Source organism: Leopardus geoffroyi, chromosome B4, assembly GCF_018350155.1.
Source record: "Leopardus geoffroyi isolate Oge1 chromosome B4, O.geoffroyi_Oge1_pat1.0, whole genome shotgun sequence".
In the NCBI taxonomy this organism is placed as follows: Eukaryota; Metazoa; Chordata; class Mammalia; order Carnivora; family Felidae; genus Leopardus; species Leopardus geoffroyi.
In genome coordinates, this window is record NC_059341.1 from 80671156 (window position 1) to 80732103 (window position 60948).

Sequence of the window (60948 nt, forward strand, 5' to 3'; positions counted from 1 at the left end):
CAAGTGGGGGAGGGTCAGAGAGAGAGAGAGAGAGAGAGAGACAGAATCTGAAACAGGCTCTAGGCTCTGGGCTGTCAGCACAGAGCTTGAAGCGGGGTTCGAACCCATGACTACTGAGATCATGACCTGAGCCGAAGTCAGACTTAACTGAGCCACCCAGGCATCCTGGTATATTTTTCATATTTAAAAATTCTCCTAGCTTCTTTTTCAAAATTGTTCTTTTTTTTAAACAGTATTTTGTTTTCTCTTATTTTAAAATTCTTTCTTTGTAGCCTTAATCACATAAGTGTACTTTACTATCTGGATCTGATAATGTATTATCTCAAGTTCTGGGGAGTCCAAATCTGCTATTTGATGTGTGTGCTGACATTTATTCTTTTGGATAGTTTCTTTGCACCTCTGTAATTTTGATTTATGAGCTTATCTTAAGCAAGATTTTATCTGTGGGAATTCTGTGTGGCCTAGTTGAGTTTGTCTCCTTTCAGAGATGTTTTATATGTTTGCTTCTGTCAGGCAATAAAGCCTGGGATCACTTTTTTTAATGTTTATTTATTTTGAGAGGGAGAGAGACAGAGACAGAGAGCACAGAGGGGGAAGAGCAGAGAGAGGGAGAGAGAGAATCCCAAGCAGGGTCCATGCCATCAGCACAGAGCCCAACTTGGGGCTCGATCTCACAAATGATGAAATCATGACTTGAGCTGAAATCAAGAGTCCATCGCTTGACTGACTGAGTCACCCAGGCACCCCAAACCTGGGATCACTTTTTTTTTTAAGTTTATTTATTTTGAGAGACAGAAGGAGAACATGTGTCTGTGAGATCAATCTGAGGAGGGGCAGAGAGAGAGGGAGAGAGAGAGAGAATCCCAAGCAGGCTCTGTGCTGTCAGCACAGAGCCCAACTTGAGGCTTGATCTCACAAACATGAGAATCATGACATGAGCCAAAATCAAGAGTCAGATGCTTAACCAACTGAGCCTCTTAGACGCCCACCTGAGATCACTTTTAATATTAATTTCTCAGCTAAAAAATCCCTACACTATACATATGATATAATTTTGAACCCCAAGATGGCATAAAGGGAGGCAAAAACATCTTATTAGATAATGTGTTTTCATATGTTGGAATTCTTTGCCAGAATCCTGACCAAGACAAACTTCTTTGTCTTCTCCCCTTTACCAATAGGCAGATATTTTTCCTACTCTTTCTTTTTATTTGGGCCAAATTTTGATTTCCTATTTCTGTATGACCATTAAAACCTAATCCCTAGGGGTGCCTGGGTGGCTCAGTAGGTTGAGCATTAGACTCTTGGTCTCTGCTCAGGTTATGATCTCACAGTCTGTGGCTTCAAGCCCTGTTTGGGATTCTCTCTCTCTCTCTCTGTGTGTGTGTGTGTGTGTGTGTGTCCCTCCCCCTAGCTCACAGGCGCTTTCTTTCTCTCTGTATCTCTCTGTCTCTGTCTCTCTCTGTCCCTCCCCCCAGCTCACAGGCACTCTCTCTCTCTCTCTCTCTCCCCTCTCTCTGTCATTCTCAAAAATAAACTTGAAAACAAACAAACAAACAAAACCATCTAATCCCTAAAAAAAAGTAAAGAGATGTATTGACTGGAGAAATGGAATGTAATATAAATGATACTCCAGTTAAATATATCAAATTGGAAAGAATTAATAAACCAATCTAAAGTTTGTATTCATGGGGCATCTGGCTGGCTCACTTGGTGGAGCATGTGACTCTTAATTCTGGGGTTGTGGATTACAGCCCCACATTGGGTGTAGTGATTATTTAAAAATAAAATCTTGGAAAAAATAAAGAAAATAAAGTTTGTATTCATGTAATTATAACATATAAAGACAAAGATTCTGATTAGTGTTTAACCATAAAACAAAATAAAAAAAAACCTCAATCCCTTTGATTAATGAGATCAACAACTACTCTCAAACACACTGTAGGGAATATTCAGGATCAGCTTTCCCATTTACCATTCAGGTGTTTCGGCTCTCTTATTTTTGATCCCTTAGGAGATTTTTCTGTTTCTATCAAGCTCAGTTATACATTTATATATTTTTTATGTTTATTTTTTATTTTTGAGAGAGAGGAAGAGCAGGAACAGGGGAGGGGCAGAGAGAGAGGGAGACACAGAATCAGAAGTAGGATCCAGGCTCTGAGTTGTCAGCACAGAGCCCAACGTGAGGCTAGAACCCACAAACCATGAGATCATGGCCTGAGCCAAAGTTGGGTGCTTAACCAACTGAGCCATTCAGGCACCCCTCAGTTATACATTTAACAGAATATTTTAGGGGCACCTGGCTGGCTCAGTCAGTAGAGCATGAGATTCTTAATCTTGGGGTTGTAAGTTTGAGTCCCACATTGGGTGTGGAGACTACTTAAAAACAAAATGTTTAAAATAAATAAATATTTTATGTTTTATCTAGTATTTCCAGGTGCTTTATAGTAAATCATTCTTTTGAGAGAGAGAGAGAGAGAGAGAGCTTGTGCCTGCACAGTGGGGAGAGGGGCAGAGCATGACAGATAATCTTAAGCAGGCTCCACACTCAGTGTGGGGCCCGACATGGAGCTTGATCTCTCGACCCTGGAATCATGACCTGAGCTGAAACTGAGAGTCCGACACTCAACTGAGTGAGCCACTCAAAAGTCCACCTCTTGGGGCGCCTGGGTTGCTCAGTCGGTTAAGCGTCCGACTTCGGCTCAGGTCATGATCTCACGGGAGTTCGAGCCCCGTGTCAGGGTCTGTGCTGACAGCTCAGAGCCTGGAGCCTGTTTCAGATTCTGTGTCTCCCTCTCTCTCTCTGGCCCTCCCCCATTCATCCTCTGTCTCTCTCTGTCTCAAAAGTAAATAAAAACGTTAAAAAAAATTTTTTTTAAAAGTCCACCTCGTTAATATGTACTGCAAAATTTCCATTTAACAAATGGGAAAATTAAGGTTCAGAGAGGTTAATCATTTCCCCGAGTTCACACAGATAACAAGTGGTGGAACCAAATTTCAAACTGAGGGTGTTTTTTTTTGTTTTTTGTTTTTTTTTGTTTTTTGTTTCCAAACTGATGCTGTTCTCATTGAACCAGTTAGTCAGCCCTACTGTTTTCAATCTAATACTACAGTGACATTCCCATATTTACAGTTAATTGAATGATTACATTCTTGTCTATTATAGCAGAAGGTTTTAGTTATTTGCACTTCATAAAAATGCCACAATGAAACTTTTGAATGAATTTTTGAATATTCTATTTTTTTAAAAATAGACTTCTGGGCTTGGAATCCACTTTGAAAGGGCAATCTTGTCCCTCCCTTTGCCTCCAGACAGAACCACCCTCCAACAATTACTCACAATCTTTGCTAGATGATAATTTCCCTGGGATTTAAGATGCTATAGAAGACAAACTACAAAGTCTTTAAGTCAAACTCCTAGGCTTAGCAAGTCCCCTGGCAGGGTTTTTCTTCCTTAAGTCTGAATTCATTCTCTCCTTCTGCACCTCAGTCATCCTGTTCACAGGGGAGAGACAAAAGAGCTTTCCTCATCCTCTATAAATAGCATCTTTGTCCCTCCCCATTCCTGAGCAACCACAAGCCCCTAAGGAATCACTGATACTTTAAGCTTTCCCTTCTTTCTTCCTTTTTGGTCATGAATTTTTTTCTCGGCGGTAACTCCTGGTGAGTTATCTCCCCTTAATGATGCTGACATACAGGACCCAGATAAAGTGCTATATAAATGCTAAGTAATCACAGCCAGGCTTGGCTTTGTGATACAGGTTATCTCAGGCTGTTGTATTATGGGATCAGCTCCCTGTTGACATTCAGGATGAAGTTTACCAGCTGTAGACCATTTTTTTTCTTTCTTCCTTTCTTTCTTCCTTCCTTCCTTTCTTTCTTTCTTTCTTTCTTTCTTTCTTTCTTTCTTTCTTTCTTTTTTCTTCCTTCCTTCCTTCCTTTCTTTCTTTTCTTTTTTTGTGCAACGGAACAGTTTTATAAGTACTGGAGCTCTACTAGAGCCATCAAAAGAGAGCATGCTATTATTTGCCAGTCTGTGTGTGCTTCCACACGCACACATATGTGGAGCATTAAGGTATAGCGGCATACTAATAGAATTTCAGAACATGGCTGCTTTGGAAGATGGGAGCAGATCCTCTGCTGGGTGTTGGGGGTGAAAGTGGGGAGAAATCCAGAAAGAAGAGGGATTATGGTGGAGATGGATATGTAGTCATAACACAAAGATTGGTTCTGCTTAAAATGTTAAAAAGAATTATGATTATGATTATGATTTTAAACAGAGAGCATGTGAGTGAGGGAGAGGGCACAGGGGGGAAGAGAGAGAGAGAGAGGAGAGAGAGAATCCTAATCCTAAGCAGGCTCCACGCTCAGTGCCAAGCCCAACGTGGGGCTTGATCCCACAATACTGGAGCCATGACCTGAGCCCAAATCAAGAGTCCATTGCTCACCCAGGGGCCCCATTCAATGTGGCTGATTTTTTTCATTGATTTGACTAAGTCATCCCATTGTTTTGACATTGTATAACTTTGTAATCAAATCAAAGAACCCATTTCCAACATTTGTGTAGAACAAGTGACTATAGGCCTGTTCCTGCTCAGATGCATTGTCTGTATGACACCAACCAGTTCTGGAAAGGTGAAAATTTAAGTCATTAATCCCTTGGACTTCCCAATATCAGAAAACATACTTGGAATTTTGTCATTAGAGAAGAGAACTGAAAAGCTGTTTGGGCATTTTGTAGTCAACTATGGTTATCTTCTAATTTTATTCCCCACCCAAAACTTCCAGGCACTTGAATAACATTGTGTGTGTGTGTGTGTGTGTGTGTGTGTGTGTGATATAATATAAAATATTTTAGGATTACAGGTAGAGGGAATCTTAGATTTTATAAACAATTTTCACATTTAATAGATAAAGAAACAGAGTCAGAGAGAAAATGACTTACCAAAGGATATTCTGCTAGTAAGGGACAGATGTGAACTAATAGTCGTATTTTTGACTCCTGCAAGATTCAGTGCACTTTCCTCTACAGTACTGTGCTAGTGAGGGTTAGAGACTGGACTAACTTCCTACAGTTCTTTCAGAAAAGGGGCATTATATTGTTTGAAGTAATTGGTTAGCTGTTCTTGTTTCTTTTTTTAAGTTTATTTATTTTATTATTTTTTTTGAGAGAGAGAGATAGCACAAGCAGGGGTGGGGCAGTGAGAGAGAGAGACAGAGAATCCAAAGCAGGCTCTTGCACTGACAGCATAAAGCCTGATGTGAGCTTGAGCCCACAAACCATGAGGGATCATGACCTGAGCCAAAGTTGGATGCTTAACCGACTAAGCCACCCAGGCACCCCTGCTCTTGCTTCTTATAGACAAAAATAAGACGATTTTAATGCTATTTTAAGTCTACTATTCTCTTAGTCTTTTTTATAGTATACTTATGAAATGAATACCAGTAACTCCATATCTTGTGTCTTTATCCATATCTGAAATGGTGTATCTTTTTATATATGTGCATTTCTAATATGTACATGAATGTTATTCAGCATCTCTGTGTGTGAATATGTATGTGGGTATGGGGCAGAGGGGTTAGCGTTATGCTTTCCTCCATGGATGTATGTTACTCAGAGCCTATCCATCAGTCTACCTACTAACTTGATGTCTAATGTCTATTGTTGGTGGCTATTTTGCATGTTCTTCTAAAGTTTCAAGAAGAAACACAACCAGAACATAAAAGCCTTAAACACACACATATATGCACAGACCACAGAGACATATGGGTAGGCACATGCCACAACCCAATCCCTGGCTCTTCCCTGGATCCTTCTGTTATAACTGGCAGATACCATTGCCACTTCAGACTGATACCAATGAGGCAGCCTGTTTTTTCCGTGTTTGTCCCATAAAGCTGACCAGAAGTGACTGCATCACTCTCATTTGCTTAGATTTTACCTCTTTTCTGAAAGATAGGTAGAGCAAAGTCCTCTTCCCCTGTCAGCATGTTTGTTATAAATACCTTTACCCAGAAATTCATGTTTGCTTCATCTTCTCCTGCCAGCTTTTCAATTCATCTGCTTCCCAGCCTTTTCACCCACGATTCCCTGATGCACAATTTCCGTTCAACCAGACTCCTGTACTCTCTCCACCAACACACCTCTTGTCTTCTCCAGGCTCTAAACTGCATAAGCCATTGCCCAACTGTGGGACGCAAGTCTCCTCCCACTTCTGCCCTCAACTCCATTACAGGTTCCTCCCCAGCTCTGAACCATCTCCCCTCCTTGGAGATCACTCCCTTATTTGATTCCTCCCACCTTTCTGCAGCTCCCACTCCTCCCCCACTTCCTCCTCCTGCAGGGATGTCCCTCTGCCCTCTTGTCTCTCAGTCTTCTCACCTTTCCTTCTGTGTCCCGAGTCTCTGTCCCATCTCCACACACAGATGGGGGTAGGCTCCCCAGGGGAGGGATTGGCCTGATCTCTTATTCTGTAGTGGTTCCCTCCCCCCTGCAGGCAGTGCCTCCTTCCTGATAGGGCATTTATTGACAGACTGGCTGGAGTAGAAGCTCGGCCTTGATACTGCTCCTATCTCTTTTCTTAATTAATTTGATGTGTTTGGCATCAGCTCTGCTGCTAGAGGGGTATTTGCTAGGAGGCAGAGGAGTGTCGGAGGCCTTGCTCCTGTTCTTTCCCTTCCCAAATAGACTAGTATTTCAACCTGACAGCTCCCAGCCGGTCCTCTGGCTATGGAGCATTGAGTGTTTATTTTCCTGATGTTTTTATTCCAAAGTCTTTGCCAGGGTCATGTTGTTGAAGTCTGCCAAATGACAGCAGCCCCTGACCCTGCTACTGAATCTGACACATTTTACAGGTACAGCTGTTGTCAGAAAATTATAGAAGCCAAAGGCAAAAAAAAAAAAAAAAAAAAAAAAAAAAAAAGCCTTGAGAGGTCATCTTGGACATGCCCCTGTCTCTGGCCTGGTACCCATAGATTTCTGCTCAGGTAAATTAGAAAGATCTGGTTTTCAAAGTGCTACACAAAGGTAATATATGTCATACTCTTCAATTCTCATTCCATTATCTAACAGCCCTCACTGTCAGAATATTTCGTTATATGGACCCACAACCTTTCCTTTCTAATGTCAGGCCTTTTCCATGACTGTTCCCAGAAAGAAGATGATGGTGAGAGCATAACCTGCTGTACACTTGAAAAACTAAGAAGACTGGATATAATCCAGAGAAAGTGGGCCAAGTGGTCAACCATGATGAGTAACTCGATCTTTAACACAATCTACATTCTTTGCAGAGACGAGAGTAATTTCCAGATGGACTTACCTGTTAACGAAATGTAGACATTAAAAATTCTTCTTGGATCACAATGGTAAGCAGATTTCCAAGTTCAGATGAGTCTCACCCCCAGATTTCAATGCTTTTTGTCTATGCACATTCCAGTCTACAGCTCTTTCCCCAGCTCAGGCTCAGAGAATGCTGGTGCCAGCCAAAAGTACACACACTTACCAATGGCCTATGTAATGCCAGGCAACTGGTTGGAAGCAGAGGAAAATGTCATCTGGTTAATCCGTCTACTCGCCTCCATATATCTAGATATTTGGAACTGACCAAATGACCAAAGAAATAACCCACTGAAGTTCTTCTCTGTCAGCACGTAGATAGCCCTAAAATGTTGTAGCCAAGCAGTATCCATGGGCGATGGATAGCTGCATCATTAATACTTCTTTTCTCCACTTGGCATGCTGTGACTGGACGGGGTTACTCTTCACCTGGTGACCCCAAGGCTGGCCTGAGTGGCTTGGCACTGGTCATAAAGAGAGATGCCAATATCTCCAAAGTGCCAGGGAGTCTGGCAGGCATCCTGACTATCAGACAGCTGCTGTGATTCCCATAAAAGAAGAAGCAGAATGCAAAACAGAACTGCAGGAAGGAGACTGCCCAGTTGCTAGTGTTGGAAGGAGCCAAAAAATGGGAATTTATTTCCTGAGAGTGAGTCTAGTCTATATATCTTAGGAAGACAATGGGGGTTGGGGTGGGGTTATGGGTGAACCAATTTAAAGTAATGTATCTTCATCACCTTTGGAGAAAATGCTTTCATACCAGCCATCTTTGCAAGGGACCAATTGGGGCCGTTTCTACACAGTCTAGCGAAGCAAGCAGTGATTCTGTATTTAGATATGGAAATATACCAAACCAAATAATTCATAAAATCTACTTAAAATTCTAAACCATCTAGATCTACACTCCCTTGTCTATGTACCAAATTAACTAATTGCTAAGGTTCTGCTTCATTTGGTAATATGTAGTTTCCACTACAGTAGCCCTGATTTAATTGGTTTATCTCTCCAACTCCAAGTCACAAAACATTGCTTGAGCCCATCCCCCACTCTCTCCACCTCTCAAACTGCTAGTGAGTCTGAAACGGCAGCTGAGGATAGAGGAAGAGAAACATAAGGTTAAGAAATAAAGAAAGCAAAGGGCACCTGGCTGGCTCAGTCAGTGGAGCCTGTGACTCTCGGCCCCAGGGTTGTGAGTTTGAACCCCATGTTGGGGTATACAGATTACTTAAAAATAAAAATCTTTGAAAAAATAAATAAATAGAGAAGCCAAAATCATCCCCTTTCTCCCTCCACAAGCATCTGGGCTACAGCAACCCAAGTTAGGGAAGGGAGAAGATTTCACATTAAATCAAACTCAGAGTCTTGAAGATACATCGGACTGGACATTCTAACTATAGATTTGAAATTGTGTATATAACTTGAAGTTGTTACAGGACTATCTGTTACCTAAGAATGAACAGAAGAGTCTTGGGGCTTCCTAGGGTTTTAATCCAAGGGTCAAAAAGGATTGCCTAGCATCCATTGACATTTACAAGGGGTGATGGAAGATAAAAATCAAGTTGCATTTTGTCTGTTAAAGGGTGTGTTAGTTAAGATGGACTGGGTGGCCATAATACACTCCAAAATGTACAGTGGCTCAAACATAATAGAAAATTACTTATCCCTTAGGTAAAGTCCTAGGCAAATGATTCTTGTCAGTGGAAAGCTCTCCTCTACATGTGATTCAGGGGTCCAGGCTCTTCCAGTATGAGTGTCCACTATCCCCTAGGGCCTCGAGCCCAGCATCCATACTGAAGAAGGAGACAGAAAGCATGGGAGAGGCGGATGGGGACACATCCACTTGTTAAAAGGTTTGGCCAGGAAATGGCATATACATTCCATTGACTAGAATTCAGTCACATGGCCACATCATACTACAAAGGAAGCTGGGGAATGTAGTCCAGCTGTGAGCCCAGGAGAAGAGCTCCCAGATTTGGAGCAGTTGCTATAGAGACCATCCTGGAAGATCCTCATGGAGAACCAGTGGTTCAGGCACAACAGAGAGCATAACTGTGAGAGTGCTCTTTTCTTCAAAAGGAAGATCATCACTCCCCAAAGAGACTTTTCGCCAGGTCGTGTGTGTCGATGAATGGGGGAGAATAAAGGTGGAATGGGGTAGAAACAGAGCAAACACCAGGGGAAGATCAGCAGTAACCACAATCAGGTACCATGAAGATGGGCAAGGCTGGTGTAGCTTGACTACTGAGACCTTCCACTTGCAAGAGACTGGTTCCTTCCCCCCATGGAACCTCTGACTTCTTGTATAGTGAAATGTGCCTGTAGCCCCCCAGGTCTTCAGGAGCCTGGAAGTGGACAGTACTCTTAAAACAAAAAACAAAAAACAAAAAATGCCTTTTTGCTACCAAAAAGAATTGCCAGTGAAACTTGCCAGTGGACCCAGAAGCCAGTAAAAACCAGTGAAGTCAGAAGAATTGCCTGGCTCTTTGACCCTAAACAAAATCATGTATCACGTTAGATTAATTCCCAAACTGAATTTAATTTTTTTTTTAAGTGCCTCGTTTTGGTAGGATAAGAAGACACATCTGGCAGGGATGAGGTCATCACAAGAAGAGTTTGAATATGTGCAATAAAAAACAATAATAAAACAAAACAAAACACCGCCTCTTCTTGAGTCTCGCTTGAGGTAGAGCAAACAGCTTGGCAGGAACCATCACGGAGGGCAAAGTTTCCTGCAAGTCAATCTCCTCTGTTACCTATATTCTGGGCCTCCAGCTCGCTCTTAAAAATCAAAGGGCGCGGACCCACCATTCTGAACGACACTCACGACCTTATTCGTGTCTGTGTGAAGTTTCAATGGACTTTTACATTAAGCGCCCTCCCCTGCCCTGTTTCTCGAGAAGAGCTGGAACATACTCTGGGAAAACAAAAGGGGAAAGGGGAGACGGTCTGTCAAATCCTAAAGCAAAGAGCAACCAAGGCTTCCTAAGTAAATGAAAAGGACTTGGGGGGAAGAAATAATCCGTTAGTGTAGATACCGCGGGGTTGAAATGACTCCCCATCCCTGCAATGCCATACATAATTAAGAAGGACCCGATCTGAGCGGCTCTGAGGGTTGCAAAGCAGCAAAGAGCGGTCTTTGGAGGCTTGGGGTGTCAGCAATCCCTCAGTTTACCACGCCCCTCCCCCTCCTCCCAGCCGTCCACGCGAAAGCCGGGTCCGAAGACTTGCAAGGTCCGGAGACCTGCTCCCCGGGCTTGGCTGCGGGGCTGCGTCCCCGCGCCACCGCCGGCCAGCCGCCCACCGCCCGCAGCGGCCGCAGCTCGGACTCTGCCTGCAGAGGGGGCCGCCCCTCTCCAAAAGCGGCTTTGGGGAGCTATCTGTCCCGGGAGGGCCAATGCGGGAAAGTGACTGGGTCCCCCACCGTGGAGATGTTGCAGCGGGACCCCGCTCCAGGAAAGGGCGAGGAGGCGCTGGGCTCACGCCCGGCCCCAGTGCGGCGCCAACACGTCCAAGTTCCGCTAGGAATGTCTGAAAATCAAGTTTCTCCCCATTCGGTTCCCCACCCCCCTTTAAGTCTATTCCCTTCCAAAAACCAAACACTTTGACGGGCGGTCGCCACGAGGTCTGGGAACTGAGGTTCTGATTGGGACAGATTTCGTTTGGTTCAGGTTGAGGAAATAAGGGTCGACCTGTCCTAGGGTGGGAACGTGGGGACCTCTGCCTCTGAACTGTGCAAACCTCTGGGGCTCCCTCGAAAAGGAGTGTGCTTTCCCAACTGCCCCAAGCCTCGTTAGGTTCCGTGGAGACCATGGGCACCACTGGACCCCGGACCACTGTGGGGGACAAAGAGAAAGCACTGAGAGCCGCTGCCCGCACCCCTCAAAGTCGCCCGCGGGAAAGCCCGGTGGAACGCGCGCCGCTGCGGGGCGAGGAGAAGCCGAGTCTTCAGCCTGTTCTCCTCCCTCAGCTTCTGCTATTCCCTCCGCCTGATTTCGGCTGGAGGAGGTCGTGGGTGTTGGAGGGCAGAAGACGAAGCTGCTGGGGAATTAGATAGGAAGGCAATACTCATGAGTTCCTTGACCGGCCCTGGGAGAGAAGAAAAGGAAATAACCGACTGATATCAAAAATAAAGATCTGGAGCGAGATTATGATCGCACTGGCTTTTCTGCTGACGCTCCCCACGCATGTCCGAGCTGGCTCTGTCCGGGAGGGCACGAAAAGATGCTTTTTTGGCATTGAGCAGGAGGAACCCCCCCCCCCCCCCCAGCTTTGGATACTTAAAATTCAAGTGCGAAATGACAGCTGAAGAAATGGTGGAGAGGGAGGTGTTGAGGGGTTTTTTTCATTGTCCTAGGGGTGTGTAACAAAGCGGATTTTGAAGCGACTACAAATACTTTCCCTGTTCACGGAGCGTGGACCTCACTCTTCAGGTCCACTGTGGGGGGCGGGGGGAGGCGGGTCACAGCGGCAAGATTCTCCATGGACGTGGGCGGACAATATTCCAGCATCCTAAAAAACATCATCAGAGCGACATCGTGGAAAAATTGTGGCAACCTTTCCTGTCACTTGTCTTTTGGTTATTTGAGTAATTCAGGAAAAGGAGAATTTTGGTTGCTTGGGGAGGGTCCTCATCGCTGGAGAAGAGAAAAAAGGAAAATCTAATAGAGAATGGTGGATTGTGTTCTGAGATGGTGCAATGGGTCCCTCTGTGCATTTTTTTTTTTTTCTGGTGTAAAAGGACCGAGTCCACCTTTCTGGGGCATCCATTTTTCGAACGAGGCTGCTCCCACTGTGGTAAAAGACATAGGGCTAGATAAAGTTACCAAAATGTGTGCGTGTGTGTGTGTGTGTGTGTGTGTGTGTGTCAGGGGGAGAACAAAGGTTTTCTACTTATATCGATGGAAAACATATTTCTTGGTGGAAATCATTCTGGGGCTCTAGTTTTTTTCCAGGGCGATCAAAGGTGGGTAGGACCAGCCCCCTCCACATAATCCTTATTCTGAATATGCACTTGCAGGTGAATCTGGGGCATTACTTCCCCTGACTTGAACCTGTAGATTCAGATCCTTATTCCAAGGTGGGCAGAGCATCTGAGAAATCCCTACCGAGTTCAGAGCCTGGGGAGTGAGCCCTCACAGGCCAGTGTGGAGACCAAGGGGGTGTCTCTGGACCCAACCAGGAGCTAGGCTGCACCCAGAGGGCCTGAGACCAAGGGAGCAGTTACCTTGGGGGTGGGGGTGGGTGCTTAGGATTGGGTTTTCTTCTTCCCAGGATAAATCACTTTGGGGAAACTTTTTTCAAGGAAGGGACTAAGCTTTGATGGTAGTGAGCCCACTTTTCTTACTGGCAATATTCGAAGAGAGAAACTCACCGCTGACTCAATGCTCTTTGGAAGAGCATCCCAAAGAAAAGATTTAATACAGGAAATTTGTAGACTCCGAGTACAAGTGTAGAAGTACATTTGCAATTATGTCCTACTGGATGGGGATTTGTCATCCTGGGTTTCTACACAAAACGTGACCATGCCTCCTCATATGCATGTAATATGTTGCAGCAACTGCCACAAATACATAGCCATACCGAATTCATACTGAGATTTCCATCATGTGAATAATTTGCTTTTCTCCTTTACCCTTGTGCCAGCTAAAACTTACGCAGCTTTGAAGAAGTCTTTTCTCGTGGCTTCCCTGCCTCTGTCTTCTAGCCCTTTCCCCCCACTGCTCCCCATTTTTCTTTTTGAGCCAAGAATTCTCTCTAAATTTTTTGAAAAATCTTAGTAGGTGCATGATTTTTTTTTAAAACCGCTTCCTTATCCTAAGACTGGGCATAAGAAACAGAAAATAGGGTTTCCCCCCCTTTCTTTCCCATTTGGGAGATGCCCTTTTTACAGGAACAAGCAGACGGAGGCTGAGAAGGAAGGGAAAGCTGGCCGATTCCTGGTCCCGCGGCCGTGGTGGTTGTCAACAGAAATCTGCAATTAGGATGTGACCCTGTAAATGGGCACGGGAGCCCCTGGAAGTACAGGGACCTGACTCCCAACGACCCCCCCCCCCCAACACAAGGCTCACTCAAGCACTCCCGGGAACGGCCAGGCACTGGGTAAGCCCACGCCTCCCCCCACGCCCAGAGCTCTCAGCAACCTCGTTAGTCTGTGCCGTAGCCACAAATGAACGTACCCACCTGTGCGCTCAGCCATCGGTGCCCACCGAGTGCACGCAAGTTCATCCCTCGGGATTGCGGGGGCGATCGCGGCCGGCTCGAGGGATCCGGCCCACCGGCCGCGGCGAGTGGAGGGGGCGCTTCCCGATGCGGGCGCTCATCCCGCGGTCCTCCCATGTCGGCCATTTATTGTCCTGTGTGCAAGCGGCGTTCGCCAAGCTTCAGCTTGGCCAGAGTTAGTGAAATCAAATACTCAATAATTACTACATGCAAAACAACAACAACCCCCCCAAACCAGCCTGTTAAAAGAAACCAAGGAACTCTCCAGGTCTTGGGAGCAATCCAGAGAGAAAAGGGAAAGGAGTCAGAGGCTTGGCGCCGGGCTCCCGGCGGAGGCAGGCGGCCGTGACTGCTCCGGCCGAGGGGACTCACCATCCAGGCTCCGGAAGTGACCCGAATCTCCTAAAATCTGTGCAGAGAAAAAAAAAAAAAATGCGCTGAAGGAACCCTGTCAACGCCAGGATTCTGCCAAGTTTGGCGAGAGGGCAACTTGGTTTCCCGCAGGCGCGGAATTCCGCTAAGTGATAGCTGGGGAGGGGTGGGGGACGGATCTGAGAATCACACACTGCGAAGTTGCTCCTGGATAGCCTCACACCTGGTGTCTTTATTCCCTCTTAAAAATAAAATTGTAAAAAAGCGTTTATGCCTTACATATGCTTGAATACCATTTCCCCTTAATAGCTAGCTGCATCAGAGAAAACACCGGTGGAAGTGAATTAATAAACAGGTCTGTGCCCACGTATATCTTTATCCACAAAACTGTAAGTCATTCCCAGACACACATATCAGCATGGGTATAAAGACAATTAAAGGCTTCATATTTTAAAAATTAAACGTGACTATGTTTCATAATCAAGGGAAATATTTTCAAAGTTTTTACAAAGATTACTTAATTATCTAGATAGGGGTATCTGAGGGCACATATCTTGTGTTAATATTTATCTAAAGTTCCCTCGACACCTAACAAAGCATCTATTATGTGCTTACTTGTCTGAAGATGATAGGTCCATAATAGAGGAGAGATAAGTAAATCTGTATTACTTTTTTGGAGGGAAATTCATTAATAAGCCAAGCATTGAAAAGAGAGTTGCAAGTATTTTATTTTATTTTATTTTCAACGTTTATTTATTTTGGGGACAGAGAGAAACAGAGCATGAACGGGGGAGGGGCAGAGAGAGAGGGAGACACAGAATCGGAAACAGGCTCCAGGCTCTGAGCCATCAGCCCAGAGCCCGATGCGGGGCTCGAACTCACGGACCGCGAGATCGTGACCTGGCTGAAGTCGGACGCTTCACCGACTGCGCCACCCAGGCTCCCCAAGAGTTGCAAGTATTTTAAGTCACAACGCAGATGCTGGCAGAAAAGGATCTTCCTAAGGCTTCAGAGTAGGCAAGGAATTGCACAAGTCCTTCCCTCCCCATGCCTTAAGAAAGCATCTCTGCAAACCTTGAGGATGGTCTTTTGTCACATCCATTTGTTTATGGTGGCTTAGAGGAAGGAGGGAAGGCCACCTCTGGGGACAGCTGGAGTTGGTGGGTCCACAGAGTCTCCCCAAGCTCACGTCCTTTCCTTTAACCCCCAACTGGCACCCCTGTCATGACTAACCCGTAAATGTCTCCATGCTATACAAGCACTATACACACCCATCACAACACATGTTCCCCAGCACGGGCACTAACTGTCCAGTAGTGTCCAAAAGCCAGGACTCAACAATCAGACTCCCTGGAAATACTGAAGTTCACCAAGTATGAGGAGCATGGGGTGGTCTCTTTGCCTTGAAAGGTATTTCTTCTTATTGGAGTTAAATTTTCCCTGACTATGCAAGTAAGTGTGGTAATTTTGGGGAAGAGAGAAAATGGATGTTCCCGTTCTTTCTGGTTCTTTAGATTTCATCAACTTTGCTGAATGTACAAGGCAACACCACAACTAAGAGAGAGGAAAAAAGTAATCCTAAAATACTTCCCGAGGGAAGGGAAATTTGGGTGAGAGGGAGGAGGCAGTGAGGGAAGGAAAGTCTAGCAGACTCTCCCCAAGGATATCATCCTAGCGATAGTTGCCCACCAGTCACTAAAACTGCACCACATTACATCTTTTCAGGAAGATTGAATTAATTACCACCAGTTGGAATCTTGCTCCAAGGACCCAGACACTCAAACTCCCTCCTGCCTTTCTGCTCCACAGATCTCAGGCAAGGTTGGCTATTTTGACCAAGAGTGGTTTATTCCCCCCACCCCGCCCCTTTTGTTGAGTCCTTGGGTCTTCACTTCCATCTTTGTTGGAGATGGGGGAAATTACATTTTCTTTCTTTTGATAAAGCATCTTCTGAAGGTCCTTTAGTTACTTGTCTCCTGCTTGATTCTTTTCAAATTAGAATGATGAGACTCTATGTTCTTCTGTGGCTTCTGAAAGTGTCTGGTCATGTGGAGAATGAGGCTGTAATCCATTTAGGGTGGAATTTCCCCCTTCCTCCTGATAAAATGTACATGTACCCTCCGCCATCTACCTCTTAGGGTTCCACCATATTCCGCTTCCCAGCGGTGGCATTAAGGGGGTCTGTCACCTAGTTAGAGGTGAAATGTCTAACCTTTCAGCTCTTTTATATTTTGTCATTCTTTGGGACAGGTTTAACAGTCCACTTTGACACAGAAGAATGATGTGTTGGGGTCCACAACCCCTCCTTGTCCTGAGAAAAAAAAATTATAGCTTCTGCACAGCTTCTTTTAAAGTAACTGGAAATTAGACAGAGAGAGAGAGAGAGGGAGAGAGACTGGTCAGCCTCCTTTCTAGAAGCCCCAAATCTAAACCCTAAAAGATGGAGGAAATTATTGAAAGTGATAAATGCCTTTTCCAAGCATTCGGTGTGTTGGCTTTCTGACCAAAAGGGGCCTTTGTTAGATCTCGGCAAGAAAGCCAAACCCAGCTCCCAGCAAACACTCCTCCACCTCTTCCCCACCCCCCTCACTTCCTTGTCTAACTTGAAAATGAACTTGGACTTCCCTCGCAGACAGGCCCTAAAACCAGGAGAGATTTTATTTGTCTGTTTCTGAAGGGCTTCCTAAAAGGGGGAGGTGTTTGGGGGGGAGGGGATGGGCACAGAGGGCTCTCTCCCACAACAGAGGATGGGGTAGGGGTAGAGGCTCTGGGGAGGCAAGAAGGGGAAGGAGATACTTTGTGAATTTCTCAACTTCATGTTAATTCTCTGAATGTCTTTTGTTGGCGGAAGGTGAGGAGAGGGCAAGTGACAGGCTGAGATGTTGCTGAAAGAGAAAAAGGAGTAGGAGGGATGAAGATTAGAAAGGAGATGACGCTAGGGAAGGAGAAGATGAGGAGGGCTGGGAAGGGGTTCTGAGATGAGCTTGCCCAGGCCGGGAGGGCAGGGCCTGGGAAGCAGTGGAAGAAAGAGGGCTGGGGTAGGGACCCCGGAGGCCACTGGAGGAGGTTTCCTGACAGTTCTCCATGGACAGGGCTGATCTCCCTACCCACTCCAGTGCACCACCAGGAGGGGTCTACAATTGTGGGCAGGCTGGAGGAGAATCCAGGAAAAGATCGGTGATAAGAGCTTGAACCCGAACTCCTGTGTGGATCCTTGCAGGACCAGACAGGAATGTTTGATATGGATCCCCAAACTCAGGGCCATCACCACAGGTCCTAAGTTGGCAGCAGAAAGGAGTGGGTTTCCCTCATGTCTAAAAGAGGGAAGTGAGTGGGGTCTTGAGCAAGGCAAGGTTGGGTTTGAGAATGGAAAACCCAGAAACTAGGAGCAAAGTGATGCTCGGCCATCTTGGTCTCATCTTCCCTCAAGCTGGGGGCCCAGGGAGGGAGAATAGAAATGGAAGATACCAGGATGGCAGCCACTGTCCAGGAGGTGAGTTCCCATACTGGGAGGAGAGGTCTGGGTGGCCCTTTTCTGAGGCCAGGCAGTGGGGGTGGAAAAAATAAAGTAGAGGAGGTTCCAGAAGGATCCAGGTGCCTGGGAGGTGGCATCTGTGTCTCCATACTCCTTGGGTCATCCCAAACCTTCCAGAGCCCAGAGAGGTGGAGGGAAAAAGGAGAGAAGAAGACTGGGCTGGGCCAGGGAGCTTCAGGGTCAGTCACTTTTCTTTCCTTCTTCACCTGCTTCACCTCTGCAACCCACCGGGAATTTTCTCTGCCTGTGTCTCACTCAGACACACATTCAGGGGTGCCTTCCCATAGGCCTTCTCTAACTCCCCAAACCCTTCCTGTATGTGGCCTCTCCATCCAGCACATCCCTTTCTTTCCTGGATAGTTCAAGCCCTATGTCCTCTGTCATCCACAAATCTCCTTTTCCATTCTGCAGCCCAGCCCGTGTTCTGGACAGGAAAGGGCCCCCCAAACTATGCCCGCCCACCAAGGCCCCAAGTCTGGGCCAGAATCCAGACCCCATGGTGGTGAGGCTCTTTGTTCTCCAGCAGCCTCAACCCACCCCCTCCTTTTTTTAAACTGGAATTTCTCCCATAAAAAAAAAAAAAACCGGGGGGGGGGGGTGTGCAGGAGCTTAAGAGCTTCAAGTTTTTTGTTTTTTTGTTTTTTTTTTTTAATCCTGGGGAATATGAAAGAAACAGAGGAAATTAAGGGGAAAAGAAAGGGGAATCGACTGAGGCGTAATTTCCAGAAAGAAGAATCGGGAACAGGGGACACGTCAACTTCATTCCTCTCCCCCTGCTCCCCAGCCTGGCATTTAAGCTACACCCAGCGCTCAAATGTGCCCTTGAAGCTTGCACCCTCCTGCCGCAGGCGCTGCCAGCTTACATCTCGGACTTTGTCTTTAATACAGTGGGCCAGGAATTCCAGCCTCAACTTCAGAAAGGCACAAACATCTGCCTCTTCATTTTCCTAGTGTTTTCCTGGGGGAGGCGTAGGTAGCTAGGATGGGCATGCAAATGAAATGTGTATAGGGAGAGAGAAACAGACCAGTAGAGAGCATTATTTGCATACAGAGAATTTTGGCCAGAGCTAGGTGTCTTCATGAACCCATTGGGTTGTGTCCACAAGGGCATGAGCTGGAACAGTGCATACAGCCTGCACACAGACCCAAATCCACGGGCCTGGAGCAAACACACACACACACACACACACACACACGCACTTTCACTGAGAAGGCACACTGAATATCTCCTTCGTATGTTTAGAGACTTAGAAAAGAAGAATTTCAGAGTTGAGCTGAGCCTGGAACTCAGTCTCCAGAGGAAGCAGAGGACAGAGTGGCTCCGCCGCCCAGCCCTGACAAAAAAAAAAAAAAAAAAAAAAAAGTCCCTTTGAGAAAAGGGGCCCCAGAGCGGAGCCCCAGAGGGGAGCCCGGTCTTCCCGACGGGGGCGAGGGGCTATTTTCCATTTTCCTTTGATTTAATGAAACCTCCATCTTTACTCCCACACCGGCAGCTCGGCGAGAGACGGAGGAGTCACATTTCTTTTCCTTTCTCTTGATTTCCTCTAAACTTCCTCCACAGTCCAGCTCCATCGCCCCATCCACGCGGCCCGGCGGGCGAGGTGTGGCGGTGCGGTTGGTGGGGGGGGGGGGGGGGTGGCGAGCGCCGGGCCGAGGGTTTCAGCGCCCGGCTTTCTAGGGCGGGATCGCCTCGGAGATGTAATTACTACGTTTCCAGTGGTGCACATTCTCCTGGAGTGTTTAATTTGGTTTTATTTGTGTCTCGGCGAGATCCACATTTTTTTTTTTTTTTTCGGGGGAGGAGGGAGAAGCGACCCCAGGCTTAAAGTTAATTAACCAACCAGGCTTTACTTTTCACCGCCCGCCCGAAGGCGCCTGCACAGCCGCCTCCCTCCCCGCTCCCGGCGCGCCCCTGTCGTGGAACCAGTTTCAGGCGCGAAATGTCTTGGGGAACCCAGCGAAAGAGCCGGGAATGGTTCAGAGTATGCGGACACTTCTCCGGACGCTTTTAACCCCCGTAGCCCTAGACTTTCTCTTCCTCCAGCCTTCCCACACCCCCAGATCTCTTGGGGGGCCTACATCTTCTTTGGCTGGTCTTCTTGATGAAGGAGACTTTGGTTCCCTCTCCTCTCGTCGCTAAAATTTGGCCGCATCGTGCCCCTAATAAATGGAATTGTAAAATTGCCGGGTTAATTAAATCTATATCTCACTGCAATAGGAACAGTTAATGTCCTTACATAAACCTGGAAAAGAACATACTATTAATTTTATTTATTGCTGGGCCGCCCTGCACCCAGATCCTTCCCGCCGTTCTGCCCCCTACTCCCAAAGGCTGGGGGAAGCGTGTCTTTGGGTCCGGGTCCGCGGAAGAGGCGGCTGGCATTGAGCTAGAGCATTCCTGGACTGGGGAGGGAGCCCCAGGAATGGGGTGGGCGGTTCAGGCTCTTTGTTTCTCCTGGCGGCCCCGCAGAGCCCGGTCCACGTAGCTCCGGGTTCTCCACGGGACCCAGCACTTCACAGGAGGAGAAGCCTGGGTCTCCGCACTACCTCTACACCTGCGGCTGCCAGCCGGCAGGCCTCCTCACCACCCACCCACAGCAGCAAGGCAGCAGGCCGACGGGGGCCAAGGTCACACGACCCAGTCTAGACTGGCCAGACCCTGTTTGCTCTCCTTGTTTTACCTTGACCTTGGACCCTGAGGCAGGGGAGCCAGATTCCAGGCCTAAAGCCGGCTCTCAGCGAGACCCCACCTTCCCCTGGCTCCCCTCTTCTCCCTCCACATTCCTTGCCCTCAACACACTTTCAAGCGAAGGCAGCTTACGTTTCAAGCCTCTCTCCTGTCTTTTCCTCCTCCTGCCAGCCCGGCCCAAAGCCTGTTTTTCAGTCGCTGAGGTGACCCTTCCGGAGGAAGACCACACTGATAAAGATTACTCGGTTCTCATCCTAACTCACCGACCCCAGGGCGCTCTCCATCGTCAAATACCACCTTCCCCTTACAGGGAGAAAGGAGGCAGCCAGTGGGCCAGATCTCAGTACAAGCCTGGCATCTGCTCTCAGGTTTGAGGGATCCAGTGGGTCCGGACTAGCCTGGGGCTACCGCGCGGCCCCCGCTTGTGTGCTGTCTGGACAGGAGCACCCAGCATTTAAAATCTGTGGCAGTGGCAGGGAAGAGGGAGATGCTGCAGCCCCTCTCCCCTCTTTTCCTCTCTCTCTTTATTACCTCTTCTCCTCAGGGAGGCCCTGTGCTGAAAGGGAACTTGGCTCAATTCCACGGAGATGCGCTCTGGAAAGGGGTGACTCTACTGATGAGCTAAATTAGGTATAGGAAACCCAAGTCTGGAGACTGGGAAGGAGGAGGGGAGCTTTTGGCGGGGGGGGGGGGGGGGGGGAACCCAGGAAGTTGGTACTAATTTTTTCTTTGAAATAGGGGGCAATTTTTAAACATGAAGACACTCCACACTAAAAAGGAGCGACCCCAAGAAAGCGGTGGGAGCTAAACTTGGCGTTGTCCAGCTGAGAACTGTGTTGATCCTGGCTCTGCCCCTCGGCCTTCTTAGTCCGATCAGCCCAGGCCACGGAGGGCGGAGACGGGGGCCCCCCGGGGCTTAGGTCGGTCCTTCCGGGGTCTTACTGAGTTGTGCCTGGGAAGGATCCCTCCAAAGGGGCAGCTCCGCCGCCTGTCTCGCTTTCCACGTTTCCTTTTGTACACCGATCTGAGAGTGCTTGCTCTTGTTCTCATCACGGGCTTTTTAGCTTTTCTAGACCGTATCTTTCCCCCACTCCCTACCCCCCACGCCCCTGCCCTTTCCTTTGAAAATCTCTCTGAGGCTTTTTATTTCTATTGCACATTGAAATATCAGTCTATTCTATTGCCCTCATTTTCCTCCCTTCATTCTTTCTCCATTTTCCCTGAGAGCATCCCTCCACCCCCTCCGTGTAGTGGTGTGTGTGTGTGTGTGTCTGTGTCGTGGGTTGGGGCTATCACATCCTCCCAGCCCTCTCTGCCCTGCGGTCAAGGAGCCGAAAGGGTCCCTCTCAGACAACCCGGGCTTTGGGGAAAGTGGCTGAAAGTCGGAAGTGGAAATACAATCCCGACACCAAAGTCTCGGTGCGCGGTGTCAGGTTCTTTCCATCCGTGAGCTCCAGGGGATTATGCCAGGGCCAGAACCAGGGATCCCCACGCCTTGCCCGCGCGCTTCCGCCTGTCTAGTTTATTTATTAAGAGAGGAAAAAAAATCAGTTTCTCCCCTATCCTTAGCCCCAACCCCAATCCAGTCCCAGGGATCGTTTTTTGGGGTGGGGGTCGGTCTTCCCCACAGACGATCTAAACCTAAACCTAGAGGGAGGCGCCCAGGAACAGTCCTAGCGTCTCCAGACCCCTTTGCGTCGGCCAAATTCAGCCTCCCCCTCCTCCCTCTCCCTCCCTCGGGCCTGCCAGGGGGGCGTTGCCCTGTCCCTTTAAATCTCCCAGCTCCCTCCTCTTTGCCCCTCCTGAGAGCCAATCAGCAGAGACCAGTTTCCCTTTGCCCCGCCCCACCGCCAGGGGTGGGAACCCCAGGAGACCTGGCTCCGGCGTCACGTGCACCGGTCGCGTCACACGGGCGCGGGAGGGGTGCAGAGGGGAGTCGGGCGGGAGACGGCGGATTTCTTAATGAAGTGTCCCCGCATGCGTAGAGGGACTGTGGGGAGGGAGGTGGAAGCACCCGGAGGAGGAGGGGAGGGGAAGGGAGGGAAGGGAGGAGGGATGGGGGAGGGGAAAGAGAGCGAGGTGTCTCCCTAGCTCGCAGCCTCTGGCAAGTGGAGTTTTTAAAAAGCTCGAGCAGATCATGTCATGACGACTTCGCTGCTCCTGCATCCGCGCTGGCCGGAGAGCCTTATGTACGTCTATGAGGACAGCGCGGCGGAGAGCGGCAGCGGAGGCGGCGGCGGGGGAGGCGGCGGCGCGGGCGGCGCGGGGGGCGGCTGCAGCGGAGCGAGCCCCGGCAAAGCCCCCAGCATGGACGGGCTGGGCAGCAGCTGCCCGGCCAGCCACTGCCGCGACCTGCTTCCGCACCCCGTGCTGGGCCGCCCGCCGGCTCCCCTGGGCGCCCCACAGGGCGCCGTCTACACGGACATCCCGGCCCCAGAGGCTGCGCGCCAGTGCGCCCCGCCGCCGGCGCCCCCCACCTCGTCCAGCGCCACCCTGGGCTACGGCTACCCGTTCGGTGGCAGCTACTACGGCTGCCGCCTGTCGCACAACGTGAACCTGCAGCAAAAGCCTTGCGCCTACCACCCGGGTGATAAATACCCGGAGCCATCGGGCGCCCTGCCGGGTGACGACCTGTCCTCCAGGGCCAAGGAGTTCGCCTTCTACCCCAGCTTCGCCAGCTCCTACCAGGCGATGCCCGGCTACCTGGACGTGTCGGTGGTGCCTGGGATCAGCGGGCACCCAGAGCCGCGTCACGACGCGCTCATCCCCGTCGAAGGCTACCAGCATTGGGCTCTCTCCAACGGCTGGGACAGTCAGGTGTATTGCTCCAAGGAGCAGTCGCAGTCCGCCCACCTCTGGAAGTCTCCCTTTCCAGGTAAGGAAGGGGCCCGAGCGCCGCCGTCGCCAGGGACCCCTCCCCGCCCCGCCTGCCCCGGGGCTCCGCGCCTCAGCCACCCCCGCCGTCTGGCTCCGGCGCGCCGGCTCTGCTGGGCTGCCGATGGAGCCGGCCCGGCGAGCTGCGCTGAGGAATGCGCCGGGGAAGAAATCTGCTCCGACACGTTCCCCGGAGCTGCCCGGCCGAGAGTGAAGCAATCAGAAGCGCCCGATCGCCGGGCCGCCGGCTCCTCTCTGGTAGGGAGCTCGCCTCCTCCTCCCCCAGCCTGCTCCAGTCTCACGCGCGGCTCTTGGCCCCCCGTAGCCCGCTTCCAGCCAGGAATGGGGGTGGGGTGGGCCTTGGGTGCTTTGGAATCTGAAACCACCAGGACAAAACCCTCAACTCACCGAAAAATTGGGGGGGGGGGGTGGATAAGAACTACCTCGCCTGAATTTTCAAGATCGTTCAGGCACTAGACAGGTTTTTTTGGTTTTTGTTTTTTTGGATAGGGGTCTAATTTGCCGGTTCTAAAGAAATGCAGAATATTTTCTTTCATTGATTTATTTTAAGAATTCGGCCACGAACGTCCCGATCATGAAGGGATCCCAACTAAAATCTCTAGAGAGGGTGTAGAGCAAAGGGAGTTTGCATCTCTCTCCAGGGATAGAAAATTTTCTTTGCCTCTCTGGCATACTGAGCTCAAATCCTGTGGGTGTTCCCCCACCAACTCTCCCAAATGTCGGGGAGAAAGAGAGTTTTCTATGTTTCAAACACAGAAAGAGGGGAATGAGGATGAGAAGTAGGGGACGGAAGACCTGTGCTGGATAGAGCTGGGATCCAGGCCCGGGTTAGGGACCCCTAAGTCTTTGCCTGTGTGTGCTGGGGATTTACCAGTGTCCTGTTTTTTTGTTTTTTTGTTTTTTTTTTTTTCAACTGAGGCTATTACTGAACCAGAGGGGATCCTGCAATCCTCACCACTCCCCAGATGAGAAATGTCAGTTCCAGGTTTGTCAAATTCACATCAGGAGCTTAGGATTCAGCACTGCGCTGACAAATTACATATCCAGAGCCTAAGTCTGCTCTAGTTGTATGCAGAGCCTGGTGGGAGAGGGTTGACTGGCCCCATTCTATTGCCTACAGGAGTCCTGGGGGGCCCGGAGAAGCCACAAATGTCTCCCCATACTATGTAAAGGGGCCCCCAGCTCTACATGTGAGCCCAGGGACATTTTCACCGGGAATTATAGATCTGAAGACCTCCTAAGGGTGGGCCTGAAATTCCTCTGCATCCGGGATTGGGGAAAGGGCAGATGGTGAAAAAAAGAAAATCACTGAATGGTGTTAAAAACTGTAGAAACTAACATTCTTGCAAATATTATGAGATTACTTAGTATAACACAACTGAATATCAGGGTGGGACCCACACTAGACACCCCATTTCTGGCTGCCAGAAGATTGCAGGATGATAGAATTTTAGTACGTTGGTATCATGCGTTACCGACTCTGTATGGGCCATAATATTTTTATAGAATAATTTCTGTTATTAACTACCTAATATGAAACACATGATGACACATTTCTAGACGATAGGCAATTCACATGTAAGTATACAATCATGTATTACAGAGAGAAGGCCCTTTAATTCTCCATCTCACCCAAATGGAAAACTCCTTTGGAGACAGGGGTCCAGCAGGAATTCTCGGGAGCCGGTAGGCCATGCTAAGGGGCCAAGGGGCAGGGGAGCAGATGGCCACCTGGCCCACTGTGGGCAGAGGCACAGGTGTAGAGCAATGGGCAATGGGTTTAGCTTAGAGAGGTCAAGAGAAGGATACTCTGGCATCCTTGTGTATGTGGAGGGAGGTGGGGGTGAAGGAGAGAAGCTCAGAAATATCTTTGAGCAAAATATACATCTTAAAGATTCCCGGGGCGGGGGAGAAAACTGCTCAGAATAAACACTTTTTGATCATAGCCTCCTAGAGAAAAATATCTTTGAAATAAAAAAAAAAATACAGCCCAGTTGAGATTTAATACACTTGCAAATTATGGCATGGAAATGGATATAAAACCCACTGTTTCTCAGCAGCTATGGGCTCACACACTCCCTGTGTAGAAATAGAACCAGGCTGGTGTATCTCAGTGAGTGCAGACGTCCAGGCAAAAAAGCAGATGAAAAAGAAATTATCTTCAGACACCCTCCACCTTTCTACCCACACAGAGATCTTTTAGAAGTAGTGAGATTTCCAGATAACTCTGTCTATGCAATTGTGGTTTTTTCCGGCAGCATCTAGGCATAAACACTACTGTCTCTCTTTAGCGCCTCTGGCTCTGAGAAACCTCATCTATGGCAGTCTGGGCTGGTGTGGGATATGGAGGCAATTGTTCAGAAAGATCCAGATAATTAGGGCCAAGATGTGTTGTGGCTTCTTCCTTCCCCCAATTATAGAGATCCTTGTTTCATTGCTCTTTTTTATTTTTTTTTTCCTTCCTATGGTGAGATAGATACTTTTTTTTTTTTTTTTTTAAACAGAGAGAGGCAAAAATTCCAGAAGAGAATCAGCAAAAATTCCAAGATAGAATGGGGGGGTGGGGGGCAGAGAGGACAGGGAGAGACAGAGTCAGATAGGATTAGGGGAGACCAATAAAATGAAATAGTGGGTTCTTTGGGTCATATTGGAAGTCCCTACTGATGAGCTTTGGATTATGGTTGAGAAGAGGAGCTAGGATTCCTAGCTGGACAAAGTCCTCTACAGGGCGCAGAGCTCTGTTGTAAGAGTGGGTGGTCAAGAGCCAGTGGGCAGTAGGAACCATACACAGGACCCCAAGAGTAAGCTAGAGCTGAGCATTGATCTGATTTTTATTCACTTTTCAAAGGTGTCTGTTAGATCCTCAGGTATGAAGTGGTGTGTGTGTGTGTGTGTGTGTGTGTGTGTAGATGCTCTGGAGGGAGGTTAGGGAAGGCCTGATCGTAAAATTAATAACCAAGTCCCCTACTTACTTTAGGCAGCATAGACACAACTCAAGGTCTAAACTTCCAGATGTTTCTACATCTGTGGATCCCAATTCCTTTCCAGACAAGACAGCGGACAATTAAAGGAGGCTTCTTTGAGAAGGCAAGACTGAACGTATTTTTCCAGGAGGCCAAAACAACCAGCATTTTGGTCAGATCCATTAAAAACTTGGGCAAATCAAGCCTCGGCATCCTATAGAGAAAAATAACTAATTTAGACCAGTTATCTGTGTTTCAAAACTGATTTTTAAGGATTGTGTTGATTGACCCTCATCAGAAATTTAGAGTTGGGTTTAGGGGATCCAAAATTGGGAAGGTCACTATGAGCATTTTGAGAAAATGAGATAAAAAATCAGGGACAATTAGCTGGTTAATTCAGGAACCCAAACCCACTTTATCTCATTTTGTTCTCCAGTGAAAAGGAGGTATTTTGGAGCTGGATGTACAAGATAGGCTATTTCCATTTCAGAACTTACTACATCATGATGTCGAGTCAGAAAATCTCGGCTTAAAATCTGACTCTGCTTCTTAAGTCATTTTACCCACTCTAAGCGTCACATTCCTCATCTTGTAAGTTGGGCTTAATAAACCTTAAAAAAATGTTCCAAGGATTTTTTTTTTTTAAAGACAGATACCTCATGGTATCACTACTTACTGTCTTCGTGTTACTCTTGTCCCAGAATCACCCATCTGCTGAATCATGGCTACATCTGTAAGAGTAAAACAGATTTGAGCACTGAGAGATGGTTAAAAATTATCTTGTACAAAAAAAATCCTTTGTAACCCAAAGGAGGCTCTGTGAAAGTGAAGTTGTTTTGTGTTTCAGATTAAAAAAAAAAAAAAAAAAAAAAAGCCTTGGCCCATTCCTACATAGGCAGACACAGGTGACAAGTCCAACAATTTTCCTGAGAAATTGGCATCATGACGACAGCTAAACCAGGCCATTGGAACCCCCCTTTTTACATATTCTTCCTGAGTGCTTTATTTCCCACTGCATTTGATTGTGACCCTCTTCTCTTTCCAGCCTGTGTAGACAAGTATTCCTGATGAGAGCAGACCCAATGGCAATGGTGTAGAGAAGGTGTTTTATGAGGGTGGGGTGAGAACAAGCATTTCAGGAAGAGCTTTGTGTCTATGTTCTGGACTGCCTCTCTACTTCCAAAGGGCACTAAGAATGAAGGGGGGTCCTCAAATATCCAGTCCTCATCATTGGCTTTTACCTGAAGAAGTCTAACAATGACATTTTTTTTTAAATTGAGGGGTGAATTATTCAGATAGTCCCCCCCCCACTCCCCACTTCCCCTTGAAAGTGTTGCCATGACCTTTTTATTAACAAGGATGAGAGTGGAGTGGAAGGGGGATATAAGTGAAATATATTGTTCTTAGTTCCTGGGAAATTCGCAGAGCATACAGAAATTGAACTAGCAGTGGTTGGGATAACAAGGTCCTTAGGGTTTAAGGTTAGTGTTCCTGCATGCGATGGCCACAGTGTCCCTCAACTTTGGAGGAATGGAGAGGAGAGGTCTTTGGAGCAGAATTTGCTGTCTTGGTGAGTGGGACGCTTGTAGGGGCAAGAGGAGGGGCACTGAGTTCTTTTTGTAGAAGACTTATGTGAACAGTGGGTTTTAGCCCAGAGGTCTCTCCTGGTACTTCCTTTGGTGGGCAGACCCTGGGGTGTGGACCCCTTACCTCCAGGGGCCTGATTCCCTACAACTCAGGTCCAGGACCTCCTACCTTGGATGTCGTTAAATGGCTCACAACATTGGACTTCTAGAGCGATGGGCTCCCAGGCAGGCTGGCTTCACCTGGATACTTTTCTTCTCTACCTGTTCGTACAGGTCTCCGATTCCTAGGGTAGAGGCAGTGACCAAAGGCATGAGGCCCCACTTGGTGGCCTGTGCCCACCGAAGCTGTCTCTCAGCCATGCTCTCCCTCAAACACACAACAGAACATTTTCCCCTGATAATGGCACACAGTCTATACTAATGGTTGCCCAAATAATCTAACTGCAGGAAGGAGGAATTTCCCTGAATACCTGCAATCCTCTAGACCCTCAGACCAGGGTGGAATTTGTAGGGACCCTTTTACGGGTACAGGAGTCTAATAATGAGTGCTGTGCAGAGCCATATTGGAGCCTGAGGCAAAAGAAAAAAATCAGTACTACTGGTCCCACGTTTATTTTAAAATTTGTGATTTTGTTTATCATGGATTTTTTTGCACTTATTTTTTAAACATTGCCTGAAAATGTTATTTATTTCGATTCCCAAGTTTTTGGCGCCCCCTCCCCTCTTTTCAAGTTGGCATTAGGGGCAACACACCCGTGACCTCGCCTTAGCGGTGGCCTTGCTCATAACAGAGGCACAAAGGACTGGGGGGCAATCCCTCTGTCCCCTTGGAATCCCTGCCGCAACCTTGCGCCTACACGGTGGTGCAACCTGGGGCGCCCAGGGTCCAGACACACGACTCACTTCCCGCCGCCCGCCTTCTTTCTCTCCCCCCAGACGTGGTTCCCCTACAGCCCGAGGTGAGCAGCTATCGGCGAGGGCGCAAGAAACGCGTGCCCTACACCAAGGTGCAGCTGAAGGAGCTAGAGAAGGAGTACGCGGCCAGCAAGTTCATCACCAAAGAGAAGCGCCGGCGCATCTCTGCCACCACGAACCTCTCGGAGCGCCAGGTCACCATCTGGTTTCAGAACCGGCGGGTCAAAGAGAAGAAGGTGGTCAGCAAATCGAAAGCGCCTCATCTCCACTCCACCTGACCGCCCATCTGGCCACCCGCCCCATCTATTTATGTCGCCGCTTTGTACCATAACCGAACCCACCGATGGACGCTTCGCCGGTGCGGACGAATATTTAATGTTAACGAGAAAGAGTAACCGCGTCGCGGGAGGCAGAGAGGATCCGAGGGCGAGCTCCGCAGCCCCCTGCTCCCCACCCCATCCTCAACCCCCACCCCCATGCAGATGGGACCTACTAGCCTCTACAGCTTTGGAGGTGGGTGTGGGTGGGCTGTGGGAGGAAGGCTAACTGCCTCCATATCCCTTTGCCCTCGACCTTGGCTTGCCAGAAAACCTAATGGCAGCAGAGAGCCCGATCATTCCAACCAAAGCAGGGTTGGGGGACCCCGAATGACCCCATTCTTGCCTCATCCTTTGCCCAGGCAGGTTGATGACCCTCCTGAGGGTGGGGCCTCGGTGCAGGGCCTGGTGAGCTCATACCATCCCCCCCAGTTCCTCCTCCTGTTCCCAGTCCCTCCCGCGCTCCTTAGTTAGGCAAGATTTCCCAGTTAAGATTTTCTGTGCATATTTTAAAAGTCGCGTTAATATTAATGATACTTGTTAGGGATCTGGCATCGTGATTGGAGTACAGACAGCTCGTAGGTTTTCTTTCTTCCCTGTTTCAACAAAAGCTGGAATCGGTGGGGGAACTGCCCGCCCCCACCTCAACCAGGAAGCTGAATTTCTCCGGAATCTCCACTGCCTCCTGTGTTCTGCTCTCCATCAACGTGCAGAGATCCAAGGAGATGGAAACTCCAACCACGCTGCTAAATCTCTCTCTCTCTCTCCCTCTCTCTCTCTCTCACTCTCTCTCTCTCTCTCTCTCTCTCACTTTCTCTCCCCTTCCTCTCTCCCCCTCCCTCTCTTTACTGGGGATCAGGCCAGGCACAGAAGCAGAACGTTTTTCTAAGGAAAGGACAAACTTCTCTTCCAATGGGATGGAGAGTGGGTCCCCCAGCACAGCCCCTCTCCAGCTGCCCTTCCATGGAGGCAATAGCTGAGGAGACAGCCTCACACTTTCACTTTTACTGATTGTCCAGAGGAAAGCAGTTTTCTTCCAGAAGGCCAAAATAACCAGCCCCCAATTAACCAGCTAATATAGACACCGCCTAACATTTCCCTCCTCAAAGGCCAACTCACTGCTGAGGGGGGGGGGGGGAGGCCCCTCACCTTCTCCCTTCCCACTGGTGCATTACAAAACAGTGTTCTTTTGAAATGTTCATCAGAAATAGGCTTTTTTAAAATGTGTGTATCTGTATATAGTATTGTGATGTCTGAATGACAACGTACTGAATGCAAAAAGAAAAAGAACCCCACAAACCTGTTTTTAAAATAAAATCTTTTTTTTTTTTTTGCCTTGATTTTATCGCTCAGATTCCTTCTGAAGATGCTTCTGTCCGCTTGCTCGTCAGGGCCATCCCTGATACCCTGACTCAGCCCCGGGCGAGCAAGGGGAGGAGTGTAGACATCACCCCCAGCCGGGTAAATTCCAAACTCTTATTTTGTTCCGCTTACATTTCTAAAGTGAGTTACTGGGGTTGTTGATGTGATCGAGACAGGAGAAAAACGCCATCCTCAGAATAGATGAGTGTATGTTGGGAAGAAACGGGTGTGATTAGCAACTGGGAAGGCCCGGAAACAGGTGAGTGAGAAAAGTACGTTGCCATTGACCTCCGGTTAATAGTTGGGGGTCAGGCCTGGATTTAGGAGGTGAGAAGGCAGCGAGCACCCAGTTGGAGCTGGATGCTGTGGCGGTAGCGGACGGTGGTAGGGGCCCTCCTGCCCCCAGAAGGGTAGCCGGTTCAGGGTTGGGGCTAGGAAGGGCCTGCACAGCCTGTCCTGATGGTGTGTAGCCCGCAAGCTCAGCATTCTTGGGCTGCTCTCTTTTGTCTTCCATCAATGTATGCCGAGACATCAGGCCGATAGGACCCTTTGGTCCTGCAGCTCACTAAGCCAACCCCACTCTCCCTCTCCAGCCTTGCTGGGAACCACAGTCTTCCAGGCAGTCAGGAGCCGCGTGGACTCTGCCACTAATTTGTTTCCCCCGTCGCGTCGGTCCGTGCCTATCTCCCTATCTGGCGGAGTTAATGAGATCGTTAAGTTGTCAGGTTAAGAGACTTTTAAAAAGCAGTATAGCCTAAAACAATGTTATCTCAGATTAAATCTTTACTGCAGCAATTTTTATTTATATATAATATTTTTTTCTCTCCTGAGACACAGAAAGACCGGAGGCGTTGGGTTGGAAATCAGAGTTCTCCGATCTCCCTTTGCCCAATGGCTGAAATTCTTACAATTTTATTTAAATAAACGTTTCTGGCGGTGAGACACATGCACGCACACACACACGCACACACACACGCCACGGAGTCTCACAGACAAAGAGCCTCAAGAATTCACTCTTGGTAGAGCCTCTGCTACTGACGCGGCGGCCGGTCCTGGTCCTGTTCTTACTCCATTTCAACTCCGGGTTAGCCATCAAAGAATCACATGCTGGGAAGTGGAGGATTTGGGGGGGAATAGGTGAACCTCCCAGGAATAAGGCTGGTTCTGAATTCCATCTCCCCACCGACCACCTTAACCTCTTCCCAGAACCCCGAGTCTCTCCTGAGGTGGAAAGAGGCGAAGACTAAATGTGTGTCAGAAAAAGGGACTGAGTAGACAAGAAGCCTGGGGCTCTCTTGATATGGGCCCCCATCCCTCTTGAGTTAAGGGTACATTGGCTAGTCCCATGACAGCCAGAGAAGCGGAAGTTGGAGACTGGGGGAAAAGAGAAGTCTGGAGTTCTCCAAGGGATCTCTCCACTCACTCCTGCATGCAAACCCACACCTATGAGCGAGTCTTCCCACACAGAGGGACCCTCCGTAAGGCCCCAGAAGGGGGCGATGGAAAAAAGGAGGAAGCTCATGCAGACTCCTGGGGACACTGGAAACCCAGGCAAAGACTGCAGTTCCTTGAGACCCTGGGAGCCCCAGTGTGCCAGGGTGTTTAGGACCCTCTCCCGCCCTGGATTAGATGTGCCTGGATGGGTTTTGGAGGATTATCATGCCTGGATCTGTTTTGGAGATGCCTCTCCCATAAGAGTAAGCAAGCATGAGAATGGCCATTCCTGTGCGAGACAGGTATCCTGTGAGTGTGTGTTCTGGGGAGGCCAAGTTGGGAAGATGTATTATTCTTTTCCCGATTGTGTCGGTCCCTTAACTTTTCTTCCTCCAAGAATTGGCATTGTCTTTGGGGACTCAGTGAGACATTCCTGTGAAGGTGTATGTGTGCATGTGCACACTCGTGTGCAGCCACGTGTGTGTGTGTGTGTGTGTAGAGCTTTTGACGAGTGGAGAATTTCTTCAGCCTTCACTGCCCCTTGTGTGTGTGCAAGCATGTAAGTAGGAATGTTGTTATCTCAGAGTGCAGGGTGTGTTTTCTTTTCTTTATTCAAATCTATAAGTAGCCTTTCTTTCCAAGGCCAGTCTCCTAGTGTTGGTGTGAGAGGCTGCGATACACATTAGGTTGCAAAGGGATACAGGAGGTGTGAAGGGCTGTTTCCCCTGGAAACAGACAACAGCCTTTCTCCTCTGGGACTGAGGATCCTGCGATCTTTCTCATGATCCAGTCTCACTCCCCACTCCCCATGCCTCCCCCTGTCCCCCAGGCCAGGACTAAGGAACCTGGCTGGGTGGGAACCCCACAGGACTCTCCATCTGGAGGTCACTTTACCAGACTGCCGGGGAAGTCTCAGTTAGATCCTTTCCTGGGCTTGGGGGAAAAACCCTTCCCCACCCACATCTTAGTCCCCAGACCCAGGGCCAGCAGAATAGGCCTTTCAGCCGGTAGTCCCACAGCCAAGAACCCACCTGAGAGAGCAAGGCCAGTAGTTCTCAGGGAGATCCCTCCACGACTGTCTCCAGACCATCTGCTCCTGAGGCTGATCCACAGGCGGCTGGGTCAGCAGGCCAGTGTGGGTGTGAGGCAGGGGCGGTCCCTGGGCCAGTCTCCATCTTTCAGGGATTGGAGCTGGGAACCCTGAGGCAGGTCCCCCTGTTCAAATATGAGCTCCCCACCCTAGGATCCACCTGTGTCCGACTTGAATGGTGTCGGGAGCCCACCCCTCAAAAAACTCCAAGTGCTGGTTCGGGCAGATGTGTATCCAGACCTGTGCTGGTGGAGGATTGAGGGGCCCTGGGGAGCGAGGGGCTTCTGGGAGGAGGAGGGGGCCAGAGCTTTTTCACAACCAACCAGGCTCTTCCTCTTTTAGCCTTGACCGTGACTAGGTCTTTCTGACCTTGACATCACAGGGAACACAGGGAAGGGGGGCAGGGTGGAAAAGGCCTTGATCTTCCGGTGGCCAGAGAAGGGGAGGGCCCCTCGCCCCCTTGACGCGCCATCCCCCTTCCCGCCAGGGCCCGCCGCCTCTGTTTACACACAGAGGAGGTGTCGTCTCCAGTCTAGACAGGGGCGCTAATAACGCCCATAAAAGGCGGCCTCTCCAGAGATGTTCTGCAACTCAGCTCCCGCGCGCCTACCGCTGGCCGCTCCCTCCGCCTCCTCCGCCCCGCCCTTCTCAGATACCAGGCTGGGCCGGCGGCGGCCTTGGGGAGGGGGCATCCAGAAGGTTTCTAGAGGCTGAGAATCCCCGCCCCGCACCCTTCTGAACCTCTTCTGTCTCCAAAGGTAAGTAGACTCCCGCTCTTCCAGCCCAGCCTCGAGATTCGCAGCACAGTCTCCAACCTCCACCCGCCCCCTGGGTCGGTTGCCCCCACCCCAGTCCGCCCGCGCACCCCCCTTTACCCCCTCCCAGCCCTGGACTTGGGGCTTGGATTTGAGAAGCAGTGGATGGCTGGGCAGAGTAGACCCCAGGCATGTCTTGGCCTCTCCCCAGGGCTAGGCCTGGCGAGAAGCCATGGTCCCTGCGAGCCGCTGGCTGTGGGGCAGAGGGCATTCGGGTAGTCCTCACCCCTTACGGAGCTTCGAGGTCGCGGAGACCAGGCCCTGGGCTCCCGGATACGGTGCAGGCGGCTGTGGGTGTGGCGTTTGATGGGAGTGGTTTTTTTCTTTCTTTCTTTTTTTTTTAAACTTGGTCCCCACACCTTTCCTGACACTCAGTAATTCACTAGGCGGAGGAGATCCTCTGCTGGCGGAGGGGGAAAATGTCAGAGCCGCGAAACTATTTAACCATTGGTGCGCCGAAAGAATGGAGAAAAGGGGGGAAGAGGGCCCATTTAGGGATGCTCAGGTGAGAGGTGGAGACATGGTCTTCCAGATGTCCCTGCTTGGGACCCCCCCTTCATTTCCTGAGTGGCCATTGTGGTGGGAGCGGGCCCAGAGATGCCGCAGAAGGATTAGAGGAGGTAAGGAAGCTCGCTGCTGACCCCAGGCCTCTTGTGTGAGCTTGAAAGCCTGACTGGGCCCCTCACCCAAGGTTCCTTGAAAGCCTCCCCCCTTCTTCCCGTCAGGCTGCAGATCCCTAGAAAGCAGCACCTGGAGAAGGGGTCTCCCTATTTTCTTCTTAAGTCCTGGACACCCGGAGGGGTGGCTGGGAACCAAGGTGGGCTCCGACCCATGGAGGAGTTAGGGAAGGGAAGAAAGAGGAGACGGAGTCCCCCTACCTCCATCCCTCAGCCTTGTCTGAACCCGACAAAGATGCTGAACCAAGGCGGACCCGCCCCAAAGGAACGAAATAGAGAGGTCTGAAGGGTCGGATGGGGGTCCAGACCTTCCTCATCGGCCGCTTTTCATCTCCCTTATCCCCGCCCGCTCAGTGCCAACACCCCCCCCCCCCCATCGGGGGCCCAGGCCCTGACTCATTTGCATACGCGGCAGAACCGCTTTCTGCAAACTAGGCAGTGACCTTGAACTGGGCCACCGAGGCCTCTCAAGTGACCGTGGAGAAGGCAGCACCGCGCGGAATAATTCTGACCTGGGGTCGGTGGGGGAGCCAGATCACAGCAGCTAGCAATCGCTCCTCGGTGGCCTGAGCCTCACGAAGCCGCTTGGCCCCTGTCACCCGAGCCCGCGCGGACGCGGGAGGGATGCAGACAGGCGGCGCGGGGGCCAGCTGGTGGGTGCGCCGGCGCACGAGGGCTGCCTCGGGTCTTCAAGGAGAGCCGTGGGCCGCGTCCTAGCCTTCAGTTATAATTAACCCCTGAGTTAATGAGCGGGGCATGGTGGAGCCAGGCCAGCTACAGCAGGAGCCCGTGGCTCAGGGGCCAGCAGGCAGGCCGCCTCCACTAACCTTGTGATTTGATGAATGTGCGAGCGAGCGGACGCACAGATCGCTCCGCGGTTCCAGAGCCTGGGTCTGGCCAATTATAGTTTTGCATGTGGGCTGCGAAATGCGGCTGGATAAAACTCTCGGTTAGACGCAGCTACCCGGCGCTTTGAGCTGCGAGTCCCTCCAGGTCCCCCTGCCTCAGCCCCAGTCGGTTCCCGCCGCCGAGGCCGGTTTTAAATTTGAGGCTTCGCACCCGAGCCTCCCGCCGGCCCCGGGGACCCAGGCTGGGCGCGGCGCTCAGGGGCCTGTTCGTGGGAGCTCGGGTTAAGGCAGGGGCCGAGCTGCGTGTGTGGCTGGGTTCCCTGAAGGTGGGCAGATCAGCGGTGGCGCACTGGGATTGCCTGGGTCCTCGCCGGCATCCTGAAAACCCTCAGGCTCACGATGGGCCTCGAGGAGCTGGACCGGGGATGCGAACGTGGCTGGTGGTTCTCGGCGGCTCTCCCTGAGAGGAAGCAGGGCCAGCTGCACGGAACCAGGAGGGATGTGTGCGTGTGCCACTGCCCACAGGGTCCGAAACCTGGGGAAAGTGGCCTTTTCAGTCGGGGCCGCATCCGACTGGGAGACACTGGAAGAAGGAAGCCCTCACTCCGTTCTCATTTCCCCCAGCGTTCTATCTGCCGCCCTGTGGCCGCGGCTCTGTGTGCTCAGCGGCCTGGCCGGAGGGCAGTGTGCCGGGCTCTGGGCCTGAGATTTTCCAACTAGGGAGGGACACGGGGAGGCCGAGGCCTTCCTCCTGGGGTCCCCTCTCGAGGAGACTGGAGTCATCTGGAAGAGTAAAAGAGAATGGGCCGAAGCCTCTGCCCCACACGGACTAGTGATTACTCCGCGCAGCTCAGCTCGGCATCCCTCACACCAACAATAGCGGCTGAGCACGGACGCCTGGAGGCCTGGAGACCTTGCTGCCTGCGCAGTGTTCTGGTCGAAAACAGCAACAATCTTCAAGTCACACACGCCCCCCCCCTTTTTTTTTAATCTGGAGGACCCAACTCACCCCCAAATAAATGTTTTAAAAATTAAATTTTCAGTGGTGCTCATCAATGCATCTCGGAAAGGGGGCATAAATAGAATGTTGGAGATGCTGTGACGTGGAACTTGCGGCGCAGGGATGCTTCCTTCTGCAGCCGCGCAGCCCCGTAATCAATTAGGCACCAAAAGGCCAATCCAGGCGGTCTCCTGCCTGCCGCTCGGCGCCCCGGCTCGCACGGTTCTGACTGGAGGTGACTGCACGGGGCTAGCATCTCACCGCTCGGCCTCGGTTCCGGCAAGTGGGCCCGGCGGACGTGGGGCGGGCTCCCGGGGGCGGGAGGGGCCTGGCCGGGCAGCCGGGGCAGCCGGGGCAGCCGGGGCGGGGAAGGGGAAGCGGGGCGAGGGGCGGGCGCCGCGCTGGGAGCTCTGAGCTGCGCCGGGCAGGGCGACGCTCTTGCAGACAAATTTCTGTCCGAGGGAGCAGTTCGGGTTTAGGAAATGAAATCGCCTGGCGAGCTGTGGAATTCGAAGAATCTGAGTTTCTCTCTGTCGCGTCCTGCAGAGGAGAGAGGGAGAAAAGGGGAGATGAGAAGCCTCAGCTTAGATCTGCTTGTGTAGGTTCAGCTCATTCTCAGATACTTAACTTTCACCTACGTGGGTTGCTTTCTGCCCGATTCTCGCGGAGACCCTCGGTTTCTCCATCTAGCTCTTCGGATGCTTCCCCGTATTTAGACGTTTGCTGAACTATCTGTTGGACTTTGTATTACTTAAAGCCGTTCATATTGTAGAGGAGCCTGAAACAATCAAATAGAAATCCGAGTATTTTGTCTACTAGGCACCAATAGGATACACCTAGTGCTGAAGGCTTTGTTTTGTTTTTCATTTTAATCCGCTTATCTGTATTCTGTGGACCTGGTTGAGATCAGATTGTGGTTTCCAGATGTCGATTAATCTCATCAATGGCCAGCGTCGGGTTCTCAGCCTTTTCTGAAAGGAGCTGCCGAGGTTAGCACCGTAAATATAATTTTAAGCCCCCAACAAGATCATTCTCCGGATCCCTCTCCCTCACCCCCAGCATGCCTACTGGCATTGGCACCGCCATCTGATGGTCCCAGCGGCAGGCTTAGATGGTTCTGGAGTGTGGGGGTCTACTCCGAAGTGGGAATCGGGAGCCTCTCAGGCCAGCCCAAGCTCTGCTGGAGTCCCAGAGCCTCTTGCTGCAAAGACTCCGGAAGACCCCCCAGAAGCTCATGTGACCCACAAAAGTCACAAGGAAGAGTAGTTCAGGCCCCCAGGTTTTCAAGAGCAGGTAGTCAGGTCCACATCGAGCTGGGCACCTCCTTTTCCTGCTTCCTTTCTGCATGCATCCTATAATGGTGAGTGGAAATGTGAGGCTAGGGTGGCTTCCAGCTTGGGGGGGGGGGGTGGGGAGGTAGGAATACCCAGCTTTGCAATTCTCTCATAGTCCTTCCTGGAGGAACGGACCCCAAGTGTCCCCCCAAATTCCTGTGCAGATAGAGCTGAGGAGGGGGAGTACCGCAGTAGCAGGGCTGGGAAAGACCGTGGCAGGGAAACCTGTCCTTACCCCCACTTCGCCTCTACTGTAAATAAACCCCGAGCCAAAGGGCTCATCCGTCTCCTTAAACAGCCAGTAAACTTTATATGACACAATATCTAATAGTAATTTATTGGGGAGATATTGTAAATTCCAACGGTTTTAGTTAATAAAGGAGCTAATTAAAGAGGGACAGGCTGTGCTTGGCCAGCTGTTGGAGAGAAGATAATACATCTGGGGTGGGGGGTGCATGGTGCAGAAGTGTGTATGTGCGGGGATTTTTGGTGTGGCTTTTTCCCTTTTGCCCCGGGTCGGGCGATTGACTCACTGTCTGCATTAGGTTTTATGATATTTTTAAAAACCAGAAACCAGCGACTAAATCTGCCCCCGAGTTTTGTCTCTCCCCCCCCCCACCCCAGAGTGGGGAAGGGGGAAGTTGGAGTTGGTGCAAGGTGGGGGGATTCGCTGTCCCCACCCATCCCCCTGGCGGCGGCGCCCACGTGAGCCGGATGGCCAATGGGTGGCCGGTGCAGGTTTAACTATGTTTAATGTCAGATAGCAATAAAGTAGAAGCTGCCGGCCGGGCCCCGCGGAAATGGGCGAGCATAATCTCCTGAATCCCGGGTTTGTGGGGCCGCTGGTGAACATCCACACGGGAGACACGTTCTACTTCCCCAACTTCCGCGCGTCCGGGGCGCAGCTGCCAGGGCTGCCTTCGCTGTCCTACCCGCGCCGTGACAACGTGTGCTCGCTGCCCTGGCCGTCGGCGGAGCCCTGCAATGGCTACCCGCAGCCCTATCTCGGCAGCCCGGTGTCGCTCAACCCGCCCTTTGGCCGCACGTGCGAGCTGGCGCGCGTGGAGGACAGCAAGGGTTACTACCGCGAGCCGTGCGCCGAGGGCGGCGGGGGCCTGAAGCGTGAGGAGCGCGGGCGCGACCCGGGCCCAGGAGTCGGGCCGGGGGCGGCGCTGCTGCCGCTGGAGCCGTCGGGGCCCCCTGCGCTCGGTTTCAAGTACGACTACGCGGCGGGCGGCGGCGGCGGCGACGGGGGCGCGGGACCCCCGCACGACCCGCCCTCGTGCCAGTCACTGGAATCCGACTCCAGTTCGTCCCTGCTCAACGAGGGCAACAAGGGCGCCGGCGCCGGCGACCCGGGCAGCTTGGTATCGCCTTTAAACCCCGGCGGCGGGCTCTCGGCCAGCGGTAAGGACCCCGGCCCACTCTTGAGGCGTACTCAGGACCGGACAGCTCACCGGGGCGGGCAGGGTAGGACTGAACTAGGGCCGCCTGGGGTGACAGAATGTGTGGTGAGGAAGGGCTTCTTTTAAAAAGAAGTGCGGGGTGGGGGGAGCACCTATAAACATGTAAATATCCCCATAAAAGAACTGGAGAGATTCCCCTTTTCTGGACCTGCGGCTGGCTAGAGGGGGGCAGGGAGCTCCGGCCAAGGGGATTCTGACCTAGACTTCCCCAGGCCTAGGGGTGGGGGGTGGGGACGGAGAGCTTGGTCTCTGCTCTCTAGGACCTCACCCCCCCCCCCCCCCCGCCTTCGCACAGACTCCCTTACCTACATTTTTTTTCTCTCTCTTAAGAAACGCCAGTGGACCTGGTTTACTCTGGCCACTGGCTCATTCATGTCTGTTCTAGCTGATCAGGGACCCAGCACATCCTGGAGAAGGTGAAAGGAAGGGGCCAGGATATCCGGGAGCAGAAGAGCTTTGGGGAGAAGTGAGGGGTTCGAAGCACAGAGGGTCCAGGGATACTACGGTGGGAAGTCCAGTCGAGGAGGCCAGGAGGAGCGAAAGGGGGGAAAGAGGATGATGAAGGTGGGAGAGTTGATGGGGATGGGGGTCTGCGTAGAAGAGAGGAGATGGGAGATGGGAGAGGAGAGGCCTGGGGTTGGGCGGTTAGGCCAAGGTGCAAAGGGCTGGGGAAGGACCGTGGGCACTGGGCTTGTCACCTCTTGGTCCTCTGGCCAACGCTGCCGGTTCGTCTCCACCCAGGCGCGCCCTGGTACCCGATCCACAGCCGCTCCCGGAAGAAGCGCAAGCCCTATTCGAAGTTGCAGCTGGCGGAGCTGGAGGGGGAGTTTCTGGTGAACGAGTTCATCACGCGGCAGCGCCGGAGGGAACTCTCAGACCGCTTGAATCTTAGTGACCAGCAGGTCAAGATCTGGTTTCAGAACCGGAGAATGAAAAAGAAAAGACTTCTGTTGAGGGAGCAAGCTCTCTCCTTCTTTTAGGCGGCAAGACACGGGCACCGGCCCCGGACTGAGCCTGTCTCTGGCAGAGAGCAAGAGGGGGCGCTGCCTGGGACCCAGTCCCCGCTTAGAACGCCAGGCATCTCTGGCAGGCCCTCCCCGGACATCCTCTTGTCTGTTTTGTTTGTGGTTCCCTCCCACACACCCCCAGCAGGCCCTGCCAGGTCCCAGAGAGAAGGGAAGAAGCCAGCCAAGGAGAGAGGAAGCCCACAGCTGCAGGCAGGGGATAGGGGCAGGGAAGGCTGAGGTGCTGGGGAAGGACTGGTTTGCAGTGGGACGGGGGCACTGGGCCCGGGGCTGAGGAGCTGGAGCAAAGGTAATCCAGGCGCCCCCCTCCCACCACTTTCCTTCCGTGGTCGGAAGTCAACCTGCAGTAGGCAAAAGTGGGGACAGTGGAACCGAGGCTCCCCAAACTCCCAGCGGTTGGGGTTAGGAGAGGTGGAGAGGAGGGAGCAAGAGTGGAGCGTCGGCGGAGAGATTGGCAGGGGTCAGCGTCGCTATGCAAGGGCAGGAGGAAGTGGAGAAACCTGGGAGGAAGTGCGGTTTGGGAGAACAGACTGATCATTAATGCCCAGGAAAGTCCGCTGGGGTCTGGTCCTCTAGGCCTGGAGGCCGAAGGGGCCGAGGCACAGGCGTTTGACAGAGCCGGCTGCGGACAAGGCGACCATCAGCCTTAAGTCCCCTCTGGGGCGGGCTGCCTGAAAAGTCTCCTGGTCTCCAGCCCTCTCCCGACGCCTCTGCCCGCCCATTCGCTCACAGGTGTGCTGCCAGGCACTCTTCCTGCCGCCTAGGCGGCTGCGGACCGGAAGCCGCAAGCGCGGAATTGAGAGCCCAGCGGACGCAGCCTCGGGCATAGTAGCCACCCCAGGGACCCCCACCTGGCCCTCCAGGAAGCCCAAGGGGCTGTGAAAGAGTCTGCGAAGCGCGGCATTGATTGGCCGGGAGAGTTTCTGGCAGCCGCCGCTACCGCCGCTGATTCTCCCTTCCCCGCTGGCGTTCACGGTCACGGCCGGCCAGAGGCTGGACCGGCATAATTTACGAGGCAGGAGGAGAATCTGCCCCTAAAGGGGCTACCGGCCGCAGAGGCCCCTGCTCAGCCCTGGTTTCCCAGGCTGGTGACAATGAAGGAGGGGGGCGCTGCAGTCCCCCACACAACTCCTTTCTCTCTTTTACCCACCCCCATTCCACCCGCGCCCCCACCCCCACAGCGTCGCCCTTTGTCTCAGGATCCTCTGCCTCCGCCTCCCCCTGGCCGGCGAGGCGCCGAGTACAAGGACCAGAGCTGAAGGAGGGACACATCCTCAGAACCGGTCGGAAGCCAAAGAGTGGCTTCTTCTGCAGAGGGCCTTTTATTCAAAGCCCCCTTCAGGCCCCAGCCCCAGCCCACTAGATCTAGGCTGGCTTAGGAGAGAGAAGCAGTGGAGAAGCTCGGCACCTTCCTGCACTCCGTTTTTATCCCTCTTGGTGAGAGTTCCCCCGACTTCCCCTCTGCCCACCCACCCACCCTTGCAGGAGCAAGAAGGGAAGAAACAGGGAGGTGATGAGAGTTAAGCCCAGCCTGGACACTGTGAACTGGCCTGCCAGCTTGGGAGTTCTTCCTGCCCTGGAAGAGTCTTTCCTAACACCCCCTCCAATGGCAATCCACAGAGCCTGACGCTCTCCCACCAGCACACAGCGTCAAGTCCCTGGACAAGACTGTGCAGAGGCATGGGCAAACGCAGGCACAGCGGAGCCCGGCACCCCCACTGGTCCCACCCCACCCCACCCCCAACAGTACTTGTAAGCAGGCAGCCTCATGTCCCCAAATGCAGCCCTGCAGAGTGGCGGTACAATCACATGCCCTCATCGCCACTGGGCACCTGCCACACTTCCCCACTGACATAAACTTGTTTCACCCATATACAACAAGTTCACGGAAATCAGCGCCATTCCTGCTGTCTGCACAATCCCTTGTGGGCTGGCCCTGAGTGTGAGGCACTCTCCCCTTTGCCTGGTCACCCACGTACCCCTTCATGCAGCCCCTCCTGTGACCTTGTGGGCTCTGGGGTGCTGGATTCAAGCTTCACCCCTCCAGCCTGACTCCCACAGCCTACTAGAGAAGAGAGACCAGAACACTCCAAAGGGGGTGGGGGTGTAAAGATATGCAATATTCTCTTCCTGTCGCTTTAAACTTGACTTCCGTGAGCTTCTCTGTCAATCTGTGTCCTGTTCTCTGTGTCCCTTGCTAGTACCTCGTCTAGTCTCTGTGGGTAGATGCCCTCCCCAGCTCTCTGTAGTGTGCTCTCCTAGTCAAACGTCTGTCTTTAGCACGTTTTCCCTTTATAGAGTCCTTGTACAGAGTTGCTTCATCATATTAATATTAATAATAATAATTAAAACATGACTGAATGATGATGTGATTTTTTTGAGAAAAAAATTTGAACTGGGTCCCCATACATGGTCTTTTCTGCCTAGAAAGAATGGGATTCCCAGGCTCCTGACTGTCCCCTACTTTATTTTCTCCAGTTCAGGTGAATAATAAAAATAATAAGTGTATAATAATAAAGCAAGAATGGTGCAGGGGCAACAAAAAAACATACGAGCAACCAAGATCTGTTCATGAGCTGCTGTCTCTAGTCCCAAGCAATTATTAGCAGAGAGAAAATTGGGGGATAGTAGATTGGGGGGGGGGAGGAGAGGGACAGCTAAGGAGTCATGGGGCCATAAAAATAATGTAGACAGCCCAGAGGAGACTGTAACCACTTTCAGGGCCAGAAAGAGGAAGTCTGGGCTGCAGGATCCCCAGAAGTGAAGCCAGAGTAGGGACTCTAGCAGGTTGGAGCAGGGATGGCAGGAGTGCCCTGGGATAGGGGGCAGGGGTTGGTGGAAGGACACTTCAACCCCATGGCTTCACTCTGAGAGCACATTTTGAACACTGCACAATGAATAGGCAGGGGACTAAAAACCCCTTGGAGCTGGTGAGATAGGCTCCATCTTCCCCAGCCAGCAACTTCTTCTGGGCCATTCCAGAGACCCAGGGCAGAACCAGAGTCCAGGTCCCAGCAGAGCCCAGGGGCCCTCTGTACCTCCACCGTGCCCCTTCCTTCCGGGTGGATCATCCTTCCTCTGCCTCCACGCTTGTGCCTCTGGTCCCTGAGTTTCCCTTTCTCACAGCCTGGCTCCAATTATGGAGTCTCCTCCAAATTCCTTCTCCACCCTTCTGGGGCTACTTTGGAATAAGGAGCCCCCACAGAGCCCAGTATCCAAGCCACACCCCTGCCTTGAAATCTCTCTCTCCCTCTCTCTCTCTCTCTCTCTCTCCCTTCTTTTCCTTACTCCTGCAACTAGAAAAACTAACAGATTTAGATGGAATCCCATTCTCCTTTAGCCCCTAACCCACAGCTTGTCTTGTGCAGCTGAGGGGTTTGGGCAGGAAGGAGATCCCAAGCTTTGGGAGTTACTCATACAAAGGCCCCCACAGAGTATAGGCAAAGCTGGGGACAGGATAGCTTCTGGCAGCCATGAGCTGGGAGAGGGTCTGGGTGGCTGCGCCTGCGTCTGAATTAAGGCAGGGGTGGGCATGTTGAATCCCAGTGAATCCGGGCCAGAGACTAAGCTCTTCTTAGGACACATCTATACGGGGGGGGGGGGGGGGGGAGAGTTAACAGTGAAGGCATTTCTGGCTAAAAAGAAAGGAGTAAATTTAAAGAAGTTAGGAATAACTGGCCTTTAATTTATTCCCTTGATTTAGTCCCAGAGACACTGCAGCTCTGAGAGAGGAGGTACTTTGTTGGGTGGTGTCTACACAGGTCCCAAGAGTCAATAACGAGAGACTATCAGAGAAGGAGAGACACTATAACCTCCTCCCCATGGCTGAACAACAAATCCTTGGCTCTCTCTGCCAAGGAGAGTGTAATGGTGGGAGCGGCAACCCAAATACTCAGGGTAAGGCTGAACTCTGCATCTGGGCAAGGATTGCATCTATTTTGCAACCGTTTGTCTGATTTAAGCCCTCAAACTACTATTTACTCCACGGGCTTTAAGACAAAGAGCTCCGTGTCACAAACTGGGTCTTGAGGGGCAAGAAATGGAGAGAATTATCTGGATAATGCAATGCGGGTGGAAATAATTCTGCTGCTGTGTATTTGTAAGCTTATATCATCCAAATGAGCTGTGTATTTGGCCCTGGCTATCCACCCAGTTCTACTCCACTCTGACCTGCATAGACACAGCTAGGGTATTTAAGGCAGGTATTGAGCGAGCGGGCGGGAGATGGGCCAGGCAGCCCGGGTCCCGTGGATAGTAATGCAGCCGGAAACCGGGCGCGCGATCGATGGCTCAGACCCAGAGCAGAGCAGGGACCGCCAGCTCGATCTCCGAACAAAGCAAACCCCCGGGACCTTGGGTTCCGGACAGGCCGGAGCCCCCGCCCATCCTCCCCGCCATTACCAGGAAAGCAGGAGCGGTTCTTAGGCCCCGGGCCCGCGCGGGAAACGCACCCCGGAGCCCCCAGCCCTCTCCGCGCGGCGGGCACATGGAGGCGCCGAAGGGTCCGGTGTAATTCAGAGCGAGGTGGGCTGCAAGAGGCGGATCCTGCAGCCGCGCGGATGCCGAGCCTTAGACCCCCGCGGCCGCCTTCCGGCGGCTGCCTCCGTCGAGACGGAGTTGCGGGTTTTCCGTGGAGAAGCGTGCTGCCGGCGCCCGCCGACCCGAACGCCGCGCACCGCTTGCAGCCCGGCGCCGAGCTCGCGGTCGCGGCTCTCGGGGACGCTCCGAGACAAAGGCGCGGCGGCCGCTGGTGGATGACGCGGGCGCCTGGAGCTCCCAGTGGCCCGGCCCGGTGGAGAGGGCTCTGGGAAGTCGGTCCACTTCGCCGGCCGGCCGGGCCCCGGCGCCGGATCCGCTGCAGGGTCCCGGGGAGAGGGGACCCGGCGCGCCTCTCAGCCCCTGCTGCCCCGCGCAGCTCGCCGCCCAACAGCGCCGGCAGCTCTGGTCGGCGCCCGAGGGCCGCCGGGCCCCCGCAAAGGACGGGATGACCCCTGCTGGCGGGAGAGGTGGAGGCCGCCGAGCCCCGCCCCGCCCGGCCGCCCAGCCCCGAGCACCCTAGGCCTGGGGGCGCCCCGCGAGTTTGTGGGAGACCTGGAAGGACAGCCCGAGTCGAGGCGCTGCCGGGCTGTGGGAACCAGGCCTCTCTGCTAAGTGCCCTCCCTCTGCTGGGCACGCGGCGTCCCCACAGCGGCGGCCCGCCCTCCCGCTGGGCTTCTCGCCGCCAGCGGCGGAGATTCCCGAAGCCGGTGGCTCCTAAAGGAGCCGGGGAACTGGGCTTGGATGAGACCAAACACAGCCGGACCTTTAGCCAGGGTGACCCAGCCGGCCGCCGGTAGGTGATCCCTCCTCTCTGAGCCAGAGCCACTTCCTGGAGACTAAGAGACAAGCCCTCACTTTGTCAGTTTCCATATCCCAGAGTGGAGGACTTCCTTCCAAGGACAGGTCTGCGCGGACGGAACTCGCCGGTAGTTCCTGCTAGGAGAGCTCCCTGTGAAAGATGCAGAGTCCGTATACGGGGCACGAGAGAGATGTTTCTGCCAACATAACCGATATATTGAAACAGTCTCGAACGCACAGATATCCATGTTATATGTACACCCTGGGCATGGAAAATATATTTCTGTAGAAAATGTACATACAGAGGCACTTTTATTTGCACGGGAAAGCAACCATCTGGGAAAAGGTCACACATAGCATGGATAAACACCACATGTAAAGATTCATTTACATAAACAGTACACTCGCATATCCATCCCACACCGGGAATACACAGTCCCGCATCTCTTGAGCTACATAGATGTATACACTCCATAGGACGTATAAAATCATGCATGGAAAATGCATCCCGATATTAATGTATCCACATAAAAAGTACATGGAAAAGGCATCATTATATATACAAATTGAATATCTACCCAATGTATGAAAAATATGTCCTGTAAATTAGTTTGTTTACATGGTGTGCAGGTACCAAATCCAGGGAAGTAAATTCTTTGAGCTTGCGTATTATTGTATTTAAAATACGCGTTTATTTGGCTGTTTTGCAAACAGTAGCTGGAGGAAGCTCGCGCTTTGGCAATGACAGTCTCCATCAACGGAGCCTCTTTTCTGTTTTCCTGTTTTTCTATTATTTCCATCTTTTGAAAACCCCTTCTATGTCTACATGGACTATTTATACAATAATCGCTGGTCACTGATCTCTATTTCCCTGTTACATCTCTTGAAGTCAGGGTCTATATTTAGAATCCTAAGTCCTGTTTGCAGTGGAGTCTGACTGAATAATCACAGCCTGGTAAAGAATTAACATTATCTAATTAGGTTACTTCCCTTCCCTCCGTGTCTCAGGGCTTGTTCTTTTAGACCTAAGGTAAATATATTACAGTTACTCCAGGCTGCCAGTTGGAAAGGGGGGGGGAGGGGGCGGCGGGAGGGAAATGCAATGGCCTGACAAGGTGTGTAACAGGCAGGTTGGGGTAACAGGCAAGTTTCAGGTGTGCACTGGGCAAGCACTGCTCCTGAAAGCCAAAGTCTGTTTACATTTTTTAAAATTTATTTTTAAAATCTGGAGTCTAGAGAGACAGCCTAAAGCAAAGGCTGGACCTGGTCTTCTACTCTTCTATGACTCTCTCAAACCACAGAGCAGCTCCACTCCCTCTCAGCCAACCAGGGAGAAGATTCTGGCCCACCTAGCCCCTCAGCTCTGACTCCCATCCCTAAGGTTGGCCAGGTCTACACCAGCAGCAGGGAAAAGTTATCGCATCACCCAACTTTTTCTCAACAAAATCCACTCCTAAACACTTTCGGAGAGGCAGTAACAGCTTAAAGCATTTTCTGACACTGAACTAGCTCTGTCTCGCCCCGGAGAAATGAGTCCCACTTGGGTCTTTCTTTAGTGGCGAAAAATCCACTACTTGACACACGCCTATGGAAAAATTCTTTGAGAGACAATGCACTCACACCCCGCAGAGATATTGTTTATGGGTTCCGTGTAGACGCTGCCATATTTTACTGTCCAGAGGAATCAATTAATTAGTGCCTCGCTAGTCCCCGCGCCGGCCGATGCTTGGCTGAGCGTGAGCGCTGAGATAGATGTGCGTGGCCAGCTCGCTGGTCTTGTTAACAAGCCTCGTCATAAAGATGGAGATGATAAGGAGAGCGAGGAAGCCCTGGCGGCCGCGAGGGGGGGCTTGGAGGGCCCAGCCCTCAGCGTGTGGGGCAGTGGCGGGCAGGAATCGGAGCCAGAGCCAGGGCCCGGTGCTGTCCCGGCATCCGCGCGCGGTTATTCCGTCTTCTCCCCTTCTGGGGCGTTCGTCCTGTGATCTCGGATAATTCCCTCTCCACTCCCCCGAATCTTCCCTTTTCTTCATCGAGCCCCGAATTAAAAAAAAAAAAAAAAAAAGTTAATACAAATACGTAAACCTCTGTCTGTGAGTATCTGTCTCGCTCTTGGCCACGTTTGTTCAGAGACCTGCCGCCTCCTCCTCCCCCCACCCCTCCGCCCCGCATTACTTAACCGCGTGGTTCCTTTTCATCGCTGTCTGGAGCTCTCTTCCCTCTCTGGCTTCGTGGTTGCTTTTTCTACCAGGTTGGTGCTAGCTCAGGCCCCAGTGAGCTTGTAAAAAAAAAAATAATACAAATAACCCCTGGTTATCTCGCGGCAGAGTGAACACCCCCAGATAAGCCAGACCCCATGGAAGAAAAAAAAAAAAATCTCTTGGATGTAATTGCTGGTTTGGGTTGCAACACTTAATTCTGTTTATTCTCACCAATGTGCATATTTAACGAAGAGATATTGATATTAAAGGGCAGGAGGGAATTAATTTTACTTTTATAGTCATCTATTAAGAGCACAAGATGATCTGAGTCTCCTTTAAAGGGACCAAAACAGGGGGGGAGGGAGAGAGAAAGAAAGGGAGGGGGAAGGGAGAAATATGACTGAAGGAGAACAAAGATCTTTGCCTGAAGAAACAATGTAACACTAGACAGAACTATAAAGTCTGGGAATGTAACAACGCAAGACCCTCTCAACTTCCCCCCTTTGGAATCCTGTCCCCTGCGCTAGGGAGGGAGAGAAGGCATTTCCCTTTTATTGTCTGATCCTCTCTGGTGTCAGCTCGGGGGGGGGGGGGGGGGGGGCCTAGATGGCATATAGAGGAAAAGGAGGTAGTAGGGTCTCCCAGTGTCACCCTATCACCCACACCATGGTGACTCCTAGACCAAGGAGGTCCTAAGCAGGAGCTTACAGATTCTTAGAGATTTCAAAGGCCCCAGTGATCCAGGCTCATTTTTCCAAGATACTTGTCTGGCTTTACTTTGTCTGTATAGACCTGCCTCATCTAGTATTGTAATTATCACAAGTAAGCGAATAATAGATAATTATAGGGGTGTTGATAATATCATTTATTTTATAGCCACACAAGATATGATTAGAGTTAATGTCAGAAGCTCTGTTGGAGCCTGGTAGGCAGCAAGAGGCAAGGTAGAGAGGCCTGATAGCATTTCTCTTTCCGATTTTTACATGAGTGTGAATCTCCAGAAATCCCTAATTCTCTCAGTTCCCTGTCCAGATGTCTTAAGGGAAATCTCTAAAATTTTAGGGGCTGGGAGCTCAGAGAAGGGCTGAGTACTTAACAATTGGTACTTAAATCTCCCCTTTAGTCTCAGGAGCAGTGGTCTCTGCTCTCCCCATATTTCCCCACAATGAAGGGCTTCGCCCTCAGTTCAAGACTACTAGGGTCACAGAGACTTAGGTTAGGCCAGTGGGAGGGAGACAGGGTCTTACCAAAACCAAGTTCATTGTCATCCCCAAGTGGGCACTACGTCCAGAGTGAAGCCTCCTTTGATCCCAAATTGCCTTCTTTTCTGCACCTCTTCCCCAGGGACACCAGGATGGGGGCAGAAGCCAGGCTAGGACTGTGGAGGTTGGTGGGGATGGGGATGGAGAAAAAACTGAAAACATGCTTTATTGTTTCTGGTATGCAGAAGACCAGAAGGCTGGGGTGTGTGGGGGGGGGGAGCGAGTGAGTGAGAGAGAGAGGGAGAGAGAGGTTGTGATAGAGAGCCAGGCAAGAGGGAGTCAAGGGAAACCATGAAATTGGAAAGCAAGAATAAAAGGAACGAGTGAAAAAAAAGAGCAGGAGAAACCTGGGGGGGGGGGGAGAGAAAGGAAATAAAAAGGAAAAGGTAAAAAAAGGAAATAAAAAGATGGGAAAGGAGGGACGTTTAAAAAGGAAAGAGAAATTTGGAAGAAAAAGAGAGGAAACAGGGAGGCAGAGGCCAGGGTCTGCAGGGCGCTCGCTGCCTCAGGCTGCCTGCAGCAGTCTGGGTGGGCGGGGGGCGCCATGACAAAGTGAAGGTCAAGTTAGCATCGTACCTTATAAGGAAGGCGTCGGTCCTCCATTTCAGCCTTTCTTTCTGCCGGGACATGGCTGTAGCATTTCTAGTCTTGTAAACACCGGACTCTTTGGGGCCTTAGAAAAAAAAATAAAGACCCCCTTCCTTCCTTTATTGGGGGTGAGCCCTGCTGGCTGGGGGAAGCCACGGACAGAGAAGTCAACTAATGAAGACTCCAGGAAACTTTTCTCTCCTTTTCTCTCTCTCTCTGGCTCTGCTCCCGCCAGCTGGGGCTCCCTCCCTCCCACCCTTCCTCCCTCCCTCCCTCTCTCTCTCCCTCCCTCTCTCCCTCCTCTCCCCAACCAAACGTCTCTTGCTCTCTGTATCTCTCGGTCTTCTGTATCTCTCGCCACTGTCTGTAACTCTGGGCTCCGTCTCCCCACACCCCCCTCCCCTACTGCAGACGTCTAAATCCTTTCCATTCCACCGTGGAAAGCAGCAGGACGTAAGAATTGGAAAGCGAATTAGCCATCTGAGAGAAAAGTTCATTTACAGCCTCTGTTCTATTAAAATTTCCTTCTGAAAACAAGGCGGTTCGCTCGGTAAGGAGGAGGAGAAGTGAGGCAGCGCCAGTGGGGAGGGCTGATGAGGTAGGAGACTTGGATTTATTTATTTCTCAGATCCAGAGGCGGAAAGAAAGGGGGAGAAGCAGGAAAGGAGGGAGAAGCGTTTTACCCGGCTGAATGAAGGAGAGACTGCGGCGGATGGGGTTGGGAGCAAAGCCGCCGGCCAAGGACCCGGTCCTCCCGCAGCGATCATCCAGCATAAGCCGGCTCAGCCTAGGCCTGGGGTGCAGAGAAACAAGTATATCAAATATTTGTTAGCCTGAGAAGGGGGCAGGGGGGGTGGGTAGCAGCAAGGCCGCAGGGAGGCAGGGAGAGACCGAGGCAGGCGGCGCCGCAGCCGGCCAGCCTGAGGAAAGTGAGTTCCGGACCCGCAGCCGCAGTGGCGACCCCGGCTGGCTAGCTACGGGCCGGGGTTAGCGCGCTGCTCAGCCGAAAACGAGGGGCGCGGGAGAAAGGAACCTGAAGTGGAATCCTCCAGCTTTTCCCTGCAGGGTAGCAGTGGAGGAGAGAGAGAGAGAGAGAGAGAATATAGCATAGGGGTGTCTGTGAAGGGCTCACCTCCTTTTTCCTGAACCTGACAGCTTGTTTCCTCCTGCTCTGCGCCCCGCAGAGCCCTTTTTAGGGCTAACCAATGCTTTTTAAATGGGAACTCTAGGGCAAGGGTAGGGAGGGATGCTCAGAAAGCAATGCTGGGGGCCTCTGGTTCAATCTGGTGCTCCACAAGGCCCTCATTTTGTCACCTCTGGCCTCTAGGATCAGTCCCCTCCCACTTTACATACCTGGTTAAGGTGCTCAAGGGCTCCTGGCACCTGAAATAGTGCCTGGGACCCCGGTAAGAGCAGCAAGAAGCACTGGGGTGGTCAGTGGAGCTCCAGGCCTAGTGTCTAGAGCCCTCCCACCCTGCGTTCTGATAATGAAAAACAAAGGGGGGATGATTTGATTATTTCTGGCGGTGTTAAAGGAGCCAGGCTTTCAAAAACAGTCTCTGACCCTGAGATCTAAGGTGATAGGCATCTCTCCCACAGACATTTAATCTGGGCAAATGTCCTACTGGCTGAGCTCAAGAGGAGGTGGCCAGGGTGAGGACATTTGCTGCCAGAAAGCCCCAGGAAGGGAGAAGCAGGCCCACTTTGGTATTATTCAGTGTTGTGTGGAGACTATTTTAAAAGGTCAGAATGAAATGGGGGAGGCCTCTCTGATGTCCCTCTCAGCCCTGGGAAGGGGAGCCCCAGGAAGTGAGGGAGTTTATGAGCTGGGACGTTTCCCCCTAGTTTGGGAAAGACAGAGATAGCCAGACCTCATCCTGCAAAAATGTGTTTCGTCCCTGTCCCTGTGACAGAAAATTGGTAGCCGCCTCTGGACTTTCAGGGAGTAGAGCAAAGCCAGAGGCTCTGGGGAAGGCAGAGGCTGAGGTGTGATTTAGGGGAGGTGGGAATCTGAGGGAGCCAGACTAGAAAGGTACCACCTAAATCCGTTCCCTTAAGAAAAGCCAAACGCGTACACAATGGGCCCCAATATTGAAAAACACCAGATGATCTGCTTCGAAGGGACATAAACAGGCCAAGCGGATGCAGGTTCATAAAACCTGCAAAAACCCAGACAGGAACACTTAAAATGCCCCAGAAACAAAGCACACCGTGACAAATTCTCACCCAACACAAAAGTACATGCACCAGAATGTTCCCAGGCACAGCGAGACCCTCCCCACCCTGAGCCTCCCCACTTGGACACCCAGGTGTACCTGCCCAGCCCCAGGAGCACACACAAATTTGTGCACTTTCCTAAACCTACCCCCCCCCAAAACCCTTGGGGGCAAAGGGCAAGCGCTCAGCCGCGCACACACACCCCACAGAGCCAGACCCGTGTCTCCTGAGCCTCAATAATGCACGATCCATACCCGGAGATAAAAGTCTAGACAATAGATGGCTGTTTATGACAACGGGGCTCTCCAAGTTTGGAGCCAGGCGATAAATCTCTGGTGAATCTTCCTGTAACTCAACTTCTGGCCGCAGTGACGAGAGAACCACGAAGACCGCAGAGAGGAAAGCAGCAAAATGGGAGAGACTTTTAAATCCTGAGCCGAAGGCGACTTCCCCGCCGGGGCAAGAGAGTGCAGGCGGCCACACTCGCCCCACATGGCGCGTCCACACTGTGGAAGCTTTCGGATCAAGCTTCAGAACACAGGCGAGTCAGGTTTCCTGGCCCCCCGGAAATCGGAGCGAAGCGTGCAGGCAGATGGCGGGGCCTGGAGGCTGGGAGAGACCCACAAACCATTTCTGCTGCAAGCAAGGGGTCTTTTTTTGTTGGTGACCACGATCTTCCTGCTATGTGTCACCTGAATTTTTTCGCCCCAGTCCCCTCTTCTCCCTCTCCCTCTCTCTCTCTCTCTGTCTCTCCTCTCTTCTCACTCTCCCCTCTCTCTCTTTCTCTCTCTCTCTCTCTCTCTTCCTTTTCCTTTTTGGATTGATGGGCTGTTCCCTTTTGCATTTTCGACCCAGGCATCTGATTACAAGTAAAGAGCCACTGAAGTTCATCTCATAAAAATGCCGCGAGCTCACTTTGATCTGCGCGGACTGGGTCCGAGCCTAAGTAGGCGCTAAAGCCAGGGAATGGCGGCTCCGGCCAAGCTGGGCTCAGCGGCGGCCAGGCCAGGGATCCGGGTGGCCCAACAGGGCAAATCCCGCCCAGAAGGGGCATTTCTGTGCTGCTGCGACTGGGTTTGGACACCAAGGTCCAATGGCAGTGGCTCCATTTCAGACTGCTTTTAAGGCATTTCCCTCATTTTAGAGCATTTGGTGAGGGGCCCAGTGAAACTGGCTCGTAAAATGGAACTTTTATGGGGAGAAATGGGGTCGCGTTGCTAGCCTCCTGGGACAATCCCTCAGCGGAGGAAGGTGGGTGGGGCTGTGGGGGCAGAGGAGCTGCCCTTGTCCTGCCCCTATCCCCTCCAGGAGCCCGAGGAACCTCGGAGCAGCGGCGGCCGGCTTGGGTGACCTGTCTTGGGCCCCTGGCCTTGGGGCGATGGCCAAGGCTGAGAAGACGTGGGGGCCGAGAACCAGCAATCCCACCCCTTTCTAATTCTCCGGCTGGGATTATGAAAGGGATTATGAAACGCCTCAGTATTGCTCTAAGGGAGAAAAATTCGCGCAGAAAGTGCATGCCGATTTCTAACGGGGGCTCACCCTGGCCGGCCAAGCCTCTGGCCCGCTGAGGTTGTTCACGCTCCCGTTGCTTATCTTTTACTGACTCCACATGGGACTGAAGTTACGGTCCAAACCCACCGGAGCTCTAATGGCCCCTCTTTTCTCCTTCCTGGCTTTCCCTCCCAGTGCTCGGTCCGTGGGATGGGACCCTTTCCCGGTTACCCCAGTCTGCTCTCTAGAATAGGGAGGTGGGCAAGCCGGAAGGCCAGCCAACACCGTGTGTGGGGTGTCCCAGGCGGGAACTGGGAATTCGGGAGCTACCGCCCCCTTCTGAAGCCGCTTCTGGTATCCGTGTGTGGACTGGAACATCCCTGGAGTCTGTCACGGCCCTGGTCAGGGTACCGCATCAGCTGCCCAGACTGAAGCAGCTGCCTGCTAGGGGCCGGGCAGGCAGGCAGGCTGGAGGTGGTGACTGAGGCCCCAAGAGCCGGTGAGGTAGGCAGGATGGATGGTTCTGCCCTGGAGGATTTCGGGTGAAAGATGGGACTCCAGGATTGTGGAAGGGCCACAGGCACCCGCGAGGTGGGGGAGGGGAAGCCACCTCCGCACCGAGGAGTGAGGCTTGCCAGGGCTCTTAGGGACTGATTTGGGGCCACAACTGAGTCTCATGTTGGGGGAAGCACTCCTGGGGTGCAACCTGGGGCGAACAACTCAGTGTACGCTTTGGAGGGGGCCTGGACCTACGGTTGGGCAGGGAAGGGGCCAGCCCACACCATGGGCATTCTTGCCAATCAATGCCTTGCTGACCTCAGCAACTAGGGCCTTCTTTCCTTGACCCCAGCAGCAACCTCCAGTTGCTAGGATCTTTAAAAAGTCGTTGAAAAATTAAAAGTCAGACCAAAACTGGAAACAAAAAATTGATCTTCATGCCTGACTTTTAGGGGGAAGAATATTAATTCTCAGAAGCCTCTGTTGGGAGACCCTAAGAGTTTCCTGGACATCAACCTCTTTGACATTCTTTCTTGCCTTCGTTTTTGTTTCAAGGAAATAAAGCTGCCTGTGGCTCTTTGCAGCCGCCTTGCTCACTTTTATGGTGGCCCTGGAATAAACTTTGGTGGTCAAATTCAAGTGCTCAGGCCCACAGCTGGCTCCTCACAGGAAGCATACCCCCTCCCTACTGTCGGCCCTGGCAGTACAGAATTTGCCTTGGGGGCTTAGGCCCCACAACACCCCGGAGACCAGGATGGAGAGGGAAGCAGGGCCCTGGGGTGGGGGGGGGGGCAGGGAACTGGGGAAAAGCTGAAGCTGAGACTCTGATCCCTTATCCACACCTCTGCAAGGGATAGGGGTACCTCTCACTTCCCTCTTGCTGGTTCCTATCACTGTTTGGGGAACATTTTGCCTCCAATAAACTTGAGTTTAATGAGGTCAGCACGAACCCCATAAAAGCCATAGTCCATAGTTCCCCATCATTATAATTAAAAACGCTAGCCTCAGGTCACCCTATAAAAAGGGGTAGAGGAAGCAGGAAAAGCAACAGGATTTTCTTCCTGCAGCCCCTCCCTGACAGAGAAGTCCTACACTTTAGCAAAGCCCCAGTCCCCGTCCTCTTTGCCCTCATTTAAGATCCGGCTGGGACTAAAGAAGGGCTCAGGAAGAATGGCCCAGCAAATAATGGGTAGAGGGGTGCTGGAGGCCTACCCTTGGGTATCCCAGAGCTAGCTCAACAATGGGACCCGCGGCCAAGGTAACTCCACCCTGGGTGATGCTCTAAAGGCTGGTCAAATTTGGGGAGGCAAGAAGGCTGAGAAAGAATGGATTTGGGGAATTATATCTGGGAACAGGACGCAATTTTTTGTGTCTTGTCCATCTGGTTTGGGGGCCGCAGTACCTCGCCAAGATCAGAAAGGAAAATAAAATCCAAATAATATTTTTAAAGTGGAAATCAATTTTAGCCAAGGGCTAGGAGTAAAAAAAAAAAAAAGAGAGAGGGAGAGAGAGAGAGGGGTTGGGCCATTTCTGGCTTTCCTGAGTCCTTGGGGACGGTGATCCTCCCCTCTTACCTGAACAGATCATGCCCTGGCAGCTTCTCCTGGGATCCAAGGGTGCTTTCTGCTTGTCGCGATTGCTCAGGCCCCTTGGATCCAGTCCAGAACCTTTCAATAAAGTGATTCACAGCTGCCTAACTGTGTCCATGGTGCCCAGAGGGATGAGAGGCAGAGGGGGAAAGAACCACTGAGTTCACCTCTTGGGCCACAGCTATCTAGGAGGCTGGCAAATGTGGATGAGGGCAAGGAAAGGCTGAGAAATGGGAAAGAGGCACCAAGGCCTGCCTACAGCCCCCCTTGGGAGCAGGGCCTGGGGGCCTCCACTAGGGAGTGGCCCCGGCCCTGCCGTGCCCACCCAGGTTCCTCAGCTCCTTTCCACTGCCCTGCTAGTCTGTCCAGTGGACCCACAGCTGGCCCCACTGGCCACCCCCAGCCCCCCAATCACTCAAGGACAGGAGCCCCAAACCCAGTCCCCCATCATGTCCTTCCTGGACCCTGACTCTGGGCTTCTTTTCAGCCCCCAAGCTGAGGCTGAGCCCCAGACCCAAAGGACCTGGGACAGAGAAAATACACAGATCTCATTTCAATCTTTGTCTTTGGGGTTGGAGATTTAAAAAATCCACAGTGGATGTAGCTTTCTGCACATTGATTGACAATAAAGGCAGGCATGAAATATTCACCCAGGGCCACTCTCTCATACTAAATATTTAACACAACATTAGAGAAGGTTTTTCCCAGACTTCGCCAGGCACCGGCTGGGCGGCTGGCGCACTGCTTACCACTCGTTTATGACTAATCTGAGTCCCTAGCCGCCGGCAGCACAGCAAGCCAGACAAAGTTGGGACACTGGCTTGCTGCTGGGCTGCCTCACCTTTGGAAAACTTCATATACTCTTCTGGGGAGTCTCTCCAAAGGGGAAAGGGAGTCTTAACATACAGCCCTGGCCAAGAAAAGAATGGACTTCTTCAAACTCTTGTAAACAGGCACTGGCCCTCTGCGGGCTGGCAGGGTAAGAGTCCCTGAGAGTTGGGGGGAAGGTTTCACATCTCTTGTGGGACCAGGCAGTGGGGAAAGAGGTCTTCATTCCCCTCCTCAATCTTGGGCTCATCACCGGGAGGAGGCAAGACCCCCAAACGTGGCAGCCCTCCTCCTTTCCCCAATCCTGGGTGGGGGGGAAGAGCAGCGGCTAGAAAAAAAAATACAATTACCCCCTCCCAGCCACCGCCCCCCGCCCATCCCACCGCCCACCCCACCCCAACCCTCTCTCTCCTCCTTTGCTCGCTCTGTGGAATGGAGAGGAGGGGAGTGACGAGAGAAAAACGAATACAAATCTGCAATTGATTTTCATAATGTTTCTGCGGTGTTTGCAAACCAATCGCCTGAACGTCCCCATCTTACCTAAGAGAGAACCCCTCCTACGTCTGCGAAGTGCTCCGAACTGATATATGACAATATCTACTTTGGATCACGTGCTCGGGGAGAGAGACTAAGACGGATAACGCGTCATCTCGCCTTCCCAAATTTTCCCCCCTCGCTAGATCGGGTCCAAAACCTCCATCTGGAGCCGGCAGGAGAAGAGAACGATGTTTAACTCGGTCAACCTGGGCAACTTCTGCTCGCCGTCGCGCAAGGAGAGGGGCGCTGATTTCGGCGAGCGAGGGAGCTGCGCCTCCAACCTCTATCTGCCCAGTTGCACTTACTACGTGCCCGAGTTCTCCACGGTCTCCTCCTTCCTGCCCCAGGCCCCCTCTCGACAGATCTCCTACCCCTACTCAGCCCAAGTGCCCCCGGTCCGGGAGGTCTCCTACGGCCTGGAGCCATCCGGCAAGTGGCACCACCGGAACAGCTACTCCTCCTGCTATGCGGCGGCCGACGAGCTCATGCACCGGGAGTGCCTGCCTCCTTCCACGGTCACCGAGATCCTCATGAAAAACGAAGGCTCCTACGGCGGCCACCACCACCCCAGCGCCCCGCACGCAGCCCCCGCCGGCTTCTACTCCTCAGTCAACAAGAACAGCGTCCTGCCTCAAGCCTTCGACCGTTTCTTCGACAACGCCTACTGCGGCGGCGGCGACGCGCCGGCCGAGCCCCCCTGCCCGGGCAAGGGCGAGGCCAAGGGGGAGCCTGAGGCGCCCCCGGCCTCGGGACTGGCGTCCCGGGCTGAGGCGGGGGCCGAGGCCGAGGCCGAGGAGGAAAACACGAATCCCAGCTCGTCCGGTTCAGCCCACTCGGCGGCCAAGGAGCCGGCCAAGGGAGCCGCCCCCAGTAGGTAGCAGCGGCCGGGATACAGGCGGGCAGCGCGGGAGGGAGCGGGAGAGGGAGGGCGAGAGCAGGGGGGAGGCGAGGGGAGCGGGGACGGCCTCGTGTTTTGGGTCAGTCCGATTTTATGTGGAGTTTTATAAGCATTCAAAGGATTTTATTATAACCTACAAAGCCCTCTCTCCCAACGACTCGACTTTTTACGATGGAGAAGGGGTGGGGAGGGAGGGAAAAGGGCTCTTTGGAAAAGCCGGGTGAACCCCCCTCCCCGTTATCTCCCTCGGTCTGTGAAATTTTTAAAAGCGCCACCATCGCGAGCGATATTAACTTTGATCATGAACTTAGAAGAGCATTTAAGGAAGGATGGGGAGCCGGGCTGCCGGGGGGTGGGACGGAGGGGAGGGGTGGAGGGGGAGAAAGGGGAGGGCGAGGGAAAGACAGGGAGAAACTCAGAGAGGGGGAGTGGTGGGGGAGAGGCAATGGAGCAGAACCTGAGACCGGAGAGGCCAGCCGGGACTGCTCTGCTTCTTTTAAAAACTATTTTTGAAATGTTCAAACTATGTGTTCGCGGGTCCTTGAGCAGAACCCCAGCCAGCCAGCCGGGGAACCTGGCGACAGGGGGTGGGGAGAGGCGGCTCAGGGGGCTCCCTAGGCTCCAGGCCTGGGTCTCCGTGTTTCACTGCGGTGCTCGGCCTCAACGCCGGCCTAGCCCGGTAGCTGGGCAGGCGCGGCCCCGCCGGGCGTCCTGGGGCGCCAGGGCCCCCGGAAGCGGCTCTCGGGTGGCTTTGGTGCCTGCTCGCTCGCTTCCTCCCCTCCTCCCCACTGCTCCCGCCCGATCTCACTTCTTCGCGCCTGTTCTCCGCGGTCCCCCTAGATTTGGGGGGGGGGGGAAGGGTGGTGGGTTCTCAGAGCCACTAGGAGGGCAGCGCAGGAAGGGGCCAGAGGACAGCGGCTGGGCAGGCGCCCCCACCCCCACCCCCCGGGACGCACTTGGCCCGGCCGGCTTCCTTCTCCCCCAGACTCCGTCAGCCAAGGCTCTCGCCCGAGGGGAGGGGCGCCGACCCTGCGGTGGCCGGGATCGGACGAGCCGGACCTGGCAGGGGGTCCGGGGCTTGCCCCAGCACCGCGGCCCGGGCGAGGAGAGCAGGCCGGCCCGGCGGGAGGGCTGCCTGGCGGTGGGCTGGGAGAAGGGCCGCTGAGCGCTCAGCGGGCTGGGGTCGCCCGGGTCTCACGTGTCTCTCTCCCCTCTCCTCGCACTTGCCCCCTCCCCTCCCCTCCAGACGCCCCCCGCACCCGCAAGAAGCGCTGCCCTTATTCGAAATTCCAGATCCGGGAACTCGAGCGAGAGTTTTTCTTCAACGTGTATATCAACAAAGAGAAGCGGCTGCAGCTGTCCCGGATGCTGAACCTGACGGACCGACAAGTGAAAATTTGGTTTCAGAACAGAAGGATGAAAGAAAAAAAACTAAGCAGAGACCGGCTGCAGTATTTCTCGGGAAACCCTCTGCTGTAACCGCAGACCGGGCCCTTTTGGGGGAGGGGGGGAAAAGGGGGAAATTATTTTATTTTATTTTTATTTTTTATTTTCTAACTCGCCTTCTTTCCGCGGGTGGAAAACTGGACTGTGGCCAGGGCTGGCCCCCACTGCCGTCGCCCGCACTTCTTTCTGGAACCTCCTTCACCTTCCGTCTGACTCTCGCTGTGGGACAGGGACCGAGCCTGGAAAGAGGGTGGAAGGGAAGTGTCCGACCCAAGGCGAGTGGACATAGCTGGCGCCGAGGCCAAGACTCTTTATTTAAAAGAAAACACACCTCGCGACGATGTCTTGCTGCTTGGATTGGGTGGGAGAGGGGCGAGAGTCGTGGGCGCCTGAGAGAACAATCCTTGAACCAAAAGCCTTCCCTTGCCCAAGTGAAAAGATCTGCTAAGACACCGTGTCTGCGAGGGGAGACATCTCGGGCTCCCCGCCCCTATCCACCTAGCCCCACTGCTAGGGGGCAGCTAAATGTGATCCTGCCTTGCTGTGAAATTTCTGTACCTTCGACCTGGTGTTAGGTGTGCAAAGTCCTTGTCCTACCTCCGTCTGTGCCCAGGCCCCGCCTGAGCCTAGTTGTTCTCCCCGTGAACGTGTAGAGTCCTTTTTTGAAATTTCTTAACTGGTGCATTGAGGTTTCCTAACCTATTTCCAAACGTGCCCCACTCCATGGATTTATAGCTATATAGTCTATGCGGTTGTTACTTCCCTTTTTTTTTTTTTTTTTAAGGAAAAAAAAAAAAGATTGGGGTGGAGGAAGCCGTAGGGAGGTGGGATTGGGCGCCTCCCCCATGCTGGGGCCTGAATTTTTGTAAATAAATTTCACAAGCGTTGCTTTCTACCCAGAGGGGACGGGGTGGGGGGGGGGGTGGGGAGGACTCGCCTGGAATGAGATTCCAATCATCTATCTCTCTCCATGTGCGTGAGTGCGCGTGTACGTGTGCAATCCCCACCCTACTCCCGTCCCAGAGGGATTGCTGTGAATTTTTTTTTTTTGGTGGCAAATAAAGATATTTCATTCTGTTCAATATTATGATTTTATTTGACCCTTTTATTAGCCCCTCTCCTCTTAAAATCCTCAGTGCTCCCAAGGCAGAGGAGGAGGAAGGCGGGGAGAGCCCAGCTGGTGAGGACAGGCTGGTGAAGTTGAGGTAGGCCCGGAGCTGGTGAGCCTGCACCCTCACTCCGCTGGCTGGGGCAGAGTCTGGCGGTAGCTTCCTCTTGCTCTCAAGCTGAGGACATTCCGGTGCTACTCTTAAAGCTCTCCTTTCTCACGTGCAGCCCGAGCCGCGTCCAAACTCCCAGCAACGCTTTCTGTTTAAGTACACGTTTGTTGTGGAGTTAATTGTAACCATCATCGAATTTAAATTTATAGGAATTTTCTTGGCTCCACCGCCCTCCCGCCAGATGTCTCCGTCTGTCGCAGTTAAATGTGCAGGGTTGAGGGTAGGGCTTTCGTTTTTTTTTTTTTTTTCTCCATGAGAAGACTGTATTGGAATTTTTATATACAGTTTTGAAGGAGGGAGGGGAGAGGAGGAGACACCAGCCCCCTCCCTTTCTTCACCAAGACTGGCCCCTGAGGGTGGAAAGGTAGGGCCGGGCCCCCCTCCCCTCAGGCACAAATGGCCAGGGTCCGTCCTCCAGACACAACTAGATGCTAGATTGGGGCCACCCTGATGTTTATACATTGGGTCTCCCAGAGTAGAAAGCCCCAGAGATTTGTTTTGTAAAGGGTTGGCATGAGGTGGGGTACCGGATAAGGAGGTGACCCATGGGGAGATTCACCACACCCATCTATATTTGCTGCTTTTTTTTTTTTTTTTTTTTGGTATAAAGATAACCACAGTCCTTTCAAGTGCTTTCAGTGGGGGCACTCTGTCAGTCTCTGCTCCAAATTCGTTATTTAGGGGCAAAGATTTGGAACTAATTCTTCTCATCTTTTCCGTCTCTTTGGAAACTGTTCTTATATAAGTCAAAGAAAATGTTTTGGTCAGTACACCTCTGTGGAATGAAAGGCAAGACACCTTGAGGGTGGACAATCACATTCAGGCTCCGTCGTTGTTTTTGATGACAGGGATCCATGCAGCTTAAGTATCTGAATCTGTAATGTGTACATGTGAGTCTTCA

At 52.1% G+C, this 60948-nt stretch overlaps 3 protein-coding genes and 2 long non-coding RNA genes across 5 annotated transcripts; 3 read left to right on the forward strand and 2 right to left on the reverse strand.

The window, feature by feature from the left end:
* Window positions 1-19184: 19184 nt before the first annotated feature.
* LOC123591994 lies at window positions 19185-22966 on the reverse strand. The gene is made up of 3 exons (XR_006709530.1): window positions 22855-22966; window positions 20284-20360; window positions 19185-19622 (listed from the first exon to the last, which is right to left on the reverse strand). It is a non-coding gene; the product is annotated as an uncharacterized LOC123591994 (long non-coding RNA).
* On the forward strand, window positions 22176-30167 carry HOXC13 (homeobox C13). The gene is made up of 2 exons (XM_045466772.1): window positions 22176-23026; window positions 28532-30167. The coding sequence occupies exons 1-2, from the start codon at window positions 22294-22296 to the stop codon at window positions 28786-28788; spliced, it is 990 nt and encodes a 329-aa protein (XP_045322728.1). The 5' UTR covers window positions 22176-22293; the 3' UTR covers window positions 28789-30167.
* Window positions 30168-38088: 7921 nt separating this feature from the next.
* Window positions 38089-42234, forward strand: HOXC12 (homeobox C12). The gene is made up of 2 exons (XM_045466773.1): window positions 38089-38794; window positions 39595-42234. The coding sequence occupies exons 1-2, from the start codon at window positions 38188-38190 to the stop codon at window positions 39831-39833; spliced, it is 846 nt and encodes a 281-aa protein (XP_045322729.1). The 5' UTR covers window positions 38089-38187; the 3' UTR covers window positions 39834-42234.
* Window positions 42235-45510: 3276 nt separating this feature from the next.
* Window positions 45511-48764, reverse strand: LOC123591997. The gene is made up of 3 exons (XR_006709531.1): window positions 48661-48764; window positions 47388-47490; window positions 45511-47239 (listed from the first exon to the last, which is right to left on the reverse strand). It is a non-coding gene; the product is annotated as an uncharacterized LOC123591997 (long non-coding RNA).
* A 7498-nt stretch (window positions 48765-56262) lies between these two features.
* On the forward strand, window positions 56263-59851 carry HOXC11 (homeobox C11). Its single transcript, XM_045466774.1, has 2 exons — window positions 56263-57293; window positions 58568-59851. Exons 1-2 carry the CDS (start codon window positions 56612-56614, stop codon window positions 58798-58800), a joined length of 915 nt encoding a protein of 304 aa, XP_045322730.1. The 5' UTR covers window positions 56263-56611; the 3' UTR covers window positions 58801-59851.
* The last annotated feature ends 1097 nt before the right edge of the window (window positions 59852-60948 follow it).

Bases quoted from the DNA above. Each gene is read 5' to 3' on its own strand.
- HOXC13 (XM_045466772.1), top strand. From the start codon at position 22,294: ATGACGACTTCGCTGCTCCTGCATCCGCGCTGGCCGGAGAGCCTTATG. The intron at 23,027-28,531 runs GTAAGGAAGGGG...CTCTCCCCCCAG, and splicing joins CTGGAAGTCTCCCTTTCCAG to ACGTGGTTCCCCTACAGCCC.
- HOXC11 (XM_045466774.1), top strand. From the start codon at position 56,612: ATGTTTAACTCGGTCAACCTGGGCAACTTCTGCTCGCCGTCGCGCAAG. The intron at 57,294-58,567 runs GTAGGTAGCAGC...CCTCCCCTCCAG, and splicing joins GGCCAAGGGAGCCGCCCCCA to ACGCCCCCCGCACCCGCAAG.
- HOXC12 (XM_045466773.1), top strand. From the start codon at position 38,188: ATGGGCGAGCATAATCTCCTGAATCCCGGGTTTGTGGGGCCGCTGGTG. The intron at 38,795-39,594 runs GTAAGGACCCCG...GTCTCCACCCAG, and splicing joins CGGCGGGCTCTCGGCCAGCG to GCGCGCCCTGGTACCCGATC.